Genomic DNA, 72,089 nt, shown 5'->3' with positions numbered 1-72,089 from the left:
GGCAGCATCATGACACAGAAGAGACAATATGGGAGAGTCAAGAAATTATGAGGAGTCAATATCTATATCTGTTTGAATCGTCAGTTAATGCCTCAAATTTGGAGGACGAAATTTCCCAAGGTGGGGAGATTTGTGACATCGTGATTTTTTTTGTGTGTCGTCCCATAATGGCGCAGAGAAAATCTTTGCTACTTTAGCCAAGATTTTTTTAAAGGTTTTAAATGAAGATTGATGGCTGTGGATTAAGCTGGATAATAGGAGATTTGGGACCAAAAAAAAATCCGAATATTCAAGGAATATTCTATCCGAAAATCTCTTTATATCAAGCTTCTCTCTTTCTCTCATCATTTCTTCTTCTTCTTCTTCTTCTCTTCTTCTTCTTCTTCATCTTTGGACGATTTGTGACCGCACAAGAGAAAAACCGGCTCGACTTCCTGTGATTCTTCGACACGGTCATCCTCGAGGCAAGTAGATTATAATCCCTCGACTTCGCGTTCATCTTTTCGCACGAGATGAATGGTTTCTAGTCTTTTATGATGGGTTTTGGGTTTTGTGTTGAAAAGTTCGGAAAGTCTTCGACTCTTTGGTTTCCCGAGGACGTACGGGTGTCGGGATATTGCGTGATGGTGACAAATCGTCGAAAACGAGTTTGGATGGCTAGAACGAGATGTGCTAAGGTTGTGCGCAAGTTGGATGATTCAACTTTTCCTACTTTTGTTTGGTTTCCTGGTTTCTCTTTGATGTTGTTTGAGTGTCGGGATGACACGTAGTGAGTTTGAATGGTTGTACGGAGTTAGCAAGGGCGGCCGTGACTTGGGTTGAGCCGAGCCGCCTAACGGCGCGCAGTGGCCACGGAATAAGGAAGCAACGCGGGGGTGGCTCGCGGTGCAGGATGGCGGCGTGAGGAATGCCTACGGTGTAGGCCAGCGCTGGTAGTGACCAAGCCCATGGACGGCAGCGACGTGGTTTCACGTTAGCCGAGTTGTGTGATGAAGGATAGTTTGTATGAGATGGTGATGCTATAAGTTTGGTACCTTGGTTAGTTGATATATACTATATGAGGTTGTTACTGATCTTCGTTTTTGTTATTCATTTGCATTCATCATATCATCATCATATATACGATGCGAACTTCACTTGGATGCACTGTATTGGATGGACCGATATGTTTTTGCATCATATCATCGTCGTGTGATCATAAATGATGAGGATCGTTAGATGGGGGATTCCTGACGATGCTTCATATGCATCATGTGAAAATGAATGGTGAGGACCATCGGTCTACGCGTCGATGTGCCCCGCGGGAGTATCGGGATGCCCAAGTACGAAAGACTTGGATGCCGTCGGTCTGCGCACCGACGATGTCTCGAAGTGAGATGCCTATGGTCGGTATACCATGGAAGTCCGGCCTGCGTGCTCGAAGTTACCCGCACGGGTCGGTCTGCGCGCCGATGGAACCGTGGTACAAGGGTGGATATTTGATGAGAGAACTGGATTAATAACTGGCATGCGACATGCATTGCACCCATTCATTGCATTTGCATCATTTCCCTCATAAATGATGTTTGCGTCTTGTGGTGATTTGATGTTTCTTGTGGTCGATGCTTTAGATATCTATTTGCTAAGCTTTGTGCTTACTCCCGTGGTTATTTGTCTTTTCATATTAGTAGGTATGCCTTCTGTTCCTCCCGCTACCTTTAGCACTCATTATGGAGCACTTGTAGATTTTACGTACTATTGGAAGAACGTGACCTTTCCTGAGTTTCTGAATGTTGTTTTTGCGAAGTTTGTGTCCACACTGTGGGTTGATGTAGGCATGGCGCCAAGGTTATTTTCGTACTATTTCGTTGCCTTGTATATCCACTGCCAGGGATAGCTTTTGGGACCGCTTCTATACCTAGATACTGACTTAAGGTCTGACAGCGATCCTGATATGGAGGAGGAGATGGACGAGCAAATGGACGATTTTTGAGGTAGCACGGCTCGAGTGACAGATCTTTTTGATAGGGTCATTTAGGTGTTGGAGTAGGGGGAGTGTTCGGGGGTTGAGGTATAGATGGAGCAGTGTAACTTTAACCTTCCGGGGGCGACTTCTCTTTTGGTTGGTATACCTGTACTGTAGTTCACCTGTACCCTGACTCTAAGTTCTGTGCATATGTAAATAGATGTATGTTCCAGCGTGCGCTTGTGTATGATTCTTAGTATGAGATGCATTACACACCTGTTCTATAAATATTAATAGCTTCCGCATGTGTTCATAGGTTAATTGACCCCTTTTGTCGTTAGTGGTGACGGCCTGGGACGTCACATCTTGACTGCTGCCATCTGAATGGTCGCCATGGTTAATACGGCATCGCAAGATGAGTAAATTTTCAGTTTAAATTTAGAATTTGCGAGAGATTTGCAAAATAAGTTGAGAGTTACTTAAAATTCTTTCTAATTTGAATCGCGTGCATTGTTGAGCATAGTGAATTGGTGCTAACTTGTTCATCGTCTCGGGTGCAACATGTCGGCAATGGGCGGATTCCTAAATTTCATGGCAAGACAGGATCGATTGCTAATGAGTCTTGAGCTTCTGAATGTTATATGATGATTCATATGCCTCTTGAGGATAATAGTCACGAAACATTATGACCAGTCTCGGAATAATAATGAAAGAACGTTGCACGATCCAACTCATGTTCTTCCCTTGGTTTACATCACATCGAAACGTTAGCCATCGCGATCTATTTCTAGCCACGCGCCTGAAAACCGAGACGATTGTCATGAAAGAGCTTGCACATCGCATTTACAGAACTTCCATGATCCATCCTCTTGCTTCTTTAGGATTAAATGAATTTTATAAGAGCTGGTATTGGCAAAAGAGAGGAAACAAAATGAAATTAACGCCCACAACAAGTACTGCCAAATCGAATTCAGGAAAGGGAAAGCTGGAACGGCTTAAATATAATAAACACCACGGTCGCAGCCAAAATAAGTTGTTGGAGGTTATGACCAATTAGATAAAAGAGCAGATGCAGCAGGCGTTTCTGCATTCTCGAGAGAGGATCTCTGCCGCAAGGATAGAGAGAGAGGTTCTCTTTCCTAATCAAAAGCATCATCCATATGATAAACCAATAAAAAGAGTTTTGAGCAGAACTGAACAATGCATATGAGGATGACCACAGATTTGTTCATGATTGCATTATACTCTAGTAACCTATCGACAATAACGACTTAAACTACCTGCAGTAATTTGGGTACTTTGGATGAGATTCATCCACAAGCTCAGCAGCTTCCTCCAGCAGAACATCAACTTCAGCCATCTCCATGCCCGTCCCCCATCTGAAAGAATCTCAGCTCGAAGGACAGAGAGTTGCAACAGGACAAATCGCCAATAACAAGATCTGGCGTCTGCCTTGTCAGCCAAAGCTTGCCACTGATCCAAAAAACATCGCCAAACAAGTAAATATCAAGAGGAAAAGATGGAAAATAGAAAAGGTCCCGTGTCTTTGCACCTTGAGGAAAACATATCCTTCACAATGTGGGCTTATTGCAATCCCAAAATGAGGATCTTTGAAAATGATCACGCCAAAAATCAAGGGTTCAGTTCATATTTTACATATGAAACTTCAAATGGTTTTGACAATGTAGCAATACTAAGGTAACCCCAAAATAATATATACACAAGTGACAAAAACCAAGTAGATATGGGACTAAGCAACAAAAACGAAAGGATGACAATGAAGCCTGGCCCAGAGAGGGATGGGCAAAATAAGGGCACTAGTATAACCTTCCATGTTATTTCAGAAAATAATTCTCTATGTGGCTATTGGTATAAAATCAGATCCCAGATGGTCACATTATGGCTTGTCTTAAGTGAGTGCGACTCAAAAACCAATCTGACCATGGGGTTCTTGACTGAGCTAATGCAGAAACCAATCAATCACCGTAAAGCTACTATGCTTGCTCACTTCCTTGCAATAACTGGCTTGGTAAGTTAGCTCGGTATCTCACATTACAGCGAAAGCTTATTGAGTATCTCCACCGCCGTGTAAACATACAAAAGTACAAGAAGGACATTTACCAGAACTAGCATGGACTCACCAAGTATTTCAGGAAGGAACTGAACTTGATGATCGGACCCTAGAGCCTCAGCTTTGATTGTTTGCCACTGTTTCACAAGAGATTCAGCATCCTCCAATTGCATTGGCCTCCTGTGAACTGCTGCTGTCAATGAGAACAAACCAGCAGCCAAAAATGAATTGCTTGCGCTTTTAGAACCAGAGAAACTTTCAAACTGCTTCTTCACCACGGCCAACAATTTGTCCACTCTGCTGGTGATGCCGTTTCCCTCACGGCGAGCAGAACCAGCCTTGTGTGGAAAAGAGTCCACATGACAGACAGTAGATCCTGTATCCCCGTCAGATATGCTAGTAGAGATCCATCTAGATCCATTGGCCATCCTTATCACATTCTTGCTCGGTGGCCCAAGGGTTATGAACATAAAGGAACCCAAAACTGTAACAAAGATAATCTGTCCAATTATATTTTTCTCACTGAACATAACGTTTTATGTAGGTCGATTAACTTTTCGTCATCAAAACGCTGAAAAGACGAAAGCAATTTTCCGGAAAACGATTTTCTATCAAACTTTATTTCGTATAAAATGAATGATAAAATAATTAGTTTTATATCGAATAAGATAATTATTTAATGGAAAATGTTTTCATTATCGACATCAACTTATGTCTAAATATCTCCACAGACGATAAATATATTTTTTGTTAGTTCATTTTTACAAGTAATACAAGCAATCATTTGTATGATAATATTTTCTAAATTATTCGTTTTTTCACAAAATAAACGCGTTTTGCGTGGCTATCATGCAATTTTTCATGATATTTCTCTCTTAAAAGAAACCCGCTGTTGCACGCTCCTGTCGCCATAGCTCCCTCCGATCCCCAATCGGAAAAAAAAAAGAATTTGACGCCCACGTCATGATTGGCAAGCCAACAAAATGCGCACAGACACTCAACACTCTCTGAAATTTCTTTATAATCTTTTTTTTTTTAGGGGGGGGTGGGAATCAATCCCTCTCTTTGGCTTCTAGTAATTCACTTCTCTTCCAGATTCCTCACCTCCCAAATCGGATTTGACCCCCAAGATTCCCGGAAACCTGAGATTTAACACGGCCAACACAAATTTGTAATAATTACCTGATAAAGAATTTTTACAGGACTTCCATTCTGGTCCAATGAAAATCAAGAAACCCACGTAGGATCATTCCTTGAAAAGAAAAATGGCCTTTTTCTTTACGACCACTCAGCCTCTGGAAAGGGAATCAATCTTGAAACGGCATCTGTCAGGTTGTGTCGGTTTCAATGGATGGACCAAGAACTCTACAGTGTTTTTTCTTACCTTGTCTTCCCCCCCATCTTTGCTTATAAGCAACGACGTTCCATATCAAGTTGCGCACGCACCCATTAATGGGGTCGCTTTTCTTGACTCCGAATCTATCCGTATAAATAGTCTTTGATTCATAGGTATCCATTGCTATTCCTATCTTGCGCATATTGAAGATCGACCCATCACGGAGACCGAGGAGAGGACATGTCCATGGCAAGGAGCGGTCTTGTCTAGTACGGTGCGCTGGTCATCTTGTGTTTTTGTTTTGTGTTGACTCGGTGTGCTCCTGAAAGCGTTATAATTATTTAATTCTCTGGATAAATAAATGAAAATTAACCATTTTCCTTGATGATTCTCATGGAAAATATTTTTCTTTATCACGAAATTTTTAGTGAAACAAACGAATCCTTAAATAAGCCAAGACCATCTAAACAATTGATCATGTAGATCCCCAAATAGGATCACCTAATTAATGATTCAAAGTTAAACAGAACAAAGCTTCTTCCACAACTGGAAAGGTTTTTACACAGTATAAACCTTCGTAAAAAACTCGAGACACCAGTGAATTTCAAACTGCAAAACTACATTAGGTCTCTGCGCAACAACTGTCTCTGCTGAAAGTAACGTGAACTCTCAGGTCTTGCCAACTTCAGCTCATCACTCACTCATGAGATCTGTTCGTGACAGCATCACAGTTGGACAAAACCAAGACCTTGAATTTACTGAGTCTATGCCTCATCTACCTGGCTTATATCACCCTGTTCTAAAAGTAAAACAGATAGAAATCTGGAGTATCATCACCATCTGAATATATGACGTCATAATCCTGACAACCAAATGTTGAACCAAAACCACATCATCGTTTCAGTTTTTCTCCACGACTACCTGCTATAGGCGTCGCTCTAATAAACTCCATGACAATTTCGTTTTTCTAGAACTAGGCAACCGATGATCTCCAACACAATCTGTCCCAGGGAATTTGTTTGCAAAAGATTAGCTGGAATTGCAAATGATATTAGTGTCTACCCATAACTATACAACAGGCATAAAGAAACAGCAGTCTTGCTTATTTGTGGCATCTATGAGGATCATGTGCATCTGTGGCATCTCCCTTATTTGGAAGGGGATAATTAAGGATTTTGACCTCAAACCTTGGATGGGGAGGGAAAAAAGCGATTTTTATGTAGAGATCAGCAGTCTTGCTTTATATAGAATGTTAGGAAATCTTTGACTTGTTGAGAAGAAACATAAATCTAAAGGAGAACTTGATGGTGCAAGATTGGTGGTCTTAGGACTTCTGAAATCCCCGTATACAGGCTTTTCATTGTAATAAGAAATTATGCATAAATATCTTTTCCAAGTACTTGCTTTTCAGAAAAGTGGAAGGTTTTGGAATATGAAAATCAATACGTGAATCATGATTGGCTTTAGATGTCTAATGGCTCAAGTTAAGGGATGTGAACTTGATATCTGTGAGCATGCTGTTCTTATGGGGCCACTCGTCTACAGTATGTCTATTTATATTTTCATGGTTTGACCTAAGACTGTAGTCGAGTGTTACTGGTTTTTGCTTTGCTGGTGTTGTAGGATATATTACTCTGCGGAGTTTATGCACGGAGAGAAGCTGTTTCTGGGAATATTGATCTCGCAAGAAAAGTGTTCGACATGGCATTGTTATCTGCCAAAGCGCTTCTTCCGGTAAGGTTTCGCTCTCCTTAGACATCCTTCCAGTGGTTTCTGAAGTTTCCTTTAGTATCAGATATAGATCCCGAACAAAGCAGCTTGACTCATGTTTTTACATCAGAAAGTCGTGCTACTGGTCTTCTGAACATTGTGTCTGCTTAAAATTGAGAGCATAACTTGTTTTGCACCTCGGTTATGCCAGTGAAAAGCGCTGGAATTTTATTAATATTCTGAAGTGCATTGTCCAGGGCTGATTTGGCCATCCTGTCTGCAAAACGAGTCTTGTGATTTTGCCTCTTTTCTTTACCTTTTTTTTGGTGGGTAATCTATAGCTCCACTTTCTGGTAGAAGCATGTCTCTATTTCTATTGTTGGAATTGCTAGAAACTTTATGAAAGAATTTTCGCTCTCTTTGTGCGTGAATTATTTATCCGAAGAAAATAATGCATGAATTACTATTTGCCATTGAGTTTTCACCTGCTTTTGATCAGGAACGACAATATGATGCTCCACTGTTATGTTTCTGGTATGCCGAAGTTCAGCTTTCCAGCAATCATGTCAATGATCAAGAGTCATTTCGCGCAATGCATATTTTGTGTTGCCTAGCGAGTAGTGTAGTGTACAGCTCATTCAAATGCCAACCATCACAGATGGAACTGCTTAGAGCGCGCCAGGGGTTCAGAGAGAGATTGAGAACAATACATTCAGCAGGGTCGCGCGGTTCCGTGAACGATCAGTCTGTTGCTCTTGTGTGTTCAGCCGCTTTGTTTGAGGAGTTGACTAGTGGATGGGCAACAGGTATAGAGGTTTTAGATCAAGCTCTTTCAATGGTGCTTCCAGGTAACTGTAACATCCTGAATTTCGACCCATTTCTGGGATCCAACGAAATGGATATTATTTCTCAACTGATTTTAGTACATCTCGTCCGGAGCTGGCCCCTCGCGGGATACTAACCAATGGGAAAGGCTAATTAGGAAAACGGTACGTGGACCGGGGACCCGATCGCAAATCGGGCACTGATTCCGAGAAACGACAGGGAAGTATTTTGGGCCAGTGTGGGCCGATCTTAGGAAAGTGACGGATTTGGTTTGGCCAACGAAGTACAATCGGATCGCGGGTGATTCCGCTCGACCGAGAGTACGAGTGGCGAACAAATCCCGAACTTGAACCGAACGATCGTGACCCCTGGAATAATCAATAATTTCTTGCGTTCTCCCGGTAATCGAATCCGTCATGACTCGAGTGACTCTAGGTCGATACGCGTAACCCCTAAACAGCCACCCGTCAGTGAGAGTCTCTAAAATTCTGAATTGAGCAATTTTGATCGCCAAATTGGACCCGAACTTCGATGTCAAAATTTTATAGGTATTTACGACTATTTTGCGAGGCCGACGTCATTTTAGAGTGGCCACGCATATTTGGAGTGTGTATGGTCGAAAAATGGAATTTCGGCCCAAAAATGAAAAATTACTATTTTGCCCCTCAAGACTTTGAAACCAATTTTCGAGGGCGTAAGTGATTATTTTGCGTGGCCGACACCATTTTTGAGTGGCCACGTACATTTGGGGTTGGTATGGTCGAAAAATGGAATTTCGGCCCGAAATCGGAAAATTACGATTTTGCCCCTAGGCCTAATTAGGTATTCCGAATTTTGAGAATAATTATTGGAAATCATTTTGGGGAAATTATGTGGATAATTATCAGCCCAAATGTATTGGACAAGAATACCCCTCAATTATTGGGCTTAGACTAATATGGACCAAGTGAGAGAGGGGTCGTCTGGGAATAGAGAAAAGTGGGTCAAAACGCCATTTAAGACCATTGACTCTCTCTCTCTCTTCATTCGGCCATTTCCTCTTTCTCCTCTCCCTCCCACCGAAACCTCCTCCTCCCTCTCTTCCCCTTGTTCGGCCTTGGACCACCGACCGCCGGAGGAGCCGCTCGCCGGAGCGCCGTCGCGCGCAAGAGGACCGCCGTTCGCCACCACCACCCTCACCGACCAGAACCTCCGCTGTGAGCCGCCGGAACGCCGCCGCCGATTTCGCCGTTTACCGGCAATCGGCCGCTCGTTCCCGTCAATTAGAATTTTGGGGAACGTAAATAGGTGAGTGGAAATCCTAACCCTTAATTAGGATTATGTGTACTTTGGACAAGTTTTATGGGTTAATTAGTGGGGGCTGATTTGGGCTGATGTTGTGGTGATTTTAAAGGCTTAAGGTGATGATTTATGGATGGTTTTAAGGCTGTGGAGACTTGGTTTAGAGGGTGTATGAGCTGGATTTGCTTAATGGTGCAAGTTTAATGATTCTCGGATTACTGATTTTACTGTACCTCTGCACTTTGTTATTTTTTTTTGATCATTTTGGGCCGAATATGAAGAAGTGTTCTTCATAAAAGTTGTTCCCAACATCTTTAAGTATAACATACTTTAATTTGGGAATTTTTGGAAATCATTTGAGGCCATTCGGAAGTCCATCTTTGGACCGAAACAAAACTGCCCGATTTACTGTTCACCCGACCTTCTGATCTGTTCGAATTTTTATAAATTTTTCCAGGCCTATTTTCAAAATACTTCCTTCACAAAAATTGTTGGGGACATTTGTGGGTATAACATATAAAAATTTCAAGGCTTTACAAAATGATTTGTGTACTGAATAAGTTATATTTTGATGGCCTGAGGGGCTGTCCGAGCGAATCGAATTTTGTCCGATTTTGAGTGTCAAAACGAGGTATTTACGGTTAGAACTGGGTTTCTAGTTCTTCACGAAAGATGTTCATCAAGATGTTTTGTACAACATATCCAAATTTCATAATTTTTGAAATTGATTCACCGTTTATTTCAAATGGATTTCTGTCACTGTGCAACTGCCCAATTTGGACCCGATTTTGTATATTTCCGGTTTTTCTCTCTCTCGGACTGATTAGTGGCTGTCCTCTTTGGATCCGAATTTGATTAAAATGGACTAAGTTGAGGTTAATCGGATTCTTACCATGAATGGTCCGAATTAAGCGATTCAGTGGCAATTTGGTACTTGATTGGGTTTCATTGTGTGGTGACACGTGTGTACATTTTTTGGCCAAGATTGATATGATATTAGTGGGCCTTGATTGCGCAAGTTTTTGTATGCACCAATGTTGTGAATTGGGTGCCGTGCTGAATTATGTTTAATTGAAATTGGGCATGCCAATGAAATGCTGGTTGATTATGTTATGGCACAATTGAATATGTTGGTATTATGGAAGTGTATGCCCGTATTTGAAATTGGTGCTCATTATGCATCGTGTGATTACCCTAGTGCGGGAATTTGCATGGCTACGCATTTTGTGTGCAGAGAATGAGCATGTGTGATCACCCTAAATGCCCAAATGCGTTTACGCGGGGCTCAGATAAAATTGGCAGTGTGCCGTGTGATCACTTATGGCCTTCGGGTCGTGCCGTCCTGATGCGTTTATGCGGGACGATGCCCGGTTCGTCCGGATGATTAAGGAGATCGGTGTTGCGCCTGAGGCGTTTTACGCGGGCTAGAGACACTTGGTCATATGTGCTTCGGCGCGGGCCGCGGAGTGTTGTGGGCCTTCGGGTCGGAATATTTATTGGCCTTCGGGTCGTGGCCTTCGGGTCGATTTATAAATTTGCTAAAATGGGCCGCATGTCAGAGTGCATTGTTTGAGGCAGTTCATGAGCATGAGCATGTGTGTGGCGTACGTGTGACCAGTGTGTCGCGTATGTGCCGTGTTTTATACAAAATACCTAACCTGCAGGGTCAACAAGGTAAGCGATCCGGGCTCAAGGGCCTAGGTCATTTGATTGACATTATTGGGCGTTGTTGTGTTGATTTGCTTGTCGGGAGGTGCATGTTAGCCTAGTTTCGGTGTAGAAGGCCTACTCACTGAGATTCGTCTCATATTTGTTTAAACCCCGTTTTTCAAACTCCTGATAGAGGTTGCTTGGTGTACCCGATCCATATGAGAATCCGGAGCCCATAAGGCAGGATCCTGAACAGGTTGGCGAGGTCGAGCAGATGGATTCGGAGGACGAGATAATCGAGGCTAAGTCCGAGACATCAGGATCTGATCCCGATTAAGTTTCCTAGGATCAGCCTTAGCCGCCCTTAGGTCGGGCCAGTAACCCTTTTGATTATAACCCCACCTTAGACTGCCCCCTTGGCCACTTAGGAATTTTGTTAGTAGTGGCCGTAGACCCGTTTTTGTTTGGTGATTTGTATTGGCAGATAGTGGACATTGTATATGTTTTGAAGTTCAATGCGAGTCTTGATTATTAGGCTTTAAACTGTTCGACGTTCCTGCTACCCTTGGTCATGTATTGTTATGTACGGGTGTTTTAATTATCGCTTCCGCATGTGCCTTATGCTCTGTGTTGGGAGTTGGGTCGGCGACGCAGTCTAGGACGTCGCAGCAAAATTAGACCGGTACGTGGGATGATTGCTTTTCGAGGGGTTCGGGGCGCGACATAAACATTCCAACCTTTATTCCTTATTAATCAAACAAGCAACTGGGTCACTGTCTGCTGTCCAATTCTGTCACAAATCCTCTCTCTCATTTGCCTTCTTTGAATAATTTCAGGATGCACTTCTAAGAGCTTCCTGCTCAACAAATCCACCACCTTTGCAACTATACATGCCAGCATTCAAAGCTCCCCATAACAAATGACAACTGATGAGGCTGACAGAAGGCATGGCTACAGTAATTAAAAATACAAACTAGAAGCTGTCAAACTGAGTAGGACTTCCTAACGGTTGTACTGGTTACTTCTCATTATCGAAAGAGTAATCAAACACCATGGTTGATACATCCATTAGGCCCATAATTCTGGAATTGAAAACAGTGCCATTAGAATTGTCCAAGGACCTTAAATCTGCATTCCCTGTCAAGTAAAAACAATTGGATGGATCGAGGAAGACATTTCTCATGAGTTCATTCCATTAAGCATCATTTAAAAATTGTTAAGAAAGAGGTTGTGGAACTTTGCATGAGTGTTCTTGTCAAAAACAGTCGCTAGCATCTCCTGATTAAGATGACGAACAAATTTGCCTTCACACAATACTAAAGATTTACCTTAATATAGAGTACTGACATCGTCAGCAGTTCACTTTGGGTGTTGAATTCTTTGACAAGAACTGGGGAATATTCAAGACTGGTTCTATCATCGGCTTCGGTAACTTTTAGTTTGGTTTGCATGCGATTATTAGGAAACTAGACAGTCCAGGTGGGTTCAAACAATGACTATCGGCAGGGCACAATGGGACCCGATATTCTCATGTACTTCAACCGTTTTCTCTATTGCTATAGTTATTATCTTATGAAAAAGGGGTTCCAAATATAGTTTCTTCTCTCATGCCAGAGTAATAGGATTTTCAACAAAAATTCCATGACAACATAATCTGATTAATAGAACAAGTCAAACGTTTTCAACTCTCCCTGGAAGCCATCTCTGGAGAACCACAAGAGCATCGTGTATGAATAGAGAAAAAAGCACTGAGAGCTATATTGGTTACTACTATATGCATGGATGCCGCTGCTACTATCAGCACAATTAAAGTCAGGCAAGGTTAGGATTCCATCATGTATCTGGAGGACGGGAACCACTCATCCCCATATTTCTTCCTTACAGATTTGGCTGGTGGCCAGCCCACTTGTTAGATACGACCTGTAGGATGCAGAGAACATTTGTAGAGAATGTGGGAACTCACAACATAGACATAAGCCAGATAACACCGTAAATACATCATGAAATGTCAGGGTACCCGTTATGCTTCTGAAAATGTCAAATCTTACTCTCGAGACTTCTTCAGCAAGGCCAGGCAAATATGGGTATTATGCAGGAAGTTAAACTTGGTTTGAAACATGCATGGGAGTTAGCTGGTTTGACTAGTCATTGTCCCCTTTTAAGAATTGCATACCAGAGATGTCTGGTTCACGTGTCCTCTGCCTTTGGACCATCATGGCCCTCAGATCAGGTCGGCTGGACATTATACTCTTTTCTGGACAGAAGTTGTCATCCTTCACATAATGATACTCTACCGTCGGATCGGTTTGACGAGGATGGAAATTGTCTACCGTTAGATCACATGGAAATCAACGGTAGTAATTAGAAGGATTTTTATATAAATAAGGGAACCCTAGGCGGCCATCACTTTTAGCTCTCTCCATCCCTCACTCTCCGGTCTTCACTCTGGCGCTGCTGCTCTATTCTCCGGTGACCATTCGTGTCCCTTCTTGCCACTGCTCGCCTCTGTTCAGTACATTTCACTCATCTTAAGGGCAGTTCGCTCCCATCTGGCAGTTCCCTCGCTGGTTGTGCTAAGAGGGGAAAGCTCTGGTTTTTCTTTTCTATCTAGTGCTGTGGCCGGTGTACATCTCTCCGGTTCGCCACCACCAGCATATCCTCCGCAGTAGCGCCCATGTCCGCTGCCACCAGATTCTCTCTTCTCAGCTCAACACGCCCCTCGCAACTTGCGGTGACCACTCCTGTTGCCGTTTGCCGCTGCCCGCAGCTCGGTCGGTCGGTAAGTGCCCCTCTCTTCCTCACGCTCTCTTTTTGACGAATCTCTCTCTTGGTCCTCGCCCTTGCTGCTTGTAGCTCATCCTTTGCCAAGTTGGCTACACCGGCCTGTCCACTGTTTGGCAATTTTCCAAGCAGTGGCCAAGCCGGCCACCAGCTCTGCAAAAGATGACGAGGGTCCCAAGGATGGGAGATGAACTGAGAGAAATTCCTCAAAAACAGGAGTGGGGAGAGACGGCCCTTACCTGCTGTCGTGGGCTTGCCACTGCTGGCTGCCGTCTCTTCCTCACGCTCTCTTTTTGACAAATCTCTTTCTTAGTTCTCGCCCTGCCCGCTCGTCGCTCATCCTTTGCCAAGTTGGCTATGCCGGCCTGTCCACTGTTTAACAATCTTTTTGCCAAACAGTGGCCAAGCTGGCCACCAGCTCTGCAAAGGATGACGAGTCCTGCAATGACGGGGGATGAACTGAGAGAAATTCCTCAAAAAAAGGAGTGGGGAGAGACCGCCCTGACCGGCTGTGCAATGAGTGTGAGCTGACAACAGTGCTATGACTTCCGGTGGCAGGGGACATGGATCGCGAGGATGCGGATGTAGCAGTGAGGCCACAGTTGTCAGGCAAAAAAAAAAAAAGCAGAGATCTACCCTAATGCGGAGCCAGTTTGGCAAACGACAAGGACTACTAGAATGGAGCCTAAGAGAGACGGCTGTTACTGAGTGAACCGACTGGATAGACACAAGCAGTGGCGGACGGAACACAACCCCTCAAAAAACCAGGAAGAATCTCCTGAGAAGTGAGAATGCCTGCCTCCTTCAGTCCAAGTTCCTCTTTTTTTTCTTTTCTTGATGGCCTTTCACGAATTATGCTCTTTGGATTGAGTTTGAAGGATTGGGCGCTGTTCACTGTTCAGAATCTGTGTGGGGATAGTAGTGTATTGGGTCTGGAGAAACGGGTAGAAATGCAGAGAGGCTCTTCAATCTAAGATTGATAAATTAGCTGATTCTGTTTCTGTGTTAGTATAGGACCTAGAGGTGCGTGAATTCTTTTATTTCTTCTTCTAAAATTCCTGTTTCTGTCCATCATAATAATCTTGGAACTATCTGTTTATTTGATTATTTATTTGTTGTGGGGTTGACTGGAATTAGATTAATGTAGTGGCCGTTTGGACAGAGTTGTAGATATTGTGGTTTTGCTTATTAGTTATGAGGGAGCTGGTTGGTCTGAGTTTTGTGCAACTTTGGAGTTGAGAGTTATCTTGATGGCTCTATGTGCAGAGCAGTGCTCTTTTAGCTTGAGTTTTGCGCATGACCTTTTCCTTTTGTCAAGAGGGCAATACTCAGATTTTCCTAACTTTTTATACCGACATACCAAGCGGACTGATGTGTCTTGCTTTCCTGATTCCATTGTTATTTCTCTTCTTCATTTTTCAACTTTGTTGCTACAGTCCTTATTCTTCACCATGGACTTGATGTAAGTCACGGAGTATTCCTCATTATCCTACCCAACAGAAGATAGTTATTTGACGTGGCACACGCAATAGAGTTTTCGATCGCGATGGGAAATAATTACAGGCAGAAAACAGTCATCCCGTGAGATCTATGCAAATTATGTTTAGGGTACTCTAATCTAGAGGCATGACCAAGTGTTTTCTCGAATGCTTTTTTGGAAGTACACTGACAAACTTGTACTCATTTAACATGCATTTGGGGTCAATTTGACGTGCTCTATTTACATATTCCTAATGTCCAAATTAGGCTTGTTGAACCCAACAATATAACTATCAAGCTCTATGAAATGATTCTATTATCGTGAAAACAGTTTTTAGTAGAACTTTCAGCATGTAGCATTTGCACTAATTGAAATAATCGACAATTCTTATGTTAATGGTATGGCAGTGTGATGCCCCACATAATAGTGTCACAACTTTGAGATACTTTTAAGCATGTAACTATGTTTGACAAGTTTTAAAAATAGGTCCTCGTTAATAAATTTGTAAAAGTTCTTATATGTGCATCAATATGTGTGTGTACTATATATATGTATATGTATATGTAATATGTTGTAATGATAACAAGGTCATATTGAGTAACAGAATTTTCAACAAAAATTCGATGGCAACATAATCTGATCAAACTTTTCTTCTGCATCAGCCACACCCAAATCACTTCTAATGGAACCATTTCCAGAAGAAACCTCCATATATCTGAACCGTTTAAAACCATTAGCAAGAAAACATTCTATTACGAAACAATGTGATTTTGAACAAGTATGCACACCAGCCCAGTCAGACATATGATTGGAAAATCTAGAGTGCAGATCACCTAAAATGCAACAACAGGAATAAAATTCTTGCCTAGTAGTCTACAATCACTGTTACACTCTTATCCGGTTCAATTATTCTTTCACTAACACGCATACGTGCTCGATATCTATTGTCATTTACACAATTGCGTGGTCAGTGTACTTGAACCCATTTTGTAATGACCTCCAAGAGAGCTGCCAGCAAATATTCCTTAAGAAAAGTGCAAATAAACCATATTTGATGCCATTACAATCAAACCGCGGAGGGAAACCCAAGTTTCCTGAAACAGGTAGCATGCATTATGACAAGGCTAAACAGCTCCAAAGGACATTAGATTTTGATGATGAATTGTGCTATAGGGTTTAGGAGTTTTGCTACTAGTTGACCGTCTTGTTGGTCTTTGTGATGCCAGAAGCTGACAGAATTCCGCGCGTTCCAAATAGAACTCTATAGGTAAAAAATGAATGTTCGCGAAGAACCAAGCAATTCATAACCTGAATCCACACAGTTCATTCGGTATGTGCAAACCACGCATGAGAGTGAAAGGTACTACTTATCAAGACAAGATAAACTATTGACCACATCATCTTGCATTGGCATCATAACCTAACTGGAGAAATTCAGTGGATCTATGCATCGGTTTTAGAAGAGCAGTATAAATGACTTCAAAAGATAATAAGTGAAGGGCACCGACCTTAACTTTTTTCCCATGTTGCTCTCTGAATGGCAAACCGGAGTCACTTCCGTGGGTTCTTTCAACTTATTCTCATCATTTGATGCATCTTCTCCAGAAGCTGGTCTTCTGCAGTTTTCTTTGCTGTTCCATTACCCGTTAGCTTATCTACAATGGTTGCTCCTGCCCCACCTTTTAAATGTTGACCCTCAAACCAAGAGAAAAATCACATAACTCACTAGTAATGTTTCTTCCTTATTCCTTGCTTCTTCGTTTCTCCCGATCCACCAGGCATCCGAAAGTACAATCTGCCAGTATCATCAATATCAAGAAAGGACAAAAAGGTAAAGCCTTAGGCGTAGCATGTAAACCAGTTAGATGTGCAAAGCGCATGCTGAAATTTGTGTAAAGATTTCAAAGATGTGATGTCGGTATTTTTCTTTACATGCCTTCCCATAGATTTTGCAGAAGCAAAATAAGGTGTCGACTCAAGACCAATGCAACAAGGTACTTTCTGCTCTGATACCGTGTGAGATTTTATGGGATTACTGTCAACTATTCTAAAGCATGATTTATTATTTAAATATATAATGTCTTGTATGACATGGTCAAAAGTCAAGAAAAGTGACTATAACGTTGATCGATTTTGGTCAAATGCACGCTACATCGAAATTTTGATGTTTGGGCACTCAAGACTTTTTGTACATGGTCTATAGGACCCATCCATCAAAGTGATTATCGCAATTTGATAAGAAATTGCTCAAGAATACAAAGATCTTTTGGTCACTAGTAGCGAGAGAAAATCCCAGCGTAAGAACTTAGCTTTTCCGTTTTCTCTCTCCTGGATCTTGCAATGGGTTATTTATCTCGTCGAATTATAAAAATCAAGTGATCATTCGACACATCTGGACACTAACATCCTATTCTGAGATTTCTATTTCAATAAGTTGTTCGTAATTGTTTATCCACACTGGATCAAAACAAACTAATCTTGTTTCAATTACCCGTAAATTGATGGGTTCAAAGCAAAACCATGTCCCCCTAGCTCAAACCGAAGTGCGCAATCAACTCGGTTGGGTCCGGTCTGACCACCAAAAGAAGAAGACAAAAAAACAAAAATCAAACCGGATTGGCTTTAAAGAATTGCCCATCCCATCACAAAAATCAAACCGGATTAGCTATATATAACAATTTCGTGGGTTGAGTGGGCCGGATTTCATACTTATACACTGGCCTAACAGCAACAACTTGTCCCTTGTAACAGATCATATCTAAAACATAACTATCTCCTGCATGAGAAGAGAAGAGATGAATTAAATATGTTTGTTGAATCTCTACTCATTTCAAGTGACGTCCATCTATGTTTTTAAGGAACTAGCGATGTTTGATTAATTGCTGTTTTACTTACTATATTTAAAAGATTTATTTCTTGTTTTGAAATCTTTCATGCAGTCAGCATGTAGTTTGTTTGAAGTTGGGTTTTACTTGCTTCATGACAAATTTAAGTTTGTTTTGATTATCTAATTGCCGATTACAAATTTTGGAAATTGGTTATTAACTTACGTTTGGTTTACAAGCATTTACTAATTTCTCAACACATGTAATTAACATAATCAGTCGCTAATAAGCTTCTATTAGAGATTACGAACTTAGTAGAAACTTAATATGTGCTAAATTAACATGAAATCAGGTTCCGTGTCATTTTGCATTGATTTGATCAAACAATTACGTCTTTGTCATTCTAAATGGATAGCTAGAATGACCCATAGACAAAAATCAGTAAGCCCACGACAGCATAGAATTGGCAAATTTTCAGCAACCCTCAAGAATTGAAGACGTCAATAGTTAAGCAAACTAGAGCAATAGACGACCTTAATGGAAGCTTACACATTTTTTTATGTCATATTACTCAATTTCATTTTTATATTATGTGCTAAATTTGGGTATTCTTTTTCTTAACAAAAGATTATCAAATATAGCTAACAAGCATGATCGAATAAAATCCTCATCGGTGGCAAGTGGGTTAACCATCAATTTTTTATATGATATTTTATATGCATTATTTATTTTTATCCAAATTTGACCGAACTATAATTGTTTATAACTTTTTCATCCGATTTTCGAATGACTCGATGAACGAAAAGCTCATTATCCGAATCTTTGAAATGCACAAGCAATTAAAGAATAGTGGAGTATTAGTCAGAAGGCTAATGCAATGCATGATACGTTGCTCCTTTAACAAATACTTTTTGTGTTAAAATTATATAATTTTTTCATAAAAAGATAATGATGTATTCATCTCCCACACACATCGATACTCTTAAAATGATACACTCATTTTGATGAAATTTATTTTATAGTAATTATGTGGCTTAAGAGTTATCAAAAGGAATTTACCAAGTAATATATTATATATTTGTAAAATCTAATCTAATACGTCAAATAGCCATTGTAGGTGCCAAATTACTATCGGTTCATATAAGATAGATCCTCTAACAGACAATTAAGCACAGGACTTAGTTTCTTTTCATCTTTATCAAAGTGTTTGCTTCTATTGTGAATGGGTTAGTCACCAATTCTTTTTTTAAAGATGATATTTTATATATATTATTTGTTACCCATATTTGACCAAATTTTAATCTGTTATAACTTTTTCATTCAATTTTTGGTTAACTCGATTTTTATATCAACAGAAAGCTCGTGATTCTAACTGTTGAAAATACAATTTGACTTCTAAAATGCACATGAATTTTACCTTTATAATTTTCTTTTAAGAAATTTGTACTTACTTCAATTCTTTCTCAGATTTTGTGAATTGAAAAAAGAAGAGCTAAACTACATCATAATATCTATCTCAACGGCCTTTTGCATGTCAAACTAGTGAATTATGACAAAATTTTATCTCTCTAAAATAAATATCCACAACTAAAAAAAGTATATATGCAAAAGTTAATGACGCTCCTGCACATAGAAATGCAAGCATCACAGGTACATCTCCCGGAACTTTTCTTCCTGTCCTTCTAGACGCTAGCTGTTATTTTAGGTGATTCGTCATCATGTTGTTTCAGGACTTCCAGGAAGGGCCTAGGATCAAGCTCACCCATCCTCTTGATACAAATGCTACCCTTCCTCGAATTTTCTTCTTCTTCGAATGCCTGCATCATGGGTTGAGTTGAGTTACTTAAGCATGAAAGGTTTCTGAAACAGAAAAAGAAGGGGGAGGAAGTTACCTGGATCAACAATTTTCGAGCCTCTACCAATTCGTCTTTGCTATGGCGCTGATGGTCTTTAATCAACAACGTCAAAGGAATTTTCAACGTAGAGATCGATAATTCTAACCAAAAAAATTATAAAAAAAATGTAGAGATAAATACCTTCTTCAAATTTTGAAAAAGAAAATATAGTTACTTGTTCACAAAAGGAGAATAAAAGTTGGCAAAAAGGAAATCGCCTTAGTAATCATTATTTTTTTTATGTAATTATGATAAGATATGATCACTATTTTTTTGGACGCAAAAGTCATTCTCATCCATCCCAAACAGGTTCTTTTGGGTTAGCTACCATTTTTTTAAAGATGATATTTTATAAATTATTTGTTTTTACCTAAATTTAACTTACTTTTAATTGATTATAACTTTTTCATCCGATTTTTGGTTAACTCAATTTTTATATCAATAGAAAGCTCGTGATTCGAATTTTTAAAAATGTGATTCGATCTTCAAAAATATGTCAAGATTGCAAATTAGCTAGATAATCGAAAACAATGGACAATCAGGACCGCCAGTAGCTAAGAAACAGAAGCTCGAGCAATTTTATAGTGAAGGTGACGGTGTGCTTTACACCTGTATTTTTTTTATATACATCATATGCTTATATTTGTTGTTTTTTTCTGCAACAAGCAGGAGCTCCAAGGCAATCCTTTCATTTCACTCCATTTTTCTGGATTCTTGCTTCATTTCTTCTGTCTCCATTTTTCTGGATTCTTGTTTCATTTCTTCCTGCTTTAGGAAGTCATAGATGAGACCGACGAAAGACTAGAATCCCACATGGGAGAGAAAGTTTATCAAAACGTGGTGATGGCGTTGCTGGAAATTAATGAGTACAATCCGAGCGGCAGGTACGTCGTCCCGGAGTTGTGGAACTACAGGAGGGAAGAAAGGCTTCACTGAAAGAGGAGATTCAATGTATACTGATGAATAAGCTTTCCAAATTATTATTATTGAATCCGCCTCCGAGTCTGTAAACCTCCATGTCTCAAATTTGTTGATTGGTGTGTTTTGTTTTGTATGAGCCGACAGACTAGACCTAGTGCATTATAGACTCTTTGCCATGTCTTAAAATCGTGCTTCACTGTTTGTTCTTGAGATTCTAAATGGTATCATGGTACTGGCATTATTTTCTCATTTTACAACATTACACGAGGGAAAATGGGGAGTGTAGAGTTTGATTTGATGATGGTGGCGAAGGAAGAAGATGATGCATGTTATTTTCTAGTTGGTTGGGTCGAAGAAATTTTTACGAAGAATTAAAGAATAGTGGGGCTATGCAATACACGATATGTTGCTCCTTTAACAAATACTTTTTGTGTTAAAATTATATAATTTTTTCATAAAAAAATAATGATGTATTCATCTCCCACACACATCGATACTCTTAAAATGATACATTGATTTTGATGAAATTTATTTTATAGTAATTATGTGTTTAAGAGTTATCAAAAGGAATTTACCATGTAATTTACTATATATTTGTAATATCTAATCTAATACGTCAAATAGCCATTGTGGGTGCCAAATGACTATCGGTTCATATGAGATAAATCCTCTAACAGACAATTAAGCACATGACTTAGTTTCTTTTCATCTTTATCAAAGTGTTTGCTTCTATCGTGAATGGGTTAGTCATCAATTCTTTTTTTAAAGATGATATTTTATATATATTATTTGTTACCCATATTTGACCAAATTTTAATTGGTTATAACTTTTTGATTCAATTTTTGGTTAACTCGATTTTTATATCAACAGAAAGCTCGTGATCCTAACTTTTGAAAATGCGATTTGACTTCCAAAACGCACATGAATTTTACCTTTATAAAAATTTGACCAGGTGCCACAGGCACCTCAACAGCCCCCACTCAAAAATATAAAAAATAAAAAATCTCCTCTAATAAGCTGAGTAGAAAAATCCAGGATAATAAGATTCACTTAGCCAATAAAAAGTAAGTGCAGTGTTTGGTGAAGATCCAAACAGTTTACCCATTTCTTTTTCTTATCTAGACTTAATCTTCCGCCAAGGGAAAGGCAATACAATTTCATAGCAGGGACTGTTGCTGTGTGTGTGTGAGATAGATGGAAAATGACTAAGTAAAGGAAATATAATTACTCGATTTTTGGTTAGCTTGACCGAGGAATCAAGCTAGAATCAGAATAAAAGATTCAGCAAATTCAGCAACAGGAATGCTAACTCATTCACATTTTGGTTTAATTATTGACATTATTTTAAACCAAACTAACCCCAAGAAAGTTCACAAAAATGCACTCTTCGTACTGGGCTTTGAGGAGAAGATTAAACCAAAGACTTCAAATGCAATTGTTAAAATACTCCTGAAGTCAAAATATTCAACATTTTTTTTTCTATTCCAAAAGAACGTGCCTGGATTAGTACAAACATGCCCCTGACATCCAAAATTTAGCAGTACATAACCAGAGGATGAGAAGAATTATACTAAATGTGGTCAGACATGATTTACATGAGACAACCAAGACATGACCATGTGTAAAAGTCCTGATGGGAATACCAAATGCTCTTGCAAGTCGAAAGTCAGCAAGCTTCAAGGCATTTGTACGCCGATAAATTAACAGATTATGAGGCTTCAAATCTCGGTGGAGGACTCTATGTGAGTGGCAATACGGTATTCCATGCAGTATTTGATATAAAAATATATGCACAAGAAGATTGCCTTTCATCTTTAGAGAATGATCATATCTTCAAGCACAAAGGCATGGACCTCCTAGTATAAGAGCAATCAACTCACTCACTTTGTTCAGACGTGGATCCTTGGGGAGATGAGTATGCTTAAGCCTTCCAATGTAGATGAAAAGGACCTGGATCAAGGGGAGTCGAGTGAAGCAAGTCGGGAACCTGAAGAAGCTCTTTGGCAATTCAAGAAACATATCGATACTTTTCATGCCGAAGACCCGACGAGAGCGTCGTTCTTGAGATTTTCTGAACCGTGACCGATTCATGAACAAGAAGTACGAACCTCGAGTATTCTAAGTACTAGGATTTTCTTGATGTGTTTTAGAATATTCCTGAGGCGGACATTTTTGTAATTGTACCTCATCCTTGTAATTCATTTGGCCGATAAAGTGGTGGCCTTTGATTGACCGATAGATAGGTGGCCTTTGATTGGGCAATAAGGAGGTGCAATATCTACCGTTAGATCAAGGTGAGATCTACGGATACGATTAGTCTTGTATTTGTATATAAAGTAGTCTCTTCACTTCATTTGTACACATCTCTTTCTTAAGTGAAATATATTCCCAAGTCAGCCTTCCCACACTCATTACTATGGACTACAAACATAAGATAAGAAACTACTTTAAAAAAAGAGATTCAGAATCCAAAATTGATAAATAGATCAATAGGAGCAAAATTTAGACTAATGCATCTGGACTACTTAGTAAAAAAAGATTCAGAATACAACATTGATAAATAGATCAATAGGAGCAAAATTAAGACTAATGCATCTGGATTTAGTGCAACAGAAAGCAAAGCTTGTTTTTTCCATTTTTTTCTGACAAAGACAGACCATCGCCCTCTTCAAACAATACTTGAAAAACACTCATTTCACACGCTAGGGAAACAAAATCTAGGTCAATGTGTTTATAATTGCACACTCTTAATGGACCATTAGCATCGAATTTCAGTAACATACCACGTTTTCTAAGAGAAACATATCGACTACGAGCAATTTAACATGCGCAAATCGAAAAGAGACAACAACCTAATTACTTTGCGGCTTCACAGCCTAATAGATGAAACACCTGCATCAACAATTTGCATACGCACCTTGCATATAGCGTAAAGCATTATTTGCTGGTAATAGCAAATTGAATATATGTCGCAAGCAATGAATAAGATCTTGTTCAGGAAAACCTCTACAACAATCAGCAAAAACTATACCTAAAACTCTCCCAAGGTGTGGTCCATAAGCCTTTTTATTCGGTAGAGAGCTTCATCTGTAGCAAAACAGAGAAGCCAAGGACAACTTGTGAGTAGCGAAACCGAAGATTAACGAACACACATGAACCGACGGAAACCTGTCAGTAGGCGGCTCAAACTCCAAGGCTTGGTCAAAGTCCAAAAAGCCTTTTGAAAGGATCATCTCTTCATGGATCGGCTTCCCCTTCCCCTTCCCCTTCCCCTCCTTATTCGGTGGCTTCGTGCACACTCCACCGGCGTAGGTCTCTCCGCCAGCTTCAAGTTGCAGGAGCTTGCGGTGCACCATGGAGTTATGGCTTGCGCAGCCATTCTCCGGAATGGACTTGCCACATGTACCATGCTTTTCCCCATTTTGAGAGAGAAATGGAGGGAAACGATTGATGGTGACAACTGACAGCCTACTTGAAAAATAGAGCTAGTCTTGTCCCACGGATATAATTTCATATATTTGCTCATCCAACAAATTTAAATACTTTCTTTTAGGTCATTTCGAATAGGGGTACGCAAAACGAACTGTCCGAATCGAGAACTGTCTAGACCGGACTAGTAGTATTGGTCCGATTCTCGGTTCCTAAAAGTAGAACTGGTACCATTTTTATGACTCAATTGCACTTTTGTAACAAGTTTTAGGACTTATTGTATACTTATCCCTTCATTTTAAGCGTTTGAAAACTAATTTTTTTCTCTTTAATATGTTATCAATGTTCATTGTCGATACGGCCTCCAGATTTAATGATCAGATATGATGAAAGTGGGGAGTGTCCACCGGGGGATAGGCTCAGACAATGTGCGGCTCCCAACAGGTTTATAGGATTGCAAAAGAGCGGGGATCGATCGAATTACCCACTAAACTAAGAGAGAACGCTTATGAACTCAACTATGCGAAAATAATTACAAGGTCACGGTCATCCATAGGAAGAATGGACGATTAGGGTTTTGGAAACCCGGAGTGGATTATAGTAACCTCCTCCAGATATTATAATTTTGATGTCATATTTTATAAGGGGTGCTTTTTTGCTATGAATTGAGAGGGTTGCATATTGAGTTGTGACATGAACGGACCAACTTTGTTCGAAGCTCAAGTAGTTTTCAAAATCCCGCGAAAACTCCTAGATTGCGAGCAAGCGTATCTAGTGCATCACATTAAGCCGAACGGTATTTATGTTACCATGATTTTCTCGAATCATCCCGACATAGTAAAGATGGAGGAGGCAAAGACATGGGAATATACCACCTCAAAGATAGTACGTTCGAGCACCGTTTCAGAGGGAAATCTTATTGCCATTTTTCTCCTTCGCTTTCGATCGAATCAAACTTTTAAGGGAAAATAACACAAACAGTCTCTGAACCTTGGCCTAATGTGCAATTTGGTCCATGAACTTTTAATTTGTTTAATGTAGTTCCTAAACTTTAATCTAGTGTGCAATGTGGTCCCTGAACTTTTAGTACATATTCAATTCAGTCCCTGAAGTATATGAAAATGTTCAATGCAGTCATTTCCATTAATTCAAGTTCAGGGACTACATTGAACATTTTCATATAGTTCAGGGACTTAATTGAACATTTACCAAAAGTTCAGGGATAACGTTGAATAAATTAAAAGTTCAGGGACTACATTGAACAAATTAAAAGTTCAGAGACCAAATTGCATATTGATCCAAAGTTCATGGACTGTTTGTGTCATTATCCCAACTTTTAACTTGTTATTATCAATGAAGTGAGCAGATCAGTGGAATGCCATCCGATTGGAACGAATATTTAGGAGTTCATTACAGAAACATGAAATTGTACTGAAAATTATTTAGGGTTTTGTTAGATGTCTCGGTATTTGCTTTCTATTGTTTTATTTCATGTATGTTCTAGTGAAGGCAAAACATAGTGTTTGAACATTGAACGAGGAAGAAACAATGGAAAGATGAAAATACCAAGGCAAAGACAACGGATGAAACAACCTTATCACTTAGACAACCTTATTTCAGTTACTTTTAGATGTTGATTTTAGGAGGGCGGTTTTCAGGAATGGCCCATGCACGGAGCCGCTGACTCAAGGTGAGACCTGGGAGTCAACTTTTCACTCCGCGTCCCCTTGGCATATTTCTTTCATGAAGCTCGAGCAAGAGCAAGTTTCTCCACATTCCTCAAATTGAATCTGGAACCTAATCCCCGAATTGATTAAGAGCAATGCTGAGGATATCGGGGACGTGCTTAACAACTTCACTAAATGCTGCAAATAAAATTTTAAACACTTCACTGAATAACCCCTAGGTAAAGGCAACCTGACAGATCAATTTAACCAAAACAATAATGATAATTTTCTGGCATAAGAAAGAATTCCAAGTGTAATTTGAGGCTCGGAAAAGATTCGTACTCTCATATATTCTATGGGTCTTTTTTTTGTAAGTATAGGTTTAATTGAACATCTTATTTCAAACTTTCAAGCTCCTTATATTTATTTGTGCCCACATAAAAAGATTTTCCTTTTTTACAATCAAATCTTATGTGGCTGGCAAGGGTCGCCGAGCGACCCTTGCCGGGCCTAACTCCAAACCAAAAGAAAAAAAACAAATAAAAGGAAAAAGAAGAAGAAGAAAAAAACCATAAAAATTCAGAAAATTATTAAAATATTATTTAAAAATGTCAACCTCCGCGTCACGTGACCAGCCAGTGTCCACGTCAGTGATTTCCGGCCAAAATTGACCGGATGGACTCAAATGGCAAGAAGTAAAAAGGTATAGGATTTAGTTGCTAAAGTTAAAAGGTTTAGGACTGAATTGACAAAAGTGCAATAGATTTAGGACTTTTTGGATAATTTTCCCTTCAACGTAGGAATGAGAACAGCTGGCATATTTTTCCAATAAACTAATATAAAACATGAAAATTAAAAAGAAATTGGAAATTAAAAATCTAATTTCTTGAAAAAAGAAAAAAACATTAAAACTTCATCTTCTTCCCCATGCAGAATGTAAGCCGCAGTCAAGCCAAGATAGAAAAGAAATTGAAAAACTCCATCTTTTTAAAAAATGCATAGCTCAAGTGAAGCAAGGTTTGCCAGACCCACATCCAAACTCCTTCTATCGAAAAAATATTTAATAAAAAAATTGTTCTCTTTTTCTCTCTTCGAAAAGAAAAACCTCCACTTTCCCTCCATACTGCAACAGAACAATGGCGCGACCACCAGAAGAAGGACCTACCCCGGGCCAAGCGGGCCGGTGCTCCACTCCCTCTCCCCCTCCGGCCGCTTCCACGCACTGCCGTCCTCCTTCGCCTCCTCCTCCTCCACCTTCGCATCACGCGCCTCCGCTGCCGCCGACCTCCTGTGTCCACAGATCCGCCTCCCCAGCGCACGTTAACCTCCACTCCCCCACGCAGCCCTCTCCTTCCATCTGGTTTGCCTTCGACTGCCTGACTTTGCCAAGCCAGTCGATCTCCGTGTCATAGCGCAGCGGCGGCCAGTTCGTCAAGTCGAGCAGCCGGAAGCTGGCGCGGCGAAGGACCTGCATGTGCTCGCTGACGACGCATCCCAGCTCGTTCCGGTGCGGCAGCCTGCACAAGAGTTGCAGATCCCATAAGCGCCAGTGTCGGCTGTGCGCTAAACGGGCTGAACCCATTTTGTCCTCGAGCAGTGTTTTATTTAGCGGGTTGATACTGAGTAAAATGGATTGAATATGGGTTGGATCTGGCAAACGAAACGTGTTGAATATGAGTTTTCTGTAAACCTATATAAACCCAGATAAAGTAGGGGCGATCGGTTCCTGATCCGGTCCAGTTCCACTCAAGAACCAGAAATTGGACTGGGAGGACCGGTTTCCAAAATTGGGAACCATGGACCGGACCGATTGATCTGAGGATCAGAAACGGGACTAGTCCGGTCCAATAAAACCGATCACTTATTTTGGACACTTGTTTGAGGGTCCTTCTATTTTGGAACCTGTCATTGCCCTTGATAATCTAAATCAAATATGTTGACCTGGTCTGACTGTATAAATTCAGAGGAGATGGTCTAGTCACTTCCTTCTATTTCTGTGCTGTCACGGGGCTATTTCTTTTCCTTGTGGTTCATTTTGTTTTTTTCCCTTTTTTAAGATTCAAATGCTTCTTTTGTCGTCCAACCATGTGAAATTCAATTGAAGCCCAGAAAAGAAACATGCCCTTGTGAGAATTGGAGCATATTCCACTGCAACAAACGCCATAAGCCATGTAAAGTCTCGTCATTTGGCAAAAAAATGTCATTCCTATGAGCATCTTTTGGTTGATGGTGTATATATCATATGATATAGTCGGTCCGGTTCCCCTTTGGAATCGGGAGTCGGACTACTCGAACACCAGTTCCGCTTTTAAGAACCGGGAACCGGACCGACACTTTCGGGAACCGGACCAAATTGACCGGTCCGGTCCGATTGGTCCATTTTGCTCACTCTTAATATAAAGTTAGGGTCAGATATCTTACACCCATTTCCACCCATTTGCAAAATTTTGAGTGACCTATTTGCAACCTGACTCACTGAAAGTGAGTTGAAAAATGGTTTCTAACCCATATTGACACCTCTAAATTCAATACTCAACATCTCGTCCTTGGCCGGTGACGCCACTGGTCCATGGCCGGTACCCGGTGACTGGATAGAGGAGAAGGAGAGCCCAAGAGAGAGAAAAAATCCAGACTTTTTTTTATTCCGTGTCATTTGTTGAGGTGGTAACTTGGACACGTATCTATTTATAAGTGAATATGAGTAAAAAAAATACACATCACATTAGATGTTGATGTGGTGGTTTGAAACAAGTGAACATTTTCTCCCTTTATAAATATTTCATGACCTGGCCATTATGTTTGCAGCCGCAAAACATCTTTGACAGAGAGAAGAAGACGGGTACTCTTTCTCTGTTTCACTGTGTGGGGACGTTTGGAGTTGGAGAAAGGAATGGGGTTGAAGAGGTTCGCGGTACTGCAGTGCGCGGAGGACTCGGAGTACGTGAAGAGGCAGTTCGGGGGATATTATGGGGTTTACAAGGGAATGCTGGCCGAGGAGGACGAGGTCTGGGACGTGTACCGCGTGGCCGCCGGGGAGCTCCCTGACGACGGCGAGATTGGGCTCTATGACGGCTTCGTCATCACCGGCAGCTGCAGCAACCCATGGCGATGACGCCTGGATCTGCCAGCTGATCAACCTGCTGAAGAAGCTCGACTTCATGAAGAAGAAGGTCCTCGGCATTTGCTTCGGACACCAGGTCATCATCACAATTAACAAGATGGCGACAAGCTTTAGGGTGACGCGACTTTGACTATCAAGAGCACGTTGATGAATTGGTGCCCCTGAAGCCACACTACAGGAGAGCGATCTGCTCATCTTAGATCTTTTTCTTCTTCCTCTCTCTGTCTCTCTCTGTCTCTTTCTCTCTGATTTGTGGCCATCAAGTTTAAGTTCGGCGCCTTTCTTGATCATCTTGTTTTTGGTAGTACAGATATTGGGGCGTGCACTGGGAGGCAAAGTTGGACGTGCCGAATCATGGGACATTGGACTGAGAACCATACAATTGTCTCCATCATCCTCCGTGCATTTCTCCTCACTTGAACTTCCTGCACGGCTCTCTGTGATCGAATGCCACCAGGACGAGGTACAACATCTTATGACCTAAGAAAAGAGAAGAGAAGATTAAATTGATAGCACACTGTTATTTCGTTTCTCAAAATAAAGAAAAAATGAGGACAGACTTTGAATTTGGGAAATTTAAATAGCTGAAGGAACTGCCAGCAAAAGCATAAGTGATAGCGAGGTCGGACAAAACGGGAATCGAGATGTTTAGGTATGGGAATCATATCATGGGCATTCAAGGCCACCCGGAGTACACCCGCGACATTCTTCTCGACCTCATTGAGCGTCTCCTCCTTCGCGGCCTCATCACCGTAGGTTTCATCCTATTTCGTCTCCCTGTTTTTGTACCGGAAAGATCAAGTTAGAAGCTGACGATCTTCTCATGATTCCTTTGCAGGAGTCGTATGATGATGAACTAAAGGTCAATATGGGGGCATGTGAACCGGACAGGAAGGCATGGAAGAGGCTATGCATCAGCTTTCATAAGGGTAGGCGTGTCAAAATGGGTCATAAGGCATGGAAGAAACTCTGCACCAGCTTTCTTAAGGGCAGACGTGTTAAAATGGATCATAAATCCATTTTTTAATCGGCCGAGCTGTTAACTGGGTTAATCTTATTCAATAAATGGGTAATAAATGGATTTTGGTCGACGTTTCTTGAAATGATTTCTTTGATTGGCAAGAATAAAGGATATTAGGGCTTGGAAGAGTTGTGATTACACGTTGGGGGTATCCTACATTGCTTTCTAGGGGTGAACGGTTCCCGATCCGGTTCGATTCCATCCAAGAACCGGGGTCCGGATCGGGAGGACCGGTTCCCAGTTTCTACGACCGATGACCGGATCAGCTAGTCTTGGGACCGTGGACCGGTTCCAATGGAACCAATCACTTATTATTGAGCGAGGCCTGAGGTGAGGCAGCGAGAGGGAAAGGCGTCGTCGTTGAACGAGGCTTAAGGCAAGAAGGAAAGGCACCGACGTCGAGCGAGGCGTGAGGCGACTGGCGAGGCCGCGAGAGGGAAAGGCATCAAGCGAGGCATGAGCGAGGTCGCGAGAGGGAAAGGCATTCTAGGCTTCGAGCGACGAAGTGAGCAAGGTAAATTGAGTGAGGAATTAGGCAGAGCCTCAGAGGTAAGGGCGAGAGTGAACTTGGGATAATAGATTAGGGTTTCTACCTTTCTATTTTTGAATCTTAGAGTATTGGACCGTGTATTTTCTTTATGGGAAACAGCATGGACTTTTGCCGCAGAGATAAACCGGTAAAAGCCTAAAAGGCAAGAGGGAATTGCCAAATTGAGGAAATTGGTAAAGGCCAGAGGGAATAGATTAGGCTTTTTATTTTTTTTAAAAAATTTTAAAAAGTAAATAAATATATATTTTCTTACCAAAATAAATAAATATATATTTATCAGCCCGGTCCGGTTCCCACCCTAGAACTAGGAACTAGACCGCTCTAAAATCGGTTCCACTTTTAGGAATCGGGAACCGGATCAATACTCTCGAGAATCAGACCAAACCGGCCGATCTGGTCCGGTCCGGTCCGGTCCTAGTTCAGGCGGTCCATCATGCTCACCCCTATTGCTTTCCAAAGCGGCAAATGGAAGGAGCGCAAAAGTTCAATTTGATGAGAAAGCGTCATGATGGTTGCATTCCATCTGGCATCTTGAATCTGACCTTTATCTACCTCTGACATTCGAACGTTTTACCAATTCCAGACCGTTTGTTTTGCCTCCGGAACGACTTTTCTTAGATCGGAAGATTCCTCTCGATTTGGCAGGCAGGTCATATTTTAATCTACCATTACATTTTCTCATGCAAAATGCCTCAGCGAGTCTGCGAGTTAGTGTAATTCTTTAAGATGTACGCATCAATTAATCAACGGAGCCTTAGTGTATTTTGTAATCTAAGCATTGTAACAGAAATTTTTTTTTACTATAGCTAATGATAATTATCCTATGGTTTCCTTGAGCGCTTACGCAAAGGTCAAACTTGTTCATTGAGCGATGTGTACATAAATTGTAAAAGACTAGCTTGAGCATGATCAAGAAGCATTAGCGACTAAAGTGATTGGATTGGATAAGTAAGTGCTATGCGATAGGAAATCTTGAACAACGTGAAACTTGGAGTTGAAAAATCGCGTTTTTCTTTACACAAGTTTTATGTAATTTGACACCAAAGACGTTAAATTTTCCCGCTAACTGGATCATGGTGTTTGGTGAATTAATTTCCTGTTGCTTTATAGGCACCAAATATAGATAGAATAGAAATACAAAGGGATATATTGCTGATCTAATTGCATTTTAATTCTTAGGGTTAATACCACGAAAAATCTCAAACTGATACACTTGTGATATATTTACCCTAAATTAATTTTTTGATCATGAAAAACCCAAAACTAGTACACTTGTGATAAATTTACCCCCAATTAATTTTTCAACCACTAAAAACCCTAAATTGGTATATTTGTGATAATTTTACTGTCACGACTCGAACCCCAACGGGCTCGCGACATCCCTTCAACGGTCGTATTGAACACAACGTCCCAGGACAGCGTCGCCGACCCAAACGAACTACACAAGCGGAAGTGAAATAAAACAACCTAGACAACTAACATGATGACAAAAGGATAGCACGAAACAATAATTGCATAACATCATAAAGCAGTCACTATTACAAAACGATAACCCAGGTTACCAATTTCAAACCACAATTTTCAAAAGGGGGCGGTGATTGACAAGCTTATCTCCTCTACCAAAAAAGTACTCAAAAGACAGGGTAATTTGATCTATCCTTCAATCCCTGTGGTACTTTGGCGGCATCTCCGAATCGATCACGGTCGCGGATCTGAAAGTGGTTATATAATAACCGTGAGAACGAGTCTCAATAAGCAACACCCTAAATCCTAGCTAGGCCAATGCGTACCCAGACAAGTTTTAACATGCAATCTAACCGATAACGTATATATAATTCACATGGATGGACTTACCTCGCCATCCAATCACATGCCCATACTACACATTAGTCAAATCATGATAATGAAATAATATCCCGATAACATAACACACTCATTCAAGCGCCATCCACACTCGCACCCAACCAATCCAACCAAACATCCACACGTACCATCAATCAATCCGATCAAACATTCACACGTACTTCAAGCCAATCCAACCAATCACATTTCGCACACGTGCCCAACCAACCATCTCGCAACCCGCGCCACTGCGCCTCAGGTCCATTCTCACAGCTCGCGCCAATGCACCTCAGGCTCAGCCCTTCGATCAATTCGGGCTCTGTCCCTCACTGGACATCTCGCACTTTCTCACGACCCGCGTAAACACGCCTCAGGTCTGACTTTCCTTTCACGGACCACCGTCAACACGTCTCAAGTCCGTTCTCACAAGCCATACAATTCAATCAATTCCAATGGCCGCCGTCAACACGTCCTAAGCCAAACTTTCCTTTCACGGACCACCGTCAACACGTCTCAAGTCCGTTCTCATAAGCACATAAGCCACACAATTCAATCAATTCCAATGGCCGCCGTCAACACGTCCCAAGCCAAACTTTCCTTTCACGGATCACCGTCAACACGTCTCAAGTCCGTAGCCCTCCGATCAATCCGGGCTCAATTCTAATGACCAACGTAAACACGTCCCGGTCCAACACACCTTTAACGAGCCACCGTCAACACATCTCAAGCCCGCATCCATTTGGCACACCGGCCATTCATGCCTTCACACGGACCGCAGTCAACACGTCCCAAGTCCGTCAACTTTCATTCTACGGACCACCGTCAACACGTCTCAAGTCCGTTAACTTTCAGGTACACGTGCCACACAATTCAATTTGTCATTCTCGCACGTCATACTAATCAAATTCCAATCACGAGTTCACCAAACAAGCCCACCCATCCGACATTCAAGTCGGACACATTCAAACATCAAATTCATCCACAAACGCCACGATAACACCGAATAATTCTCGAGAGAGAGAAAAACCGAGAATATACAAAATCGGGTCCAAACTAGGCAGTTGCGCAGTGACAGAAATCCATTTGAAATAAATAGTAAATAAGCTTCAAAAATTCTGAAATTTGGATATGTTGCATAAAACATCTTGCTAAACATTTTCCATAAGAACTTGAAACCCAGTTCTAACCGTAAATATCTCGTTTGTACACTCAAAGCCGGACAGAACCCGGTTCGCTCGGACAGCCCCTCAGACCATAAAAAATATAACTCATTCAGTATCCAAATCACTTTGGAAAGCTATGAAATTTTTATATGTCATAGCCACGAATGTCCCCAACAATTTTTGTGAAGGAAGTATTTTGAAATTAGGCCTGGAAAAATTTATAAAAATTCGAACAGACCTGAAGGTCGGGTGAACAGTAAATCGGGTAGTTTTGTGTCGGTCTGAAAACCGACTTCCGAATGGCCCCAAACAACTTCCAAAAATTCTGAATTTAAAGTATGTTATACCTCAAGATGTTGGGAACAAATTCCATGAAGAACACTTCCTCATATTCGGCCCACAATGATCACCAAAAAAATAATAAAGCGTAGAGGTACAGTAACAATCAGAAATTCGAGAATCATTAAACTTGCACCATTAAGCAAATCAAGCTTATACAACCACTAAACCAACTATCCACAGCCCTAATCCACCCCTAAACATGTCCATTAATAACCCATTATCCTAACCAAGGCTTAGGGAGCACTTACCCAAGGCCTAAGCAAGAAAACCAAGCAAAAGGAGCAGCTCAGTCACAGCAAAGCAGCAGCAGCAACGCCGGAGCAGCAGCAGCAGTCTCAGCGGACGGGCGGCGGCTCACGGCGGAGTCGGGTGGAGATGGGGGCTGAACGGTGGTGCTGGTCGGGCTGGAATGGAGGGCGAGAAGCAGCAGAAACCAGAGGAAGCAGAATGAAGAAGCAAGTAGCAGCGAAGCAGCAGCAGAAAATGAAGTAGAAGCAGCAGCAATAGCATGGGGGGCAGCAGCTAAGACGTGGGGGAGCAGAGGAAGGTCAGCAGCAGTCAACAAGGCAGAACAGGGGGAAGGGGATGATCGTGAGAGAGAGAGAGAGAAATCAATTCAAAAAGGTCACAACCCCACTCACTCTCATCCAAGGGCTCAATTTGATCTTGGTGAGCAAGTCAAGATCCTAGAGTCACGAAAATTTCAGATTTCAAATTAAAGAAAAGGTTAAAAAGACACTAAATAAAATAAATCCAGAGGGAGGTATACTAGTAAAAATCCGCATCTGGTCCAAAAACTCACTTTCCACATATCCCGGGCAATATCGAGGCTGGCCACAATAATATCGACACCATCCAATTAAATTCGTTACGGAATTCAGAGAAGTTCGACACCAAAGTTTGGGCTCTAAATAACGGCCAAATTCGATCGAATGTAATTCTAGCGAAATCTCAATTTTAAAAATGATAACCGGGAGTGATCAGTTCCCGGGCGAGATTTTACTATAAGCACACTGACGAATTACACGTTTTATAAATCCCAAAAATGGGCCGAAATTCGGAATGTCACATTTACCCTTCGTTAGTTTCCGTTAAATTGGATTAATACAAAAAAAAAATACAAACCGGTACACCTGTGACAAACGGAGAGTAAAACATAAAACCGGTACATCCATCAACTGCTGTATGTCATTTAACAAAGCAATTTGACTGTAAAATTTAACGAAAACAAACTGAGGGTAAATCTGTTACAGATGTACCAGTTTGGGATTTTTTGTGGTTAAAAAATTAGTTTTTGATAAATTTGTCACAGTTGTATCAGTTTGGGGTTTTTCGTGATATTAACCCTAATTCTTACTTTGTTTCAAGCATACTCAATAGTCCTTATTTATATGTGTACGTGCGTGCACGAACTTTTTCACATTTTGTAGTAGTTTTAAGATGAATACGGGTGCATTTGTTTTACAGAAAATGAGTGATTTGAAAAATATTGTCCGAAAAATGGTTGCTTCTATTATTTAGAAAAATTAATTAGTAAACGGAAAATGTTTTCATTATCGAAAAAATTTTCCATTCATTTATTTTTGTAAGCAATACAAGCGATTATTTTTCAGAAAAAATGTTGTATAAATTACTCATTTTTCGCGAAACGAACGCACCCTACGTCGTGGAGTTTATCATTTCCCTTCCCTGCCAAAACAATTTGAACCCTCCAATCAGCCCTCAGCTTTTTAAAATAGAGTTTCTTCCCAAAAGATTAAAAAAAAAAAACCCGCGAAGCAATGTACTTCTCTAATTTTATCCTTTTTAACTCGCACTCCCTATTACGAGCCGTTTTGCATCTTACCAACATCGAAAAGTCATTACAGGATCCATAAATCACATGGACCGATATTCTTTGAACCATTAATTGTACGAGTCGTACATAATCAACGGCCTCGATATACTTGATCTGCATAGTCTACGTACGGTGCCATTATTTTTTTGCAGCAGCATCAGTCTACTTGCTATTTCTATATTGGCACCAAAAATCACACACAACACAATAAGGCTTATAAAACACATCGAATTTTGGTTATTTTACTAAATTAAATTAAATTAATTCCCTCTTTTGGCATTTCAAAATACTTTTTTTTTGGTCAAACATTTCAAAATATTGTATTTGGAGAACAATAGCAAATTCTTATATGACAGGGGTACTTGTGTCTTTTCTCTATTGGGATTTTGATTTCTACTTGAATTAAAAGTCTTCATCTTTTTAATTGGCTCCTACATGGTTCGTGTTATTCTTCATTTACGACACCAAAAATCAATTCCCTTCCCTTCAAATAATTTAAAATTTTATAAAAAAGCTAATTGCTTTTTATAAAAAAAAGCGGACCATCAATGACTATTAAAACTTCACTGCAAAAAAATCAGTCAGATCTCTTCTTTTTAGTAAAATGTGTCAATCTATTTTATCATAATTAACCAATATATTTATAAATTCGAAAGCATACTATTTTTCAAAAAATTCTTACAACAAACGTTTTTGTTTACCGTGTCCTATTTTTTACGTAACCTTTACGTAAGTGTACATATAAGTAATATTTTGTCACCTTTATAGGATAGAAGCCGGTCTACTTGCAATTTTCTCCAATTATCACACCAAAGTCAAACAAAAATCGCATTATTTTGTTTCCTCTTTTAGATGAAATATTCCTAATTGAAGTTAGTTTCTTGACATGAGACACAAAATAGTCGATTGATTCAATAATTGGGGATCTCCATATGGCAAGATACTATGTAACAACCATTTCATACCTCTCACTATAAACACTAAGTCATTAATTTGAGGTTCGCGGTGAAAGAACTGCTTATAAAGTCTATCTTGTAGTGATATATTAATTATTAACAGTAATCACTTGCCACCGCACAAGTCTCCTAATATTATCTATTTCTCCGCTCAAGTCCCCTTTTTTGCACAACATTGAAATTGCTTTAGATGACTCTTACGGTCTCACCAAAAGGTTATTTTTGAAAAAAAAATGCGTTGATCGCTGGACAATCATTGAAAGTTATTCTTATTAGTTAGTAATTTTGCGCATGACATTATATTTGATACTTATGCATGACAAATAGATTGTTATCTATTAACATTTTCATAGTTCTTTAACAAGGATCTAGGACACGGATCTACCGTAGGTGTTCTTCAGTATGGGCTCACGCATGTTAATTCTATGGGCTTTGGATTGCTAAAGAATTTTGACTTAATGGCCTTATAGTGAGACTCATTAAGAAAGACCCATCCTGCTTTCTTCTTGACATGTGAGACAACCTAGTCCGTTGATTCAATAATTGAAATCTCCATATGGCAAGATCCTATGTGACAAACATTTCACACCTCTCACTATAAATACCTAGGTAATTCATTTGAGAGTTAAAGAACTGCTTATAATGTCTCTCTTGTAGTGATTTATCAATCCTTACTAGTAATGAATGTCAAGTTAATGAGTACTGAAAATATGGTAAAAAGCAAGTCCTAATACACCACTTACCCCACCAAATGTCGAGTGCAATACAAAAAAAGAACACCTCGTCCATCTTTCAGCTCGACTCTGCTTCAGTAACAATTCCTAATGGGTATTTGTGGCATTTTCTTTTGTATTTTTGGAAATACAATTGCTGACTCACGGGTGTATGAATAAGCGTTCCCTATTTTACTGTACCATGGATTATGAGTAACCCTTTTTTGTTCTGCATTTGTTGCAAGAACAATGGTACATAGGATACGCTCGTCTATATTCCCAAGAATGGATGAACATAGGTCAAGACTCTCGAGGCTAAGAAATGAGTTTGCCATTTATATGGGACGGTCGTGTTGACATGATGACGCAAGTTATTAAGGTCAACAAGATGATACAATATATCATTTGGAATGGTTACCTTATGCCAGATTTTGAGAAGGTTAGAGCCCTAATAACCACTCTTTCAATGGAACGGCAAGAAGTGTTGGATGGTCTTTGGGAAATTAACATTGTTCCAGACTATAACAAACTTGTAGAGGATTTCTGAGACAATATATAAGGGTTAGGGTAACAAATATGTCGACCCTTGACATGAATGCATCTTGGCGCAGAATGAATGCGCCCTAGCGGAACCTAAGGGATTTCCGAGAGTTTTCCCTTGGCTACCAAATTCAACCATAAGATTTACTAAGGAATTTTATGAGTTTTTCCCAATGTATGTGCAGCAAGTGAGGCCCTGAGGTTATGTCTTTAGGCTTCGTCATCACTTATGGATATTTTCCTTATGTTGATTTTTATTATTTCTTAAGGACTAGTTGATATTTGCATATCACGTAAGAGTTGTTTATGGAATATTTAGTTTTGAATATTCATTGGCTTTGTTCTTATGTTAATATTGCCTTATGTATGTTATATGTGAGTGGAAAATTCTAGAAAGTTTTAGTAGCTTAAAAGAACTTAATTTTACATTTATAATTATATCAATGATAATTTCAAATTAGGATTCTTAGATGTTGATTTGGATTATGCACGAATTTTTAATGCCTAACATTTATGCATCTATTTTACACAAACTTATTGCATTAATGAATAATTTCACATAAGGTTTTAGATTCGGAAGGTTACTACGTTCCCAATCATCATTTAAGAATCCTAATTTGAAATTATCATTGACATAATTATTTATGTAAAATTAAGTTCTTTTAAGCTACTAAAACTTTTCAGAATTTTCCACTCACATATAACATACATAAGAAAATAATAATATAAGAACAAAGCCAATGAATATTCAAAAATAAATATTCCATGAACAACGTATAAGTCTTACGTGATATGACAATATCAACTAGTCCTTAAGAAATAATAAAAATCAACATAGGGAAAATATCCATAGGTGATGACTAAACCTAAAGACATTAACCTCAGTGCCTCACATGTTGCACATAAACTGGGAAAGACTCATAAAATTCCTTAGTAAATTTTATGGTTGAATTTGGTAGCCAAGGGAAAATCCTCAGAAATACCTTAGGTTTCGCTAGGACGCATTCATTCTACGCCAAGATGAATTCATGCCAAGGGTCGACGTCTTTGTTGCCCCACCCCTTATATATTGTTTTAGGAATTCCTCTACAAGTGTGTTATAATCTGGAACAATGTTGATTTCCCAAAGACCATCCAACACTTCTCGCCATACCATTGGAAGAATGGTTATTAGGGCTTTAACCTTCTCAAAATCTGGCATAAGGTAACCATTCCAAATGATATCTTGTATTATCTTGTTGACTTCAATAACGTTCGTCATCATGTCAACACGACCGTCCCATCGATAAATGGCTAACTCATATCTTAGCCTCGAGAGTCTCGACCTTTGTTCATCCGTTCTTGGGAATATAGACGAGCATATCCTATGTGCCATTGTTCCTGCAACAAATACAAAACAGAAAAGGATTACTCATAATCCATGGTATAGCAAAATAGTGAACGTTTATTCATATACACGTGAGCCAGCAATTGTATTTCCAAAAATACAAAAGAAAATGCCACACATGGCATAGCTGGCATCCACGTCTGCGGTTTTTAGCCAAAATCAGCCGAAAGGACTAAATTGTCAAAAAGGTTTATAACTAATTGGACAAATTGAAATGTTTAGAATTAAATTGGCATCCGTACAATATGTTTAAGACTTTTTTAGTCAATTTTCCTGAAAAGCGCCCTCCATATGCAAGCGTCCAACAATTGTAGGCGATTAATTTCCAATGCCTTAATGTATATCAGTTTAAATAATTTAAAAAATCTTTCATCCTTCAATTCATTTGCATTCAAAAACTAGATTACTACAACTTTGAAAAGATAAAGTGACATCCAAATTTCTGAATAGATGATGCAGAAATTATTAATTTATGATATCAAATTTTTTTGGTCAAGATGCGTGTGTGGAAGCGAATACAAAGAAATTAGTTTGTTAGGTGATCCAACATAACTTATTTCAAAAGGACACTAATACGCGTAGTGCTAAGTTATTGCCCGAAATTATGTACGTATCTACACGTAGACCATGTTTTTTCCCCTATCTGATTGGAGGGTTGGATTAACCATTCAGCTAAATGGTTCATTACATGCATGAAGATCACCCACATTTAGATATAATTAAATTTGTTCGTAGATACGTTCATAACTTACAACTCACCTATAAAAAAACATAGATCCTTGAATCTCGCATGGAGAAAAAATAGCCCTTTATGCATTCGGAATTAGTTGCATGTTATTTGCGTGGAAATTTCTTTCAAAATGCCACAAAGTAATCAAAGTGGTCCGTGACACTCAACCGAAGAAAGGGAAAAAGAAAAAAACTTTGGCATATGCTTGATGCTGAACAAACAAACTCTAAACGTAGCTTGTGTTGACAAGGAGAAACTCCAATGCGTGAATAACTCGAAGAACAAGGGATAATATTATGCCACTAGGACACATGGAGACAGTTAAAGGACCGTTCATTGCTTTCCTTTTTCTTTCCTAATTAAAGAGAACCGAGCGATTACATCCAGAAAGCGGGCATAGATACAATGTTTATGAATTTCGTCTGTCGATACCATTTCATTTGTTTGCCCCGAAATGTTTGTGGCGCATTCCTTAACCAGCAAATAAAGGGAAACAGTAAAAAGAAGAAAAAAGAAGCGCGAATGCATTTAAAAGGAGAAAAACCTCGCAAGGGTGAATATATCACCCGGAAAAATCGGAAAATGAGTTGGAGGTTGACTGTGACTCCAGCAGCGCCCACACACAGCCTGTGCTGATCTAAATCTGTGTAAACCGAATGGTTGGTGTGTAAAGTAACCGAAGGGTTATGCTAGCAAACTCCTTTTGCTTCCATTCATACTACATCACGCCTTTGATGTTCATAATGATTACCAAAAAAAGACCAACATTTTAGCATGTTCCTTCCCTATTACTTCCTTACTGAAAGTGTTGAATAAAAAAGAGAGAACTAAAATATTTAGCCCAGTTGTTATACTATAAAGCCACCCACCAAGCCCTTCCTGAAGAGATTGATAGGAATTCCTGTTTGTATTACACCTCACCCATCATGCTCACCACCTGTTCGACATTTTGCCTCAGAGGTGACACCATAAAATGGTGAATTAGTTGGAAACTTTGTTTGGTTGCTCTATAAGAGCTTGAAGAACACTCTGAAACTCTTTAGACAATGAATGCTCTATAAAATAAATCGATTGCCCAAATATATACGTACACAGGCTTACCAATTAGGATGTCTTTTAGAAAAAAATTCTGTTGTCTGGTATTTATGAACTGCTGTAAAATGGGAGCACAACCATATCAATAGTCAAAAGCAAGCTTAATTAAAAGAAATGAAATTCCCTAGTCAATTGCTTGAATTAGAAAACAGAGAATCGGCATGTTAGAAAATTGTGGCCTCCGAACCTGAGCAATTTTGCCGAAAACATAATGGCTAGGGAGGCTTTCAGATTTTCTCTTATTTCTAGGAAGATTGTGAGTGTTCAAAAATGGAAAAGGAAAAGGAAAAGGAAGAAACACAACCGCGGAAGCTTAACTAGATGGCCTCTCCTATAGCAAGTACTTATTTTTGGACTGGACCATCTAATTGTATATTCACAATTTATATGATACTTCTATTCTAACTAGTCCGATTGAACTAAAAAGTTTTTGTGAACTTAGTGTCACCCCTTTTCCACCCTTCTAACAATAGAATTGAACCTATTTAAAGGTAACTTCGAAGATTATGAACATAATGTCTATTGATTCTAGTATCTTTACAATCATCTTCAACTTTAATAATTATAAGACTAGTAACATACTACCATGTTTATTGATTCTAGTTGTGAATGTAAAATGCACTCAAATTGATATTGACTTTGCTTGTGAAATTTCACATATAATGATTGATGACATGTGTACTCATCAATACTTTTAATAATGTCAAATGCACTTGTATCGATATTGATTTTAGTTCCTATTACTAGTAGATGGCAAGTTCATCAAAGGAAAAGGCATTTTGGAGCCCGGAAGATGTAGAAACCTTTTGTAAGTTGTACGTTGAACAAATTGATAATGGAAATCATCCTGCAAATAATAAATGAGATGGATGGACATTTATAATTAAGAGGTTTGAGGACCTAAGGGGCAAAAAGTATGATAAAATTCAAATGAAGAGTGAGTGGGATAATCTTAAGGAAGAATGGAAAAGATTGAGGATATTGGTTTTTGAAGGAAACAAGATTAGGATGGGATCCAAAAAAGAATACCATTGAAGCAAGTGATGATTGGTGGGAGAGAAAAATTCAGGTTTTTTCCAATTCTTTTGTTACTTTTTTTTAAGTTAATCTTTTACGGTACAACTCACGAACATGTTTATCATAACAGGAAAATCCTAAGGTTAGAGTTTTTAGAACGAAAGGCATATATCCAGATCTTCAAGTTTTGTTGGATAGAATGTTTGGGGATATGATTGCTACTAGAAGTGTCACATAGAATCTTGCGCAAGGTTTATGTATTGATGAGGATATTGTGGCCACACAACTTGACATTGATGATTGTGCAGGATCTACTGATAATAATGTAGAATCTAATTTAGGTGAAATGATTGTTGAACGGGCTCAAAGCCATAAAAGAACGTCGCAGAGTTCGGTGAGGCAATCTCAAGGAAAGAAACAAAAGAAAATGACCACAGCTGCTAAGCTAGCAACGCAAATGGAAAGAATTTGTTCAGCTATTGAAAGTAGGAGCCATGCGAGGGAGTTTGATCCTTATAAGGAGATCATAGACATGGTGAAAGCCATACCTGCGATTAAGCAAGACGAAGAGTGATACTTTTTTGCACTAGATCATTTTGCAGAAAAGATTTAGATCCCAATTTATATACCGATGATGTAAATGAGGAGGGTAGTGCTTCAAATTATGACTCTGCTTTTAACATGACACGTTTACATGATCAAATAGCTATAAGTTTAGGAAATATTTAGGGATGTTTGTAATTTTTAAGGATAATGAATTTCTTTCGTTGGAGCATTTGTTACCACATTTATTGCAATGAAAGTATTCTTATTTGGATCCCAATTTATATACCGATGATCTAAATGAGGAGGGTAGTGCTTCAAATGATGACTCTACTTCTTACATGGCACGTTTACGTGATCAAATAACTATAAGTTTAGGAAATATACAAGGATATGTGTAATTTTTAAGGATAATGAATTTCTTTCGTCGGAGCATATTTTACCACGTTTATTGGAATGAAAGTATTATTTTTTTAATTTGAAAAAGAGATCACTTTGAGGTGAATTTTTTCCATTTGAATTTGTTTAGCAAGAAAAAGAAATTTTATTTTTTAATTAAAAATTTTAACACGATATCTTTTAACATTGTTGTCAATATTTAAATTTGCAGACATTTTTTTTTTCAATTTTAAACCAATTAAAAATTAAAATGCTTAAATTAATCATTCAAAGGGACTTTTTAAATGCGTTTCCACCAAACAGCTTTTCTCTTAAAGTTGCTTCTTAAAGCATAATTTATCAAACAGTTTTTGCATTTCCCCAAAGCCCCTTAGCCTAAAGTGCTTTGCATTTCTCCAAAGTCTCTTGGAAATGCTGAACCAAATGCACCCAAAGCCACCCACAAAGCCCTTCCTGAAGAGACTCACAACCCAACCCAACGGAAGATCCCGACCCCCCTTCCTATGTCAGAGAAGAGAATAATACTTTTGGCAGGAAAACGAGAAGAACTTTAAATGGTAAGAGACAATATAGTAGAGAGTGGGTATGGCTCAGAGGGCAAGCCCATGGACAAGAGGCATGCCAAGGAGGACTGAGAGGAAGAGGAAGAAGAGATGACGATGTCGGTGGAGAGGGTGTTTGAGAGCAAGGAGGTCCTGCAATGGAGGCAACAACTGACGGTGAGGGCCTTCGTGGTGAGCTTCGTGAGCTGAACCTTACCAATGGGATCATCCCGTCCTTGAATGTGTCGGTTGGGCTTTTGGCTTCTTCTTCGTCAAGACTTGGACCAAAGTGCGAGAGAAGTCCGGGATGTTGCAGGTCCCCTTCATGAGGCAAGAGAACACTTTGATTCAGACCTGTGTTGTTGCCTCCTCTAGGCTCGCTTTTAGCGGTAACGACCCCTTCATGCCCATTTCTTCCTATTAATTTTATTTTTAAATTTTATTTATGTAACTGCGTAACATTGTCCATTCTTCTTTCCAGGAAGCTACTTGTTGACAATGAACCATAAGTTCACAGGAGTATAAGAAATCATCATTGGCCTGGATGATCGGATTCCTCTTAAATGTGAGTTTTATGGGGCTCTTGGTAGTGGTGCCATCAGCAAGGTAATTATAGGTTCTAACGAGCAGAATGTAAGATTTTGCAGAACCACTGGCTGTTCTACAAGGCATTCAAGGACCTAGATCTTTCTACTAGTGTGTATGTGACGCCCCAGAACGTCACGTGCGATACGTGTCTTTTCCAAGTTTTTTTTATAACTATTAAAACATGCGGAAGCACGATAAGGCATTCACACCATTCCCATACATGTATAATAAAATACATATGCATCTTTTTATAATATTAACATCAATTTTACAATACAACATTCAGTAAAAAAAAAACAAAATACATGATTTCTGGGAAAGGTCAGGGTCACCTAACTTCAACTTTATACTAGTATGCCCAAAAGCTTGCTTATACATTGCCCGATCGTCAACTAAGGATCGATGACTTCACCCAACGACATGCCATCATCGCCAAACCCCGGAGAACCGTCGAAACCTCTAAGCGGTCCAACTAACTCGCCCTCAATATTCACATACCAAGCTACATAACTATGGATTATATACTCTGGTAACCCCACGTCGACCCATAACACGGTAGTACACCTAGTATAAACCACTGGTGATCCAGGCACAACAACGTCTTCATAATTATAATCAAAAAACATAGGAGATCCAATACGCGGCGGCAGTGAGGGATCCATCCTACATATCTGAAAAATAAGGAGTAAGCCGAGGCCCAGTAATTGAAATCTCTAAGTCTAAGGTAGAAGATTCACTCACCACTCAACCTGGTATCAACAATAATTATGAGTCCAAGACAGTACAAAATACATGAATCGTGATACTACCCGTCCAATCATGACATGTCAATGAAACAACAATAATATTACATAAAATCAATCATTCATGTGAAAATGGATAGCATGTTATATATCATAAATATCCATAACATCTCATTGATTCATATTCGTCACCGGCAAGGAACATCTCGATTCACGAGGCATCTCGACTAACGAGGCATCGTCACCACCAAATCATGGAGGACGGAATCATTCATACCCTTTGTTACGCCTCGACCCATCCATCACGGGTGTCATCTTCATTAGTGAGGATAAATACACTACTGTACATCCGCGTGATTATGGTCGTTTCTTAACATCATACCATGGCAAAACCATGTCATACCATGACTACAAGAGTCATGTCATCATAGGATTTCATATCATCTCAACCTTGTAGAGAACCGTTTCATACGGTAGAACATCTTGCTGACTCCAGAGTTTTATCCATAAGCTCATACAAGGGAATTCGCTCGGTGGCGAATAGGCCGTGATAAAGGTCTTATGTATTTAACAACAAAGGCATACATAATTAATTACAACGCAAACAATGTCACATATTTTCATAATTACGATCGCAAACCACAACATGTCAATCTCTTTACATTTCACATAATATACAATAAAATCAATTAATTATGCACCTCTTAACATGAGAAATTTTCTTTTCTTTTCACTAGGCCAATATCAATTTAGAAAAGCACTTTTGCAAGTTTTATAGCATTTAAATACTAATACTCCATAATTTAGTATCTCATCTAATTTTTATTTATTTATTTATTATTTTAAACCCCCATAATCACGCTTACTTTTACCACATATAAAAGTGATCATTTCTATTATTCCAAATTCTTGAAATTAGAAAATTATCCTAGTAAAATTTCTCATTTTATAATTTTACCCCTAATTTTCGATTTTTAACCAACCAAGTCATAATAATTAAATTAAAAACTAAAGAATAATATTTTTATTCTTTAAAACACACAAACATTTTAATTACATTATAGACACCCCATAATTTACAAAATTTTCAAAACTTTCCACTTTTAATTAATTATAACAAATTGCTCCAATTTTGCATTGTTAAATATATGACCTAATTTAACAATTTTCTCTAAAAACTAACTTAACCACTTATCAAAATAAGGTTCCACATACTGTGATCAATCCCCAGAACTTCCAGTTTTTACGGATTCGCCCTTCAACTTTGGCCAAATTACAAATTTGCACCTAAAGCTTATAAACTCATTTTTTTCAACCGGTTTGATTTCCTTTAACTAATAATACTTAATAACCCACTAATTAACATTAAAAAATCATAAATTAACACTGTTCACAGCACCTCATTAATACTGTAAATTCGAAATTCTTCCTTACCATGACAACAAAATTTACCAAAATACCCTTTTATGCCTAATTTTATCATTTTCCCACCTTTCTCATTCAAGATGCAACAAAACACACTAATAAATTTCTCAAAGACATCTATGCATGTAGAGAGCTTTATAATTCAACCTCAACAATTACAATAGTACAACATACACTATTAAACTTGCTCACACGTAACAAAAAAAATCCAAACTAAATAACAACCAATCAACCAACCAAGATCAAGAGCACTAAATGAATCAATCTAGCTTAGCCTTAGAGTTTTCGCTTACCCAAAGTGTAATCTTCAACAAGGCAAACCTCTAACCACCTTGAAATCAAAATAGTAACTAAAAATTAACAAATCTTGTTCTTGTGAAAACAACAAAGCATATTTGATAAAGAAAAAAAAAGAAAAAAAGAAAGGAAATCCAACAATATATCTTGTCAAGAAGCTAGATTGAAAATGAGCTTGAACTTTGATTTTCTTCTTCTTCTTCTTCTTCTTCTTCTTCTTCTTCTTTTGAAAGAAAGCAAAAAGGAAAAATCTGTTCGTGAAGAAGAAGAAGAAGAAGAAGAAGGGAGTGGACGAGAAGAAGAAGAAGGAGAAAGATAAAGTCTCTTATCTTTCAAAATTTTACTACAATTAAAAGTATTTTGGGGTCACATTAATTTACTTGGGTTAAAGGCTATAATATCAAGTAACTATAGTTATATTTAGATAAAAACTTACTAGGGTTAAAATGTATTAGGTCATGCATGATGTCATATTTTAAATTAGGCATGCGACAAAATAAATTGAAGATTAAGACATTTATTCATGTTAATAAAATGACAAATAGTATAATTTAATTGAATAGAGGAAGATATTAAATTATTTTGGGTATAAACTATACATAGCGGTAAATAAACGGAGAAATCGATATTGGTTTGAAATGCCTGTAAATCAGAAAATTATTTTGAAACCGCTAAAATCATTAATAAAAGGTATAGCGTCAAAGTAACACTTTAACTCAATAAAATTTTAATGCTTGAAATTTATTCGATACGTAATTTGGAGAGTATCGGTCCCCGTTGACAATTACTAAACTAATTTTATTATCTTAATAACTCTCACTACTAAAGATCTTGAATATCATAAACTGTGAAGAAAATTTCGGATGTCACAGTGTACGCCACGTGTATGGGAGCGGGCTCACAGACTACTCCCTCGTGTCGACCTACGGTTCGCTCGCCATCTTCGTGATGAGGTCGTGATGTCAAAATGAGTTTGAGGGGATCTTAGAGATAATTCGGGATTGCTCTTGAAAAGATATATTTTGATAATTTTATTAATTATCCGTTTCTTTTAAAATTGCACGTACATTGCATGAACATTGCACGAACATTGCACGTATAATTCCCTTTGATCGTGCATATCTTGATTGAGATATTATTTTTGAATATTTGTCTAACAAAGCTTATAATCAAGTCAAGTTGATAAAACTTATTACTCCAGTTCGACTCCACTCGAACACTCGCATCAATTCTAGATCAAAGAAGCCGCATTTGTTGTTATAAGGGAAATGAAGTGAATGCAAGTACAGGAATTCATATATGCCACATGAAACAGCCGTTATCTATGAGGAAGAGGAAGGGAAACGATGCTACTAACAAAACTTCCTAACGCCAATTTTCTCTTTTGTAACCTTCCACTGCATGGTCATATCACGAACTTGTGTTGATATTTGATACCGGAAGCCGGAGGGTTTGGGTTGGCGGGAGCATCGCTGTCCCCACGACATGTTCCGTGGGAAACTTGGACTTGTGGTTGTCCCGGTCCATCTCATTCTTGAAGGCAGAATTGGAGCTTCCGCAATACCGCGTGGCTCTGCGGTGCACCGCTTCATTGGGAGACTGCACTCCTTTGGGTGTTTTGCATTGCTTGGTACACCCGGGATGGTGGCACTTCGGCATTGCGAGAGGAAGAGGAATGAAGATTTGGCGGTAGGAGAGAATTTAATAGCCGATGAAGTAGACTGAAACCACATACAGGCGATTTATTTATAGAGGAGGAGGAGGAGATGGCATTGCTGTAATTTCCTAAAATAAAAAAAAAAGGGAAAATAGAAAAAAAAAATGTATGATAAACCCGAAAATGGCTTTTGAGCGAGACAGAGCGAGAGCGAGATAAGCCCTAGAATCCGATGGTCTAGTCTCCGGCGTCTGGAGAGCCGACAATGGAGCGGCCGCTTAGAGCACTTGAATCGTTTGGAGAGTATCGGTCCGCGGTGACAATTACTAAACTAATTTTATTACATTAATAACTCTCACTAATAAAGATCTTGAATATCATAAACTGCGAAGAAAATTTCGGATGTCACAGTGTACCCCACGTGTATGGGTGCGGGCTCACAGACTAGTCCCTCGTGTCGACCTACGAGTTGCTCGCCATCTTCGTGATGAGGTCGTGATGTCAAAATGAGTTTGAGGGGATCTTAGAGATAATTTGGGATTGCTCTTGAAAAGATATATTTTGATAATTTTATTAATTATCCGTATCTTTTAAAATTGCACGTACATTGCACGAACATTGCACAAACATTGCACGAACATTGCACGTATAATTCCCTTTGATCGTGCATATCTTGATTGAGATATTATTTTTGAATATTTGTCTAATAAAGCTTATAATCAAGTCAAGTTGATAAAACTTATTACTCCAGTTCGACTCCACTAGAACACTCGCATCAATTCTAGATCAAAGAAGCAGCATTTGCTGTTATAAGGGAAATGAAGTGAATGCAAGTACATGAATTCATATATGCCACATGAAATAGTCGTTATCTATGAGGAAGAGGAAGGGAAACGATGCTACTAACAAAACTTCCTAACGCCAATTTTCTCTTTTGTAACCTTCCATTGCTTGGTCATATCACGAACTTGTGTTGATATTTGATACCGGAAGCCGGAGGGTTTGGATTGGCGGGAGCATCGCCGTCCCCACGGCATGTTCCGTGGGAAACTTGGACTTGTGGTTGTCCCGGTCCATCTCATTCTTGAAGGCAGAATTGGAGCTTCCGCAATACCACGTGGCTCTGTGGTGCACCGCTTCATTGGGAGACTGCACTCCTTTGGGTGTTTTGCATTGCTTGGTACACCCGGGATGGTGGCACTTCGGCATTGCGAGAGGAAGAGGAATGAAGATTTGGCGGTAGGAGAGATTTTAAGAGCCGATGAAGTAGACTGAAACCACATACAGGCGCTTTATTTATAGAGGAGGAGGAGATGGCATTGCTGTAATTTCCTAAAACCAAAAAAAAGGGAAAATAGAAAAAGAAAATGTACGATAAGCTCGAAAATGGCTTTTGAGCGAGAGAGAAAGAGAGCGAGATAAGCCCTAGAATCCGATGGTCTAGTCTCCGGCGTCTGGAGAGCCGACAATGGAGCGGCCGCTTAGAGCATTTGAATCGTTTGGAGAGTATCAGTACCCGTTGACAATTACTAAACTAATTTTTTTACCTTAATAACTCTCACTACTAAAGATCTTGAATATCATAAACTGTGAAGAAAATTTCGGATATCGCAGTGTACCCCACGTGTATGGGTGCGGGCTCACAGACTAGTCCCTCGTGTCGACCTACGGGTCGCTCGCCATCTTCGTGATGAGGTCGTGATGTCAAAATGAGTTTGAGGGGATCTTAGAGATAATTCGGGATTGCTCTTGAAAAGATATATTTGATAATTTTATTAATTATCCGTATCTTTTAAAATTGCACGTACATTGCACGAACATTGCACAAACATTGCACGAACATTGCATGTATAATTCCCTTTGATCGTGCATATCTTGATTGAGATATTATTTTTGAATATTTGTCTAATAAAGCTTATAATCAAGTCAAGTTGATAAAACTTATCACTCCAGTTCGACTCCACTCGAACACTCGCATCAATTCTAGATCAAAGAAGCAGCATTTGCTGTTATAAGGGAAATGAAGTGAATGCAAGTACAGGAATTCATATATGCCACATGAAACAGCCGTTATCTACGAGGAAGAGGAAGGGAAATGATGCTACTAACAAAACTTCCTAACGCCAATTTTCTCTTTTGTAACCTTCCACTGGATGGTCATATCACGAACTTGTGTTGATATTTGATACCGGAAGCCGAAGGGTTTGGGTTGGCGGGAGCATCGCCGTCCCCACGGCATGTTCCGTGGGAAACTTGGACTTGTGGTTGTCCCGGTCCATCTCATTCTTGAAGGCAGAATTGCAGCTTCCGCAATACCGCGTGGCTCTGCGGTGCACCGCTTCATTGGGAGACTGCATTCCTTTGGGTGTTTTGCATTGCTTGGTACACCCGGGATGGTGGCACTTCGGCATTGCGAGAGGAAGAGGAATGAAGATTTGGCGGTAGGAGAGATTTTAAGAGCCGATGAAGTAGACTGAAACCACATACAGGCGCTTTATTTATAGAGGAGGAGGAGATGGCATTGCTGTAATTTCCTAAAACCAAAAAAAAGGGAAAATAGAAAAAGAAAATGTACGATAAGCTCGAAAATGGCTTTTGAGCGAGAGAGAAAGAGAGCGAGATAAGCCCTAGAATCCGATGGTCTAGTCTCCGGCGTCTGGAGAGCCGACAATGGAGCGGCCGCTTAGAGCATTTGAATCGTTTGGAGAGTATCAGTACCCGTTGATAATTACTAAACTAATTTTATTACCTTAATAACTCTCACTACTAAAGATCTTGAATATCATAAACTGTGAAGAAAATTTCGGATATCGCAGTGTACCCCACGTGTATGGGTGCGGGCTCACAGACTAGTCCCTCGTGTCGACCTACGGGTCGCTCGCCATCTTCGTGATGAGGTCGTGATGTCAAAATGAGTTTGAGAGGATCTTAGAGATAATTCGGGATTGCTCTTGAAAAGATACATTTTGATAATTTTATTAATTATCCATATCTTTTAAAATTGCACGTACATTGCACGAACATTGCACAAACATTGCACGAACATTGCACGTATAATTCCCTTTGATCGTGCATATCATTATTGAGATATTATTTTTGAATATTTGTCTAATAAAGCTTATAATCAAGTGAAGTTGATAAAACTTATCACTCCAGTTCGACTCCACTCGAACACTCGCATCAATTCTAGATCAAAGAAGCAGCATTTGCTGTTATAAGGGAAATGAAGTGAATGCAAGTAGAGGAATTCATATATGCCACATGAAACAGCCATTATCTACAAGGAAGAGGAAGGGAAACGATGCTACTAACAAAACTTCCTAACGCCAATTTTCTCTTTTGTAACCATCCACTGCATGGTCATATCACGAACTTGTGTTGATATTTGATACCGGAAGCCGGAGGGTTTGGGTTGGCGGGAGCATCGCCGTCCCCACGGCATGTTCCGTGGGAAACTTGGACTTGTGGTTGTCCCGGTCCATCTCATTCTTGAAGGCAGAATTGGAGCTTCCGCAATACCACGTGGCTCTGCGGTGCACCGCTTCGTTGGGAGACTGCACTCCTTTGGGTGTTTTGCATTACTTGGTACACCCGGGATGGTGGCACTTCGGCATTGCGAGAGGAAGAGGAATGAAGATTTGGCGGTAGGAGAGATTTTAAGAGCCGATGAAGTAGACTGTAACCACATACAGGTGATTTATTTATAGAAGAGGAGGAAGAGATGGCATTGCTGTAATTTCCTAAAACCAAAAAAAAAGGAAAAATAGAAAAAGAAAATGTACGATAAGCTCGAAAATGGCTTTTGAGCGAGACAGAGCGAGAGCGAGATAAGCCCTAGAATCCGATGGTCTAGTCTCCGGCGTCTGGAGAGCCGACAATGGAGCGGCCGCTTAGAGCATTTGAATCGTTTGGAGAGTATCGGTCCCCGTTGACAATTACTAAACTAATTTTTTTACCTTAATAACTCTCACTACTAAAGATCTTGAATATCATAAACTGAGAAGAAAATTTCGGATGTCACAGTGTACCCCACGTGTATGGGTGCGGGCTCACAGACTACTCCCTCGTGACGACCTATGGGTCGCTTGCCATCTTCGTGATGAGGTCGTGATGTCAAAATGAGTTTGAGGGGATCTTAGAGATAATTCGGGATTGCTCTTGAAAAGATATATTTTGATAATTTTATTAATTATCCGTTTCTTTTTAAATTGCACGTACATTGCACGAACATTGCACGAACATTGCACGTATAATTCCCTTTGATCTTGCATATCTTGATTGAGATATTATTTTTGAATATTTGTCTAATAAAGCTTATAATCAAGTGAAGTTGATAAAACTTATTACTCCAGTTCGACTCCACTAGAACACTCGCATCAATTCTAGATCAAAGAAGCAGCATTTGCTGTTATAAGGGAAATGAAGTGAATGCAAGTACAGGAATTCATATATGCCACATGAAACAACCGTTATCTATGAGGAAGAGGAAGGGAAACGATGATACTAGCAAAACTTCCTTACGCCAATTTTCTCTTTTGTAACCTTCCACTGCATGGTCATATCACGAACTTGTGTTGATATTTCATACCGGAAGCCGGAGGGTTTGGGTTGGCGGGAGCATCGCCGTCCCCACGGCATGTTCCGTGGGAAACTTGGACTTGTGGTTGTCCCGGTCCATCTCATTCTTGAAGGCAGAATTGGAGCTTCCGCAATACCACGTGGCTCTACGGTGCACCGCTTCATTGGGAGACTGCATTCCTTTGGGTGTTTTGCATTGCTTGGTACACCCGGGATGGTGGCACTTCGGCATTGCGAGAGGAAGAGGAATGAAGATTTGGCGGTAGGAGAGATTTTAACAGCCGATGAAGTAGACTGAAACCACATACAGGCGCTTTATTTATAGAGGAGGAGGAGGAGATGGCATTGCTGTAATTTCCTAAAACCAAAAAAAAGGGAAAATAGAAAAAGAGAATGTACGATAAGCCCGAAAATGGCTATTGAGCGAGAGAGAGCGAGAGCGATATAAGCCCTAGAATCCGATGGTCTAGTCTCCGGCGTCTAGAGAGCCGACAATGGAGCGACCGCTTAGAGCATTTGAATCGTTTGGAGAGTATCGGTCCCCGTTGACAATTACTAAACTAATTTTTTTACCTTAATAACTCTCACTACTAAAGATCTTGAATATCATAAACTGTGAAGAAAATTTCGGATGTCACAGTGTACCCCACATGTATGGGTGCGGGCTCACAGACTAGTCCCTCGTGTCGACCTGCGGGTCGCTCGCCATCTTCGTGATGAGGTCGTGATGTCAAAATGAGTTTGAGGGGATCTTAGAGATAATTCGGGATTGCTCTTGAAAAGATATATTTTGATAATTTTATTAATTATCCGTATCTTTTAAAATTGCACGTACATTGTACGAACATTGCACAAACATTGCACGAACATTGCACGTATAATTCCCTTTGATCGTGCATATCTTGATTGAGATATTATTTTTGAATATTTGTCTAATAAAGCTTATAATCAAGTCAAGTTGATAAAACTTATTACTCCAGTTCGACTCCACTCGAACACTCGCATCAATTCTAGATCAAAGAAGCAGCATTTGCTGTTATAAGGGAAATGAAGTGAATGCAAGTAGAGGAATTCATATATGCCACATGAAACAGCCGTCATCTATGAGGAAGAGGAAGGGAAACGATGCTACGAACAAAACTTCCTAACGCCAATTTTCTCTTTTGTAACCTTCCACTGCTTGGTCATATCACGAACTTGTGTTGATATTTGATACCGGAAGCCGGAGGGTTTGGATTGGCGGGAGCATCGCCGTCCCCACGGCATGTTCCGTGGGAAACTTGGACTTGTGGTTGTCCCGGTCCATCTCATTCTTGAAGGCAGAATTGGAGCTTCCGCAATACCACGTGGCTCTGCGGTGCACCGCTTCATTGGGAGACTGCACTCCTTTGGGTGTTTTGCATTGCTTGGTACACCCGGGATGGTGGCACTTCGGCATTGCGAGAGGAAGAGGAATGAAGATTTGGCGGTAGGAGAGATTTTAACAGCCGATGAAGTAGACTGAAACCACATACAGGCGCTTTATTTGTAGAGGAGGAGGAGGAGATGGCATTGCTGTAATTTCCTAAAACCAAAAAAAAGGGAAAATAGAAAAAGAAAATGTACGATAAGCCCGAAAATTGCTTTTGAGCGAGACAGAAAGAGAGCGAGATAAGCCCTAGAATCCGATGGTCTAGTCTCCGGCGTCTGGAGAGCCGACAATGGAGCGGCCGCTTAGAGCATTTGAATCGTTTGGAGAGTATCGGTACCCGTTGACAATTACTAAACTAATTTTTTTACCTTAATAACTCTCACCACTAAAAATCTTGAATATCATAAACTGAGAAGAAAAAATTTCGGATGTCACAGTGTACCCCACGTGTATGGGTGCAGGCTCACAGACTAGTCCCTCGTGTCGACCTGCGGGTCGCTCGCCATCATCGTGATGAGGTCATGATGTCAAAATGAGTTTGAGGGGATCTTAGAGATAATTCGGGATTGCTCTTGAAAAGATATATTTTGATAATTTTATTAATTATCCGTATCTTTTAAAATTGCACGTACATTGCACGAACATTGCACGTATAATTCCCTTTGATCGTGCATATCTTGATTGAGATATTATTTTTGAATATTTGTCTAATAAAGCTTATAATCAAGTCAAGTTGATAAAACTTATTACTCCAGTTCGACTCCACTCGAACACTCGCATCAATTCTAGATCAAAGAAGCAGCATTTGCTGTTATAAGGGAAATGAAGTGAATGCAAGTGCAGGAATTCATATATGCCACATGAAACAGCCGTTATCTATGAGGAAGAGGAAGGGAAACGATGCTACTAACAAAACTTCCTAACGCCAATTTTCTCTTTTGTAACCTTCCACTGCATGGTCATATCACGAACTTGTGTTGATATTTGATACCGGAAGCCGGAGGGTTTGGGTTGGCGGGAGCATCGCCGTCCCCACGGCATGTTCCGTGGGAAACTTGGACTTGTGGTTGTCCCGGTCCATCTCATTCTTGAAGGCAGAATTGGAGCTTCCGCAATACCACGTGGCTCTGCGGTGCACCGCTTCATTGGGAGACTGCACTCCTTTGGGTGTTTTGCATTGCATTGCTTGGTACACCCGGGATGGTGGCACTTCGGCATTGCGAGAGGAAGAGGAATGAAGATTTGGCGGTAGGAGAGATTTTAAGAGCCGATGAAGTAGACTGAAACCACACACAGGCGCTTTATTTATAGAGGAGGAGGAGGAGATGGCATTGCTGTAATTTCCTAAAACCAAACAAAAAGGGAAAATAGAAAAAGAGAATGTACGATAAGCCCGAAAATGGCTTTTGAGCGTGATAGAGCGAGAGCGAGATAAGCCCTAGAATCCGATGGTCTAGTCTCCGGCGTCTGGAGAGCCGACAATGGAGCGGTCCCTTAGAGCATTTGAATCGTTTGGCAATGGTTTTTTTTTTTATCTGTCGCAAGCTTTGGCTGACCAGGCAAAAGCTTTACTCGTTTTTCATCTTTTCCTTTTGATATTTACTCGGGGAAAAAACCACCAAAAACCCCAAACTTTTCCATTTGTGACACATTTACCCCGAACTTTTTTTTATTACACAAAAAACCCCCCAAACTTTGTTATTTGTGACACATTTATCCCAATATACATTGTCCATGGGCATTTTCGTCTTTTTAGCTTTTTCTTTTTCTTTTTACTTTTTTTTTCTTTCCGGCGTCGGGCGAGGCTCGCCCTCGCCTGGGCGAGCCTCGCCAGACGCCGGCGAGCCTCGCCCTTGCCCGGGCGAGCGAGGGCGAGCCTCGCCCTCGCTCGCCCGGGCGAGGGCGAGCCTCGCCCTCGCTCGCCCGTGCAAGGGCGAGGCTCGCCGGCGTCGGGCGAGGCTCGCCCTCGCTCGCCCAGGCGAGGGCGAGCCTCGCCGACGCCGGCGAGGGCGGCCCTCGCCGGAAAGAAAAAAAAAGTAAAAAGAAAAAGAAAAAGCTAAAAAGACGAAAATGCCCATGGACAATGTATATTGGGGTAAATGTGTCACAAATAACAAAGTTTGGGGTTTTTGGTGTCACAAAAAAAAGTTCGGGGTAAATGTGTCACAAATGAAAAAGTTTGAGGTTTTTGGTGGTTTTTTCCCTATTTACTCGTGGGGATTGCCTTGCTTATGTCATTTGTCACTTTTCCAGTCTACTTGGAGGCTAGATGATGGAGTCTGTTTGGGATTTGGAATCGAACGTTGTGCGTCGGTGAAGTATCGCATTGCTCCTAGCTTTTCGATGCAATTTTTTTTTTTGGTAAAATAACGAAGAAGCAGTGCTCGCCTCCTCCCTCGGCTTCTCACCTCAGTTCGATCCCTTCTCACGTCCTCTCTCTCGGACATGTAAGTGGTTGCTCTTTTTTTACTTCTCGTTCGAATATGTGTGTGTGAGAGATAAAGAGAGACAGTGTTTGTGCGTTTTGCTGCATTGGTCTAGTTTGGTAATGCAACTTAGCCCAATTTGAAGGGGAATTTAGCCGAGTAAAGCCAAAATTAGTTAAATTGTGGCCACATTTCAAATCGATTTGATCCGATTTAATCAAAGCTAATTCAATTGAGTCAATTAATCATAGTAGGGCTGGAATTGCATGGAAATTAGAATAAAATTGAACCGGAATCGACCCGGCCCGACCGGGTCAACACGGAGTTGACCGGCCGATCTTTTCCAGCCATTCTCCGGCTGGCCGGCATCCATTCCAACCAGCCATAGCCATGGCTGACCACTCCCTCTCCCTTGTGCACAAAAATTACCAAATTCCCCCCCTCTTGACAAGAAGACCAAAATGCCCCTAATCCTCGTCGCTTCAAATTGACCAATGGGAGCCTTTCTTAATAGCTAAGCAAATGATCTTGGCCGTTCATTGCTAGCTCCTCCAAGCCATCCAATGTGCCAAATCATCAATTATTGTCACTCAAGATAAACCAATGAGAAGGTCAGATGCTGCTCAAGGGAATTTTTAAGGTGAGTCGTGGCTTCTGTATTGGAATCTTGCTAGATTTTTCACTGACTGCCGCATTGTTCTCCTTGAACTCATTTTATCTTTTACTACGTCTTTATACATTATGTATTCCAACTGACAAGGGAGTCTTTTTGCTGGTTATTTAAATCACACACCGACTAATATGGACATTTTGCAGGGTAAACCTTAAGAAATGAAGCAATCAAATTGACATGTGTTGTTTTTACTTGGGAAAGAGTTGTACTATAATTCTTTCGCGAATATATATGTTAATCCCTGTTGTTGGGGAAAAAGCATACCAAAAAGTTACAGAATGTTGTAAATGAGTTTGAGCATGATGATTCTTAACAAGACATCATGATCACTTCTAATTCATACACCGGTAGTGATATTCCCCTAAGATGAAGTTGCAATGGAACTCTCACGTGCTTTTTGTGTTGATCCAAGACAAATGCTTCTAGCATACATAGCTTCTTAATTTTAGTTTTGGTCATGTATTTTCCTTTCTCTTAAGCTTACATGAATTACTTCTGCTTTCATTTGGTGAAATTGATGTCCTTCTAGATATTCTTTCTTTTTTTTTAATCTCAAAATTTGCGACTTCTTTTCATAATATCCTAACAATTGATTGAGGATCCTTTTCCACATCAACTTTTTCTTGATTTAGTTTTTGAAGAGGTTAGAGATACAATCTTTACATCTTTGAACTCTGCTGAGAGTGTTCTATTACTTTGTCTTAGTAGCCTCTGGCTAAAATCTATGAAAATATTTCTATTAAAATCAACACTCATTATAATTGTCTTGACATTTTTTATTCATTTGAAAATTACACACAAATGCCTGTACATGATTGCCAAGGATGCACGCTCCTATTCAGATAGCTCTAACTAATGGGTTTTATCTATCAGAATTCCTTCTTTTAATGGATAGATGTGTGTCGTGAATTATCGGAACACATGGATGACATGTCCGACAGATTGAGATCGCGATATGCTACAGTCAGAATTCTCTTTCTTCATCTCTTATCTATCTTTTCAACCAGTACACAATGTCTTCTAGTTTGTTGTCATAAGAGAAATCATTATGCCACGAACTATCATCGAGTCTTTCACTGAGTTAGCATCTATCAATCGCCAGTAGTATAAAGTTTTGACATCACTTGCATGAGCTCTACCGAAGTTATTTTTGCAGATTCTCGTGTTTTATGATAGTTATCAATTCAAATTTCTAAGAGTTTTGGTTTGTCACGAAGATCATTACGTGTGGATTTCCTCCTTTAGAAGACCGAGATAAGTCTCCGAAAGCACTTGCGGGACTTGATTTTTTTGGAGGCGGTACATTAACCGAAGAGGAGACTGTATCCTGAAGACTTCATGGATTAAATAGATGGTGAAAATGTCGAATTAGTTTATGAAACTTATGTGGGAAAATTGTCAAAAAAGTCTTAAACTTATTATACGACGGCCAATTCAGTCCCAAACCTTTTAATTTTGCCAATTCAATCCTAAACCTTTTTAATTCTTGCCAATTGAGTCCTTCCGGCCAATTTTGACCGGCCGGCGCTGACGTGGCCGCCGGCCGTCCGGCCAACGCTGATGTGATAATTTTTTAATATTTTTTTCAATTTTTTAATCTTTTTTTTCTGATTTTTCCCTCTGGCCGGTTCAGCGACCGGCAGCCGGCCAGAGGGGAGGGCCGACGAGGTCGACCTCACCGGCCCCTGGCTGGGCGAGGTCGCTTCGCCCAGCAAAGGCGAGGCCGACCTCGCCGTCGCGACCTAGGCAACGGCGAGGTCTCGCCTCAACCAGCAAAGGCGAGGCCGACCTCACCGTCGCCTGGTCTCGACGGCGAGGTCGACCTCGCCTTTGCTAGTTGAGGCGAGACCTCGCCGTCGCCTGGGTCGCGACGGCGAGGTCGGCCTCGCCTTTGCTGGGCGAGGCGACCTCGCCCAGCCAGGGGCCAGCGAGGCTTGCCCTCGCCGGTGGCCAGCGGGGTGAGCTTCGCCAGAGGCCGGCGAGGTCGACCTTGTCGGCCCTCCCCTCTAGCCGGCCGTCGGTCGCCGGACCGGCCAAAGGGAAAAATAATTTTAAAAAAATGTTAAAAAATTGAAAAAAAAAATATTAAAAAATTGCCACGTCAGTGTTGGCCGAACGGCCGGCGGCCACGTCAGCGCTAGCCGGCGCCGGCCGGCGGCCACGTCAGCGCTAGCCGGCCAAAATTGGCAAGAATTAAAAAGGTTTAGAACTGAATTGACAAAATTAAAAGGTTTAGGACTGAATTGGCCCCCGTACAATAGGTTTAGGACTTTTTTGAGAATTTTCCCAAACTTCTGCTGTATTATCATTTTCCTTTCCGCGTTTTACAGCTCAGACTTGCAAAGTTAGAAAAAGAGAAAATGATACAAACGATCCCTGAACTTTGGCCCAATGTGCAATTTGGTTCCTGAACTTTTAATTTATTCTATGTAGTCCCTAAACTTTGGCTCAATGTGCAATGTGATCCCTAAACTTTTAATTTGTTCAATGTCATCCCTGAATTTTTTGTATATGTTTAATTCAGTCCCTGAACTATATGAAAATGTTCAATACAGTTCTTTCCATTAATTCAAGTTCAGGGACTACATTGAACATTTTCATATAGTTCAGGGACTGAATTGAACATGTATCAAAAGTTCAGAAATGACATTGAATAAATTAAAAGTTCATGGACTACATTGAACATTAGTCTAAAGTTCATGGACTATATTGAACAAATAAAAAGTTGAGGGACCAAATTGCATATTAGGCCAAAGTTCATGGACTATTTGTGTCATTATCCCTTAGAAAAAGGAGCAGTTAATGACATCATGTTTGACGTTTGGCTAGACAATGAAGAGGTTGTTTATGAAGACCTGCTTTATTTATCTTTGAAGTTACTACTTTTCAGTGTGGTTTGATTTGAACATCATTTTTGTCCGTAGAAAAGGCTATGGGAAAACTAGAGACAGTCCTCGATGGTTTTGAGAATGAGGTGGTAGTTCCTTCATCGTTTGTGTTAATGGGAAACTTTTGCTCTCGACCCTGCAACCTTTCTTTTCATTCCTTTTCTTGTAATATACAGAACACAAGTTTCTTCTATTTTCCTCTGTACAGATGGTGTGTATTAGATGGTAACAGGTAATGTTTACATGTAGAGCGCAGTTCGGCAAGCTTGGGCAGATGACTGAATCCCACCCACGTCTGAAGGAGCATAGTCAGTTTTTGTTTATTCCGGGCCCTGAGGATGCAGGTAATAAACATATATGCTGTGATTTGAAGTGCATGGACCATATTGCTAAAGCCTTAAGAAAATCAACTTCCAATTTTTTTCAGGTCCCTCAACAGTTTTACCTAGATGTGCTTTGCCAAGATATATCACAGAAGAGTTTCAGAATCACATTCCAAATGCCATATCTTCAAGCAATCCATGCAGGTTGTTCCTAGCATAGAACCGATTATGAAAACATAGAACATCATGATGACATTGGGAATATGTGCTGGGTTTTGTCTGCTTGTACCGGCTAACACATTTTGTTTTATCTTCACTGTTTCTGTCTTGCGTTCCTTGAAAGAATCAAGTTCTATACCCAAGAAATCGTATTTTTCCGCCAGGATTTGCTATACAGGATGCGTTGCTCCTGTCTGATGCCTCCCTCCACCGAAGAAACAAATGATCCTTTCAAGCATGTAATGTTCCCGACAGTCTTGCGCATCTCACACTTCACTGCTACTGCTCTGAAGCTAATCATGCCGTTTGCTGCAGTTAGTTGTTGTTGAAAATATGTCTCGAGTTTAAGCCCGAAAATCTGAATATTCGGAATTGGTATTTTGCGGACGTCCGAAATCAAGCAAAAGGAAATATTGGAAATTTGCTTTCCTAATATGCAAGAGTTGGCAGCAAACAAAAGAAAAGGAAAATAGAATGAATATTTATTCTTTCCTAATTTTAGTGGGAGTCACGGTCTGCCAAAGAAAGAAGAAATAGGAAAGTCCAAACTTGGACTTGTTGACCGCATGGAATCTCTTTCCAAGTTGGAGTCGGCCACTGTACGTGGGCATACAAATATATACATATATATTCTTGAACTTGGCCGCAAGAAGAAGAAGTCTTGATGCGCCATTGTTGATAAAGAAGTCTTGAAGCGCCGCGGTTGACTTGAAGACGTTCGTGAGTGCTTGGCGGTGGGTGTTTCCGTGGATTCTCGTTCGTGAATTACATCCAAGAATTAGTGTTCAAGCGTAAATCTTGTGCTAAGATTTGTATATAATTCCTTTGCGAGATTGAGAGATTATTTCGTGAGAAATTGTGAGGCTAAACACTGCGTGAGTTATTGGGTGTAATTGGGGCTTGGGAAACACTTAGAGTGTTTGAGTGACTCGAGTGTGGTTGTAATCTCCGTTGTATCGCTTGATCTATAGTGGAATTCCGTGCTGCTCTCCCCGTGGATGTAGGTCACTACGACCGAACCACGTAAATCTGGTGTTCGATTTATTTTCTTATTATGTCAATTTTATTGTTCGATCACTTGGCTTCCGCAACAGCTACAATAACGCAACAAAGTCATCTATGCCCTCTCCCTCTTGTCCTGCAACTGGTCATTTGGAATAACGATCGTAGTCTCCACCTGTACCCAACTCCAAACACGGTACTAATAACTTCTTATTCGCTAATTTTGTATTCAAATTATTCTTTGCTTTGTATGGCAGTCAAAAAAATATCTGCATATGCACAAACCAGAAACAAATTTAAGGTTTATCCCATTGAAGGAGCACATTGAAGCGCAGATGCTTGTAGAAGTTCAAGATTATGTGAAAGGACTTGATGCCATTAGAGCAAGAAAAGGATAAATGTTCCTTCTAACCTCACCGATGTTTTATTTATTTATTTATTTTGTTTCTAATTCAGATAGTTTTAGGCGACAAGAGCGAGCAGAAGGCGTACAGTTACACGGGAATCACTTGCTTCAATACTGGTTCTTTCTCAAATGATGGCACCTTTGTTGCTTATCGCCCTTGCACTCGAGAAGTGGAGTTATCAGCCTTACCAGCATAAGAGATCTGGTGGTGGTCGAATTCACCAAAAATAATTCATACTCTCTAAATCACAAATAAATTGTACTTAGGGTGAGCAGAGTCGAATCCACAGAGACTGACAAATTGTTAATTCTTTGAAAACCAAGTAAACAATAAAAGCGAAATTAAAAAGGGGGGTTTATGCAAAATATACTTAAATAAAATCAGCAAACAGAAATTAAAGAAAATCATATTATGCAACATCTAGCAAAGGTAATCTCATTCAAGTTCGGAAGTTGATCATTGAGTCAAACGAATAATCTCAAACACTGCAATAGATTGGTTATGGTTGTTGAAACGCTTCTAACAACCTAATCTTTCCTTAATATTAGATTAACTGGACACGCGCCTGTGATTAATCCCTTATTAACGAATAACCCCGACACACGCCAAGGATTCAATTCGCTAATAGCATGAAAAACGAGAAAAACCCAACCCTAGCCAATAAATCACACGCGTAACTTATTCAAGCTAGATCATATATTCTCATAATACAACTTGAAAATCTGGTTTTAATCAAGTCATATTATTTGCCATTATTATTAAAACACCTAAACAATTACGGGTTTGGGTATTTCAATTGGCAAAATATCACCCTGTCAATTGCACAACGAGCTCTTATTGTAACAACCAACAAAGCAATGGTAAACAATAAAACAGAGAATATATAAATACTGCAGAAATTAAGAAGGAGGATTAAGTTTAGATCTCACAACTTGAATGAACTTGAACTTTGATAATCGTTTGCTAGATTAAAAAGGAGTTAGCCACACATGGCTACAAAATGCGCAAAAGAGAAAATAATATGTTTCTGAATTTTCTGGAGTCAAGTCTCTCCTCCCCTCTTGCGTTCAACCTCTTAAATAAAAAAAGAGAAAGTCTAGAAAAAGAAATTTTATCCAACATGGAAAGAGAAGATAAAAGGCAAAAACTTCTCCCTAATGTCCCTAATTAAGAGTTCTATTTAAGTACAAAAATCCTCCTCAATCAGATCTGGAAAATATGGAAATTAATGGCCAAATCACGTCCCCAAATTCTGCGCCAGCTTTACATCCGCGCGATCTTAAGCCGTGAGTACGGATCTCTGGAAAATGGATCTTTTATATGCAGAATCCCAACCAACAGCTCAAAAACACATCAAAAGCATCCAAAATCTTCGCGATTGCATCATTCACCATCACCTAATCACAATGCATAAAAACAAATAAATTCCACTCTATTTATTCGAATATTTGCCCAAAATACCACCAAATATAATCAAAATATAAGTCAAATATACGTATCATCAAGATCCTAATAAAACATTACCTATCAGCCGATCACCTTCATCCGAGCACCGCAAAAGCCAACTTGTTCGTAGTGTACCATCTGTGGAAAATAACCGAGTCACTTGTGTACAGGATTGCTAGGCTATGCAGAGAGTTTTTTTGGCCACTGGCCATGCGGGAGATTCAAAGTACGTATTCATAATATTCTAGCCGAAGAATAAATTAACTTTTCTTTGGTTCATTTGTACCATCTTCCATATCATGATAGGCATTCGTGAAATACGTCCAAGTACCTTGCTGGGTAGTGAGAAAATGGGAGGCAGTTTTTTCATGCAAAGGAGAACATTTCTCCATTTTCTGACTGCTAATACAACTCAAAAACTTGGAGTGAATATTACCCGCTCTTTTTCACTAAAAGCTTCTGAAAGTAATGCTTCATCGTTAAGGGTTAGGGTATAGCAACTTGGCTCAGAGAGTACTCTGTTTGCCTTTCGCTCCCGTATCTGAGTCTCACGGTTCAGATTCGCATTTGAAGTTCTGAACCCAAATGTAGTCACCCAGAAAATAAGATCAACCAAGGAATATGGCAAACACGAGATTATATTCTAAATGTACAAAATTCTCAATGCCACTTCCCTGTGATGGCGAGGCCCTCCGTAACAGTCTTTCATGGTGTGCCCCATTCAAGCACCACCTGCATGGTTTGATATCAATCGAAATGCTGCGCAGAACTTGGCCGCACTTAGTCCACAACCAGATGCTCAGTCTCTTGGACAAAAAAAACATCGTCATTTGATGCGGTGTCAACAAAAAACAGTTTCCATAACAATGTAGTCGCATGTGCTGACAACTTGCAGCGGCAACTGTCAAACACTCTATACATGTAATTACCGCACAAGCATTTGTCCTGAAAATGGAAGAGTAACGTTCATGAAGTGCATATACTCTTTCGAATAACAACTGGCGTCACCGGAATATCCTCTGCAACAAAACGTGCACACTCGCTGCCCTCGGACATTCACTTCTTTCCCGCCCTTCTTTTGTCCGCCTTGTCTTCATGTTCTTCCTTCCGTCAAGTCATTATTCATCTGCCAAATTCACAAGAAAGAACACTGAGAGATGCCACATGACCCCAGCTTATGAAGCACGTATGACGTCATGATACGATATCATCTTGCAAAAGGATCTCATAAATATAAGTCCGTAGATTTAATTCTTTATCCCTCATCACTTCTTGCAGATCAGATAGCTCTTTGGCACTTAGGACGGAATTTAGTTTGAGAAAACCATTCAACCACAACTTTTTGGACCTGTGAAGAAGTACATGAAGCAAACGACGAATATATTAGGTATAACTAGGGGTGTGCAAAAGAATCGAAAACCGTCCGGACAGCCCAGAACCGGACCGGCCCAGAACCGGTGGTTCTCATGAGGACCGGTCCGGTTCCCGGTTCCAAATTACTGGAACTGGTGAGTACCGGTCCGATTCCCGGTTCCAGGCGTGGAACCGCCCACCCACCCCCCAGACCGGATTGGTATATATATTTCTTTTTTTTAATTACAGGCTATAATTTAAAATAGAAATAAACCCTTTACTCGGTCTCTCTCTCACCCCTTAAAGAAAACCTAGTCTCTCCACCTCCTCTGTTGCTCATCTCGCTCTCCGTCCGTTGTCGCCTCGCCTCTCACGGTCACGGGCTCTCCTCCGACCCTCTCTCACAGTCAGCCTCGCCTCCCTCTCACTCAGACTCACAAGCTCGCCGCTCACGACGCTTGTCGTGACTCTCCTCCACCTTGCTCGCTCACAGTGCTTGTAGTTGTTGCTCGTGGATTGCTTGAAGAAAATCTCTGTTTACGTCTAGCTTTTTTCCTCTTTTTTTGTGAATTTTCATGTTTTTGTTTGTGTGGAATCTGGTAGAGATGCTTGAGTCAACAGGTTTCTGCAGCATTCTTTCTTGCTAGAGAAATTTCATGTTTTGATTTAATTAAGAGGCATACAACCTCGTCAGTGCCCTGGTCATGCTGTTCATATTGCTAAAGAGAAATGCATGAAAGGTGTCTGTTAAAATGCCAAGCACGAACCATTCCAAAATCAATCTTGAATTAGCACATGCTTGCAGATTTCCCTAGTAGGACCGGTTCCATGGACCCACCCGGGAACCGAACCAGACTGTCGGTCCGGTTCCCGGGTGGGTCCATTGATCCAACGGGCGGTTCCCGGTTCCCATTTTGTGGAACCGGTACTTAGTGGGCGGTTCCCGGTTTTAGGGTGGGAACCGCCCATCTGGACCATGCTCACCCCTAGGTATAACTACCAATATTTAACCATATGAGGTAGATTTGGACTTAAATCTACTGATCTTCTAAAAGAAGTAGAATGCCACGAAGGAATTAACCTAATATCACAAGATTCTAGGAATATCGAGAATTGTATCGTCACTCTTCCTTCTAGAGAGAAGATATGATATATATATATATATATATAGACACGCACACATGTACCTGTACACACACATAACAGTTAGAACTTTGTCATGAGAAAAGAATCCGCCGGCAAAAGCTTCATTGAATCAAATAAATAAACATAGCTATTAATCATGAGAGATTGACAGTTCCTTATTTAGGATAAGCATATTTATTTATTTCACTGTTCATAATGATTTTCTTTTATTGTTTACGCAAAAATGTTGTGTAGTGTACAAATTCAAGTAACACTATATCCTTCTCCTCTCATGCGACCAAGGTTCTTGTAGTGAAAAGCCTAATGTTGAAAACAGAAGAGAAGTAGTTGACCCCGCTTAAGGAATCAATATAATTCCAACTCTTCGTTGTTTCTTCTTCCGTGGACGAATTACAAACACACTAATTTCGCGTTTGCGTATAAGAGACCTTAAAGACATGTAAGGCAGCAGATAAGACAATAGAAAGCAAATACGCAGGCAGCTATTACGAAAGGTTCGTCATTGTTAAGTGTAAAATTTGAAGCGTCGAAAGCACAAATTCAAATATAACATTTAACCCTTGGGAACCAAGACGTTAATAACATGGTTGTGGCACGACATCGGACTCTTCAGCACGTGGACTTCCCAATCTCCGCCGACGGTCGACACCCTCACCTTCACTTCCAGCAGGAGCACTTTGTGAACCCGCTGACATGGGAGGCTAAAGAAACTCGCGCCACCATGTCCCCTTCTTATTCGCAAGCATCAACCCGCGGACATAGCACCTGTCTCAGACCACAGAGGAGGATTGCCACGACCAGCATACTGCTCGGAATGCCGACAAATCCTTCGGACAAAGAAGGAGTTGGGAGCATGGTTCTTGCAAGCTGCAACATTGTAGCAGATCTACCCAGTTTTTTGTCATTCTTAATTTTATAAATTCGTATGAAGCATAATTTCACAAGGGGAGATAGATAATCAATTTCTATGATGTTAATTAGTGACCACAAAAGCTGTGTATATGTATATAGAACTTTCTTATTTGCTAATCGATAATGAGCTATACTCTCGGTCCAAATAGGAACCTAAATTTGAATGGAAAAAGAAAACAAAGTGCTCGTATGTATTATGCATATTATTACAATTATCTTCCAGAAACACAATTGCTAAAATAAGCATGTGAGGAATATTTCATCGTGCCAAAAGAGGAAACAAAATAATGTGATTTTTGTCTGCTTTTGGTGTGATAAAGTGGAGAAAGTTGCTAGTAGACCAACATGTATCCTGCATGATTTAGTAAAAGTGACAATATTATACATGTATGTATACAGATGTAAAGGCCAAGGGAAAAATAGAAAGGGTGAACTAAAACTTTCGTTTTAGGAATTTTTTTTTCAAATAATATGCTTCCTAAATTCATAAATAGAATGATTTTATCATGAATAGATGGATTGACATATTTTACCTCAAATAGATTTTAACAAAAGCCGATGGTCCGCCTTTTTTTAAGAAACAATTAGTTATTTTAAGGAAATTTTTAATTGTTTGATGGTGGACTTTATAAATCTGTCACGCCTATGTAATAAGTATTCCCAGATGAGGTTTAACCCTCTTGTCTGTAGCTGACAAGGTGTTCGCGTTGATTCTGCTGACGATGTGACTGAGTTTGCACTGAAAGCGGCGCCTTTGTGGAAACCAAGCTGCTGGTGAAAAGGAGAAAATGTGCAACTAGAGTGGGGCTCTTGAAGATTTATGAATTAGAGATTTATGTTTTGTACGAATCTGTTGTGAGGTTGGGATTGTGCAACTATGGTGGGGCTCTTGAAGATGCAAAAGATGCCTCAACATCAGCTCCTCGGTACACTGAGGTCAGTGAGTTTCTACTTCAGATAAAAATTGATTGACATGATTGAAGCATTTGTAACCTTAATTTTTCTAAACATGGATCATTTCCTATGAGAGGCACACAAAAGAGGCAGGCTTTAGGAGCAGCCTAGGTCTCCCTGCAAGGGACGCAATTTAAAAAGTAGAGAAAGGGGAAGGAGACGGGGCAAGTGCTGTTTATGTAGCGAGATTCAAATAATCTAATGCAGTCGCGTGATTTTACAGTATACATTTTGTTAAGTAGGGAATGGTCTATTTGGACCTGCATCTCGAGCAATCGGAATACACTCATCTTCAAATTTTCTAATTGCTCAACCATTGGACGTTGCCCCATGGTTTCAACAACTGAGAGAATTCTCTTTGGTTAAAATTGAATAACTCCATCAGTGGTGATATTAGAGACCATGCCACATCCTTACATCAGTGGCGCGGACCAGAAATAGAGAGGGAGAGAGAGAGCCTTGTATTGGTGAGAATTTTGGCTCATATTGTGTTTCTAAAGCAAATGTTCTTTCCTTGTTCCAGGATTACTTATGTCAGGGCGATGCTCTCATGTCAATGGATTATTTTGATGAAGCTAAGCAGTCCTATTCCATTCCACGTCCTTACAGATAGATCCCTCCATTCATCGGTCCAGATCTTTCAAGGCATGCTTTACTTCCTAAGTTTGATCAGTGCAATTATTCTCCGGTCTCTGATATTGCCATTTTATCGATGTCAAATTATTGTGAGCTCTATTCTACTGTCTATGCTGTGAGTGGACATCTACTTGAAGGGTGTATTTCTGTTTTTTAGGTTCATCTTTTGATGATATGTATGCGTTGTATTCCTTAGAGGTTCTTCTATTCTTTCATCATTGATGATATGAGTACTGGTGATAGTTTTTATGCATATGTGGGTATTCTTTAACAATTTTCAATTGACATGAACGCATTGAATAGAAATATATGCAGACTTTCCAAAACTAAGCATTACTTGTTCTTCGGCTTAAGGTGAAAGCACTCACCATGGACAGGCGTGAATGGCTCAAAAGAAAATACGCCTAGCTGCAGAAGGGTTTTGTACTATATCAATCTCATATGCAATGTAGGAGCACCACAATAATACAGATGTCCGCAAACTGTCATTTGGCAATGCCCTCTCAAACAACCCATGTATTCGGTGCCAGGAGCCACCTCTGCCCATCTCAAATGCCAAAGCAAAAAGCCATACCACTACCGAAGGTCGCCTGGAAATATTAAAAGCAATTACCCTCCCAAAAAAGCTTACGCAGACAATCAATCAAACAATGGAAGGAGAAAAGCTGGCACGTGCACCAGAATGCTTAACAAAGAAGCTGCAAAACGTACTTTGTTGAATACTGAAAGATCGGAGGTTACTCGTGGCAGAAAAGAGACTTCTTCTCTTGGAAATTGAGAGATTACAAGAAGGAAAAAACCCTACGTCCCTTCGAAAGAGAATTGTTTACACAATGAAAATGCGTAAAGACCAAAAGCTTCAATGGGATCCTTACTCTATTTAAATCTATCACAGCACCAAGCTCTTGTCCAAAAGAGTAATGCAAAAACACGAGGAGATTTTTCTGGTAAACCATAGAGATGGTTGATAAGTTACAGTTGTTCTAGGTTGAGCGACTCCTTCACTATCAGTCAACTCACTTGGTGAAGATGCTATCAATGCGATTCAATTTGCTCTCTCCCTAGTGTCATTAAGGAGTGACAGTAACCACAGAAACACAATGTGGATGGTGACAGCGACTGTCTTTGGTAATTACAAGAAAATATGAGAAAATATAAGCCAGCAAAAGCGAAAGCTTTGGCATGAAATATTTGACCAGGTGCCGCAGGCACCCCAACAAACCCAAAAAAAAAAAAATCTCCCCCGATAAGCTGAGTAGAAAAATCAGGATAAAAAGATTCAGTTAGCCAATAAAAGTGAGTGCAGTGTTTGGTGAAGATCCAAACAGTTTACCCATTTATATTTTTTTATATAGACTTAGGGCATCTTTGGTTCGGTTTTGGGGGAATGCCTTTGGCAAAATGTAAAGACCATTGAGCTAAAAGGGTTTTTCGAAATGCAAGTAGTGTTTGGTAATGTATATTTTAAAATCACATTTGAAAACAACTTTAGTCTAAATACCGTTTGGTAAAAATTATTTGTAAAACACTTTTGCTAATATTTAAAAAAAAAAAAAAAAAACTAGCCAACCAACCACCGCCGCCGACCAGATCTGGTCGCCGGCCAACCGCCGACGGCCAGATCTGGTTGCCGACCAGCCTCGCCTGACCTCAGGCGAGTCAGCCTGATGTCCGACAACCTCAGGCGGCGTCATGGGACCTCGGCGACTACCACCTGGGGTCGCACGACCCCAGGCGACGGTCGCCGGGACGCTAGTCCTCAGGCGGCGATGGCCGGCCGTCGGACCAGCTCCTTGGAAGACGATGAACAGTGCGCGATGAACAATGATGAACAGTGGCCAATTGCATTCCGAAAATGTAACTTCCCAAAGCTTCTCATGAACTCCATTCAGCCAAAGGCCCTTGGAAAGCTTTGCATCTCCTCAAAGCTTGCCAAAAAATTTGCCAAACAACTTTGCATTTGCTTAAGGGACTTTAGAGCCCCAAAACAGCTTTCAAATGTTGAACCAAACAGGCCCTTAATCTTCTGCCAAGAGAAAGGCAATACAGTTACATAACAAGGATTGTTTGTGTGTGAGAGAGAGATGGAAAATGACTAAGTAAAGGAAATATAATTACTTGTGGCATAATTCATCAAACGTCCAGCGCAGCTTATTTGGTGACGTATAGAGATGGCTGATGTCTACTAGAGCACTGAAAAGTTATGGACTGTAGGGATATGTCTGCAATTCATGTCACGCCCCGAACCCCAATGGGCACGCGACATCCGCCACTGGTCGATTAGTGCGACGTCCCAGGAATGTCGCCGACCTCAAATCGCCATCAGAGGTTTACAACCACAGCGGATACTAACAATTAATCCCTGACAAATAAAACTTGGGAGAATAGGGAGAATCCACTTATTTCTTTTCCCATTGCCAAACTTAGACCATAATATTTACAGTTACAAAGCCACCACATATGCAAGTACCCCAAAAACTACAAGTCACTAAATATACAGGTACACACCGAACTGCATCTATAAACACTGTGGAAATGTGCTTAATCCAGGTGAAGTTATCGCCCATCAGAAACTCTGCAACGTCCAACTCAGTGTGTACGGGTACCCCAAAACGCTCTGGTGGCTGCGGTGGAGGATTCATGGTTCCTGTCGGGGTTCTAAAAATGTTGATTGAAACAACCATGAGAACACTTCTCAGCAAGTTCACCCCTAAACCCCACCTAGGCTATCACTACCTCCAGACAATTTCACAAAACACAATCACTCACCTACACCACATAATCACATAGCAGGCACATCAACACAATCGCAAGCATGCACAAATTTTCATGTCATGCACTCATTCCGTTCTCATCATGTCTCATTCACGTTCCTCGCCAGTGACCCGCGTACACGTACACGCCTCAGGTACACTGCGACCTCGTTCTCATCATATCCCATTCACATTCCTCGCCAGTGACCCGCGTACACGTACACGCCTCAGGTACACTGCGACCTCTTTTCACATCACTTCCGGGCCCGCGTAAACGTACACGCCTCAGGCTCAACATCTACCACCTACTGCGTAACCCGCGTTGAAGTACACGCCTCAGGCTAGCAGTCTTCCGGTAATACCGGGCATCGTCCCACGTTACACCCCTCAGGACGGGTTCAATTTCCCGCATTAAACGCCTCAGGGATTATGTGATCAAACGAGCATACCACACACTATATTTTATCTGGACCCCACGTTAAACGTCTCAGGGTTTTTAGTGATCACACACACATCGCTCCACGTAAATTCATACATACCCACATGCTCAAACACTACAAAAAAACACCGGATTAGCGACGGAAAATTTGCAAAAATCCGTCGCAAATCGAATTTGCGACGAATTTTGCGACGGAAA

General features: G+C 40.1%; 2 protein-coding genes, 1 long non-coding RNA gene and 1 pseudogene across 3 annotated transcripts; 2 read left to right on the top strand and 2 right to left on the bottom strand.

Moving 5' to 3' along the window:
* Window positions 1–2,926: 2,926 nt before the first annotated feature.
* On the bottom strand, window positions 2,927–4,539 carry LOC115676107 (plastid division protein CDP1, chloroplastic-like). The gene is made up of 3 exons (XM_030598981.2): window positions 4,067–4,539; window positions 3,226–3,418; window positions 2,927–3,051 (listed from the first exon to the last, which is right to left on the bottom strand). Exons 1-3 carry the CDS (start codon window positions 4,484–4,486, stop codon window positions 2,999–3,001), a joined length of 666 nt encoding a protein of 221 aa, XP_030454841.1. The 5' UTR covers window positions 4,487–4,539; the 3' UTR covers window positions 2,927–2,998.
* A 24,088-nt stretch (window positions 4,540–28,627) lies between these two features.
* Window positions 28,628–42,705, top strand: LOC115676235 (gamma-glutamyl peptidase 5-like; annotated as a pseudogene).
* Window positions 42,706–43,732: 1,027 nt separating this feature from the next.
* On the top strand, window positions 43,733–62,448 carry LOC130137327 (DNA polymerase epsilon subunit B-like). Its single transcript, XM_056308117.1, has 13 exons — window positions 43,733–43,807; window positions 43,893–44,004; window positions 57,352–57,380; window positions 58,631–58,735; window positions 59,047–59,059; window positions 60,201–60,253; window positions 60,343–60,466; window positions 60,553–60,645; window positions 60,729–60,828; window positions 60,968–61,082; window positions 61,724–61,730; window positions 61,938–62,041; window positions 62,302–62,448. The coding sequence occupies exons 1-13, from the start codon at window positions 43,733–43,735 to the stop codon at window positions 62,446–62,448; spliced, it is 1,077 nt and encodes a 358-aa protein (XP_056164092.1).
* A 1,971-nt stretch (window positions 62,449–64,419) lies between these two features.
* LOC115676138 (uncharacterized) lies at window positions 64,420–70,925 on the bottom strand. The gene is made up of 3 exons (XR_004005121.2): window positions 70,818–70,925; window positions 69,068–69,289; window positions 64,420–65,046 (listed from the first exon to the last, which is right to left on the bottom strand). It is a non-coding gene; the product is annotated as an uncharacterized LOC115676138 (long non-coding RNA).
* Between the last annotated feature and the right edge of the window lie 1,164 nt (window positions 70,926–72,089).

The sequence above is a fragment of the Syzygium oleosum genome, unplaced genomic scaffold (assembly GCF_021117445.2).
Source record: "Syzygium oleosum isolate NSW1041296 unplaced genomic scaffold, Sole_v2.1 Sole_v2.01, whole genome shotgun sequence".
Taxonomy (NCBI): domain Eukaryota; kingdom Viridiplantae; phylum Streptophyta; class Magnoliopsida; order Myrtales; family Myrtaceae; genus Syzygium; species Syzygium oleosum.
This window is presented reverse-complemented; position numbering and strand designations above follow the sequence as displayed.

Bases quoted from the DNA above. Each gene is read 5' to 3' on its own strand.
- LOC115676107 (XM_030598981.2), bottom strand. From the start codon at position 4,486: ATGTTCATAACCCTTGGGCCACCGAGCAAGAATGTGATAAGGATGGCC. The intron at 3,419-4,066 runs GTAAATGTCCTT...TTTTTGGATCAG, and splicing joins GTGAGTCCATGCTAGTTCTG to TGGCAAGCTTTGGCTGACAA. The intron at 3,052-3,225 runs GTAGTTTAAGTC...TCCTTGCGGCAG, and splicing joins AAGTACCCAAATTACTGCAG to AGATCCTCTCTCGAGAATGC.
- LOC130137327 (XM_056308117.1), top strand. From the start codon at position 43,733: ATGTCGGTGGAGAGGGTGTTTGAGAGCAAGGAGGTCCTGCAATGGAGG. The intron at 60,829-60,967 runs GTTGTTCCTAGC...GTTCCTTGAAAG, and splicing joins TCTTCAAGCAATCCATGCAG to AATCAAGTTCTATACCCAAG. The intron at 62,042-62,301 runs GTACTAATAACT...TTTCTAATTCAG, and splicing joins TGTACCCAACTCCAAACACG to ATAGTTTTAGGCGACAAGAG.